Raw genomic sequence first — 72089 nt, forward strand, 5'->3', positions numbered from 1 at the left:
GCTGCTGTGAACTTTCCGAGCACATGTATGAGCACATGTGCACACACTTGGACCAGGAAGATTCAGCCAAAAAGACTGCTAAATGCATGCAGTGAAATACTTTAAAAGCAGACACACATGATGAATTCATACGTATGTTTGGTATGTATGGTGAGTAAAACCATTGTCTCTCATTCTGTGTATTTCAAAGGGAAACCGTGTGGATGAATTAACAAATAACAAAATTACTCTTAGATGATTACAGGCAGGCGTTTTCATGGGTTGGCCAGTAGCTTTTAATTTAATGTTTTATTTATTTATTTGGGAAAAAAAATAGAATAAAAATGTATGCTAAATGTTTAATGTTCTCTTTCTTTTTACAGATCAAATGTTGAGTCATCTAATTCTCATTTGAGTGACTCTTTTCTATGTTTTACATTATGTTTTGACAGCCATGGCTTAATACCATTATTTTACATATTCTCTTTACCTCCTGCAACTATGTCAATATTGTAATTACCAGGATGATTCCTACATCTGTACAAAAACTTACATACATCCACTAAAAAGACCTGATGTGGAAAATAAATGGAATAAAAATGACAATTAAAAAAATGAACAGTTGCATGAGCACTGAAATATTTAATGCTTTTGTATTGCAAACACAAATTAGGGGTGGCTGTGGGGATACCGTGAGTCCTCTACAAATCAGAAGACAGGTAGTTTGATCTCCAGTCCACATTGTCAAGATACTGAATCCCCAGTTTCCCTTGCATATACTCTCATTGGAGGGTGAGTGTATCACACCAGAGTAAGAACGTGTTTAAATGCAAAGAAGCTTTGTGAATGAACGAATGTTGTGTGTGTGAACAGGTGAATGTGGCTTGCAGTAAAAAGCTCTTCATACTCTAAGCACCACTGCTTTACCACTTTGCCTGCTTTACTAAACTGTTGCTATGTTAAAAAATGTTGCACAAATAAGCCAAATAAAAGTTTATTATTGTAATAAACTTTACTTATATAGTTCAAACATATGCATAAAGTACATAATGCAAAAATTTGCCTTCAAGAATCAACATGCAGAGTCAAAAAGACAGAGCACCCATATGCAGCAAGAGTGCACCAAATGTTAAAAGGACACACTGTTGGATTTATCCAAATGCAGCAGGCAGACAAACAGCAGAAACAGGATGCGAACAAACCAGCGGAGCCCTTGTGATTGGCCTCAGGCTGTAATGGACATGAACAACCTCTGTGTTAACAGCAAGGAAGCCTGTTTTGATTTCTGACACATTTAGTACAGAAAAGGCTGCTGTATTTTTAAATGGTTTCTAGTGAGCTGACTCATACTGGTTCCAAATCATTCCTGGTTTTGCAGAATACTACCCTTCTTACATGACCGAAATTCAAGATAAATTTACACAATATATGTTCTACGTGTGCACCTCTGCGCCTGCTTGTGTGTGTGCGTGTGTGTGTGTGTGTGATGCCTTCAGGTAAAGAGAGGTTTCACCACAATGTGACTACAGCTGCTGCAGAGACAGAAGTTAATACCCAGGGCAGGGGACACAGGGGAGGGTGCATGCGTGTGAAGGGCACTACAGCTGCGGCCCCCTCAGATACACAGAGTAGAGGTGAATGGCTTTCACACAGAGAAAGCGCATGATCAAAAAAAGCCACAGTTTTAAATTTAAACAGCTGTTAAACTTCAGTATTGTCTTTGTCTGTCTCTTGTGTATCCCATGAATATCTATCATAGACTGTATAAAAAAGACGGATGCATCCACTGTGGTGTAAACGGTTTCTTAGTCAGGTCCTGTTGTGACGCCTCAACATGAGCATTTTCATGCTGTCATCATGTTGGTGTTTTCAGATGGACCCTGCACCAGGGGGCAGATCATTTAGTGACTGAAACCATAAATTCATCAAAAACAAATGTTTAGGTCATAGGTCAAGAGAGAGATTTTATAAACTTTTATACACTGAGACTTCTGAAAAGCTGTAAAATGTGTGAAGAAGCAGATTCATTTTTGGACTTTTAACTGCATTTTCATATTTTCCAACCTCCCAGTGGAACGAATTAGAGTCTTTGAGGGACGATTTTAGCCCCCAGGCCTTATGTTTTATACCCCTGCTCTAACACATGTAGACAAAGCAAGCAGATATAATCATTTAGTCTATAATATGTAATAAATAAGTAGGAGAGGGCTATTATGCTACCAAGGCTTGACATTGGATCTGAATTTAGTTCGAAGGAGTCTGAGATTCTTTGGTGTTACTTTTTTGGTTCAGACGTTTTTCAGGTTTAAATTAGCTGGTGTTGTTAGTGACATTTAAATATTTTAATAACAATTTTATTTAATATTTTTATAATGTGATTATTATAATTATATACCCAAAGTATTTAAACTCTTAATTCAAAGTCATCAGAAACCTTTGACAAAGGACTACATTGGTTTAAATGTAGGTTTACATGTGCTCACTACTAAACCAAGAAAAAAAGAAAAAAAAATTGTGAAACCAAACTTTTGAAACCAAATAATCCAGAAGTGCCAAAACCTGCAGCTCATCTATTAGCCGTGACAGGCTGACTTCCATCTAAACATGCCAAAATAAAATGATATTTACAGTCTGGTATAAAAAAGGTTAGTTTAATCCTTCATTATATATGTTGAATGTGTGATTTAGATTTTTCTTAAGATATAAAGTTTGTGGTTTTGCTTCCTTGATAAGCAGTTGTGAAAACGCAGGCAGTCGCAGCTAATAGCTAGGTCTCACCTGGGCTAATCTGAGTCACTGATGAAATTTTCAGTATGTCCTGCTTTGAAATACAGAGTGTCTAAAAAATGTTTGCTTTACTTTTAGTGAGTGGAGTAGTTGTAGCCCATTAGTCTGTCAGTTAGCACTAATTAGCAGCTATGTCTTTCTGGGTGATGTGCACATATAGCTGATGAATTAAGTTTGCTAGCAATGCTAATCTTACCTGATAAAATAAAATAAAACTTAATAAAAAAAACAAATGAAAAGTAAAATTGGCTAAAATTGTGGTTTCAAATAGCGGGCTCAAAAGTCAGTGGGTTACATCAGCCATCTACATCCATCTGTTATATACAGTTGTGTGAAAACCAAATGAGAGATAAATGTAATTATAAGTGAAGAACAACAAAAACTTAACACCACAAATTAAAAGTAGTATTTTCACTTAATCAGATTATTGTGTAGCTTTATGGATTGATTTTGTGTGTTGACACGCAGTATTGTCCTTTACTTTAGTTTTCTTTCATTAATCACAAACAAGTGAAAATACTGTAGCATTAGAAAGGATCAGTGAACCAGAACAAGAGAAGTGGACAAAGAGAATCAGATTGGAAAATGCTGTTTCTGTATTTTAAGCTGGGTGGGCTGAAGCCACGGTGTCATGTGTTGTGCAACGGCAGGGGTTGGCTTCATCATGTGTGTTTGGCATTAGTCTGCTAGGGCACCCCTGAAAATTAAACACTGCTTGTCTTGGACTGGATCCATCCAGATACACCGCTGCCAGCTCCGTCACAGACAGCAGACGTTTGTCAAAAGTTAGTCAAGAAGAAGAAGAATGAGAAGCAGACATTGTGAATTGTGTCTTGGTAGTGTTAATAAATTCAGAGCTGGTTTCAATAATAAACTGATTTCTAAAGACAGACTGAAGAGTATTTATTTAGATTTTTATTTTAATTGGAGAAACTAAATTAAATGAAGATGTGGAGCTACCCAGTGTGGCGACCGCTTGTTGCAAGGGAGAAGGCAAAATATATTAAAATGGATGAAGACGATGATGAGAATGAGACCAAAAGTTTTTTCTTGCTTTTGCTATTCTTGGGCATCTGTACATTATCACTGTAGAGGATCTTCTTATTCCAGCTCCTCCCTTTAAGGGTCACCACTGCCTCCATCTCATCCGATCCCCAACATCCTCCTCTGTCACAACAATCATGTCCTTCTTCTCTGTGGTCTTCCTCTTTTACTTCTACCTGGCAGCTCCATATTCAACATCCTTTGTCCAATACATCCACTATCCCTTGTCTGCACACATCAAAATCTTCTCAAGCTTGTCTCTCTAACTTTGTCTCCAAATCTGAGCTGTCCTTCTGATGTGCTCATTTTGAATCCTGTACATTTTCTCACTTCTCAATGAAAACCTTAACTTCTTTAACCATCTCCAGTGTGGTGTCACCTACCTGCACTCTTCACCTCTTTTCTTGTTTTGGAATTTATAACCTTAACCACAGATATTTAAACTCATCCACCTTAAATTCCTCACATTTCCATCTGTCTCTCTCACATTCACAAACATAATCTGTCTTTTTTCTGTTAATTTCCATTCTTCTTCTCTCCGGTACATACTTCCACCTACTCAGGCTCTCTTCCAGCAGTTCCCTATCCTCTCTACGGATCATAATGCCATCTATGAATATCCCAACACCACCTTGAGTCCATCTGTCACTCCGACCACTCACCTCACTCCTGTCACTCTGTCCTGCACCATCCTCGCATACTTCTCTGCCATTCTTCATGAAGCCTTCATACAGTATCACATTTCCTCTACATCCATGAAGACACAGTGTACCTCCTTCTGATCTCCTCCTTACTTCTCCATCAACCGTTTCAAAGCAAACATTACATCTCTAGTGATTTTTCTCTGTATGAAGCCATACTGTTGCTCCCTGATCATCACGTCTCTTCTCAGCCTAGCTACAAATCTTTACCATACTTCCATGGTACGGTTCATATACTTTATCTCTCTGCACACTATCCTTGTTCTTGAAAACTGATACCAGTACACTAATTCTCAATTCCTCAGGAGACTGTAAAGGATAATGATGGAAATGTAGAAAATAAAAAAAAGATAATAAAGTAAAGTTTATACATTTCACTGCTATACTGCACTGGTAGGTGGGATGATGAACTATGATAGTTAAAACTCAGTACTCCATAAAAGCATGCCATGGTAATCTCTAATTTTCCGCATGTGAACAAACAGATCCGACCAATCAGGCCACTGCATTTGGCAACAAGTTCACTCTTAAGTGAAGTCACACACAGGCACTGAATAAACAGTGAGATAGAAATACAAAATAATACTACGTTTATCTCAGACACACAGCTAGACACTGCTCTGGGTCAGTCGGCTCTCTGAAATGATTGCTCTCTTCCTCAGATGCCGTCCCAACTCTGGCAAAAAGAGCTCAAACTTTCACCCTGACATCCTGAAATATGTACGAAAGCGGCCGTGATAAAGCTTCAACTCCTGGATCAAACCATGAAATTCTCACTGCTGCTGCTTTCTCGTGAGAATTGGATGAAACCAGAAACTCTTTCTTTATTTTCTTGTTCGGAGCATCAGGTCCAGCTCCTCATCACTTGACGTGGACTCCATTATTTTTCATTGCGCTCTTTGTGGATCAATGCTTTCTGTGTGAATATATGTTACCCAACAAATTTCCCTCCAAAAAAATCAGAATTTCAGATTTTATTTTCTTGTAGTATGCAGAATAAAACATGATCTTCATTTTGTAAATTACAGAGAGAATGTCAAGCACAGACATTATAAAAAAAATGGACTGAAGCCATTGCATTAGTACCTTAAATTTTTGAACACAATCACTTTCACGTGATTGTGAAAGACCTTCGTTCCGACAGGAGTCGCTGATAAAACGGCCTTGAACCCTGACCTTATAAATACTTTCCTGATTATTTTATGGGCTCAGTTGTTAAACTGAACTTGCTACTCACTTGTAACTTACAAGTTGTTAGGCAGCGACTGTGTTGTTGCCTCAGTTTAGTTCACATTTTCAAAATTATAATGAATCTTACAAAATAATTCCTGGATCTAGCTCCAGATCAACTCCGGAAATCAAAGACTTAGTCGAGCCACACCCTGTCCGTAACTTTTTAAGTGATTCCAACTCATTTCCATTCTCCTGGTGTCACCCAGTGCCATTTTATCAATGCCGCTGGTGATTTACACGCAAGATGTCCTTTGGTGTCTGTGCTCTAATGCACTGGATTATGGCTTTGTCACAGCCAACTCATTATTTTTCAATGAGCGGGGGTGGGGATGAGGGTGTGGGTTTACTACGAGGCTTTTTTTGTAACTATAGCCAAGTAGACTTCAGTAAGTAAACCTTACCAGAGAGTCAAAGGTAAAAATAAGAAGCAACAGCGAAATGAAACAGAACAGCAAGTGAAATAAACCACAGCGGAAAACAAAAGGGTTCCAACAGGACACAAACCAGGGGATTCTGACTGAGGACCCTTTGCCTTATACCAGCAGCCCTCAGGCTGTCTTATGTCGACTTTGCAGGTCTCTAAAGTGGTTGTCATCTCTCGGTGGCTGATTTTGCTAGAGCTACTGCATCACAGCACTGACACCAAAGGACACCTTGTGTGTAATGGAGAAACTCAGGAGTCAGCTGACGGGATGACAATGCAATCCATGATAAATAGAGAACTTACTATTTATTGATATTTTAAATGACCAAAGAAACATTTCTTCAATTAATCCTCAGGTCGCTCTATCATCAGACCCGTCGTTATGAGCCAGAACACAGTTCATTCTTGCAGCCAGAGTCTGCACTGCTGACGTCAGATTTTATAACCTTTATATCCCTGATATCTCTTCTATTTTCCGCTCGCCTTTTCTCGCCCGGCCCATGCCCCTCACCGCTAACCCCTTCTAGACACGCTCTCCACCTCGTACGCACACACGCACATATATACACAACGTGGGCGCTGACAGTCCCTTGAACTGTTGACAATAAGTTGATGGGCTAAAGCCTCCAGTAAACATCTCTGGTGCCACCTCTACCCAGATGGAGCTACTTAGAGAACACACACATACACACACACGCACACACACTTTCCAGGCCTGACTTTCATTAGTAAGTGTGTTTATGTCTGCGTTCATGTGGCCTGGCGGAGAAATCTCCCCGTTTCACTGCCCTCTTTGGTTGCCTCTGTCGGAGCAGAGAGAGAGAGACAGCGAGAGAGAGAGAGAGTGACCACATTCACCATTCCTTGTTTTATGTGTGGACAGCTTGTGTGTGCGTGTCTGTGTGTGAGTGCACCCGGTCACCTTTGATGTTAAAACACATAGTACATGCTGTTCTCATTTGTGATCCCACCCTTCTTACCGCGCCGACATCGCCGGCCAACCACCCTGGGGCAGATGGCACTGGGATCTACATGTATGTGTATCTGTGTGTGTCTGTGTGTGTCCTTGCATGTGTGAATGCACTTCAGCAATACAATGAAACAGCTGACCCACAGGTCATCGGCCCGAGACAGGCTTAATTTTTTAACAATTAATCTTCAGCCAGGAAACACAGAATGAGTCCAAAAACTCACGCAGACATACACACACTACAAGAGAGACGCTGATGATGACAGGCATCAGACCGCTTTGTCTGTGTGTGCGTGGCTGTGTTAATCTGAGATGTGAATATGAGGAGATTAGATGGACCCAGGGATTAAAATCTGGCCTTCACCTCAGAGGATTCGTTCCAGCAGGGACATCCTGATGGACACACAATCACCCACCCACACATGAGTGCACAACACTCCAAATGTCTTAAAAAATAGAGATGTGTGGATTCAGTTTGGAAAAAAATACAGAGAAAGCACAGAAGTATTTCTAATGGGAAGGAGAGAATGAAAGACAGATGGAAGTGTAGAAATAATGGAATGAGAGGAAGAAAGAAAGGCACACATATATGGTGGCACAGCAACAGAAAGGGTTTTTTTTTCTTTTCAAAGACTTCTAGAAAGTTAACCCTGGCTGGGTTTTTTTTTTTTTTTTTTACTGATGAGGACCCTAAAATCCTGGTACCCTGGGTGCCTGCTTGGTACTTGATCAGCAGTGCTTGTGAGCATGGACCCTGCTACAATGGCCAGTTGGTATATGCTCCGAGCATGCCACGTTTGACTCATCTGGACAGGGCCCGTGCCAAACGCAACCTCAAGCTGGTGTTCCACAAAACCAAGTTGCAGTTGCAGGTTGCAGAACAGTATGGCCAATGGCTCTCTATTCAGACAGTCCAGAACAGATTTCACATAACCAATCTTCTAGGCCGGCCTCGTAGGCCTGCCATGACTGCCCTTCACACTCAGCTGAATGTGGAGGAATATTATGTTCAAAGATGAGTCAAGATTCTGCCTACGGCAGCTGGATCATAGAGTCAGAGTGTGGAGAAGACATGGAGAACACTATGCTGATTGCTGTACTGATAGGGTAAGAGCTTTTGGTGTAAACAATATGATGGTGTGGGCCGACATAACCCTCACTGGAAAAGTAAGGCTTGTCATCACTAAGGGAGAGATATCAAGACGAAGTTCTGCAACCAGAGGTAATCCCATATTTCCACAGTCTGAGATTGAACTCTCTCTTCTAAGATGAACACGCTCGCCCTCACAGAGCAAGATTTATCCAGAATTTAGGAGTAGAGAGGATGCAATGGCCTGCCTGCAGTCCTGACCTCAACACCACTGAACACTTGTGGGATCAGCTTGGAGTGCTGTTCGAGCCAGACTGACCAACATAACCACACTGGCTGACTTGCAACAAATGCTGGTTGTAGAATGGAATAACATCATATGGCAGTGTGTGACCAAATAGGTGACCGGCCATGCTGTTGTGGGTGTGTATGGTTCTTCCACATGCTGTTGGTGCCCCTGTTTTTTAAATTAATCATTTTTTAAATTGCCAATATGTCTTATTGCTTCAGAATTAAATATTCCAATCTAATAAATGACACCAAAACAAGAGTTGTTAGCAGAATAAGCAAGTATTGGTTTGCGCCATGCTTAGGGCTATTCACTGTCAAAAGCTTGGATTTTTTAAACCAGACTTCTTGGATCTGAACAAGTAACCAAATGACCCTTACCATGTAATTTTACTATGTGATTGATAATTCACATGTTAAAATATACTCAGCTTAAATTGCCCTTTAAAAGGTGATAGCTGGTGAGCTGAAAAGTTTAAGGCAATTCTGTATTGGGTTGATTTTTTAGACCTGCACTAGGTACCAGAAAATCTTGTCCTAAAATACTCTAGAAACACTTTTTAACATTAACCTCTCTTGTTTCACTTTATTTTCTTTTACTCATCAGCGTAATGACACTTGCTAGCCTATAATGTTTTGAGAAATGATTCACTTTCATACCAGAGGAAATTACTGAGGTCAGTTTCAGAAAGTGACTCATTACGCAGCAGACAAACAAATGTGTCATCTGGAATTCAACACGCATCATTTAAAAATATATTGTAGAGCTTCTTTACTAATATTCATATTGATAAAATGACAGAAACTCCCATATGTTATTTAATTGCACTCAAGTGAAAAAAAATAGGTACAAAAGTTTTGAACAAAATACACTGAAGGTGGCACAGTAACACACAAAACTCTGGATATACTGCAATAATTGTGTGTTAATGCATGTTTTTTTCTCTGGGCATAATGCTAGTGTGTGTACATGTTTATGTGTGTGTGTCCAGTCAGTGTCATGCTGGGCTACATGAGGAGACAGGGAGCATGTTGGAGCTGACAAGGCCTGTAGGGTCAACATCAAGCCAAATCAACTGCACTTGGGATCAACCACTGCTCCAGCTCTGTCAAATTAGGGCACCGCGCCAACACACACACACACACACACACACACACACACACGGACACATGGACATGCACACAAACAGCTGTCAGGCACACACTCATGACTGCCCACTGCCCCGGAAACATCAGAGCACATCTCTGCCCCGAGGTGAGAATAGCAGTTTGTGCATGTGTGTGTTTGACTGTTTGTGTGTGTGTGTTTGACTGTGTGTGTGTGTGTGTGTGTGGTGTGGGGCAGTCACAGGGTCTGTGTGGTGATTGCTGGAACGTAGTGGCTGAGCAGCATAAGATTTTTGTTCGTGTGTGTGTGTGTGTTTGTGTACGTGGGGATATATTTTTGTGGAAATTATGCGTTTAGTGATGTTTATACTTGAGTGAGTCATTCCTTTAATGTGAGTATGTGTGCGTGTGTGTGTGTGACTGCAAATGTGTTTGCATGTGCTTTATATCAAAACATTGTTCAGGTGTGTGTCTTTGGCACATGTGGTCATATCTCTATCTTTGTGAGAAATATGTGTCTATATATATATATATATATATATATATATATATATATCTGTAAATGTGTATGAGTGTGGGCGTTATGCCCCTAGGGTGTCATCAGCGGGGCAGTAAATGGGCATCTGTGCGTGGTCCAGTGGAAGCCAGCCGGCTAACTGGGCTATGTGGGCCACCTCTGCCAGCCGCTGCCAGCTGTGCCACTGGATGCCCACTCTGCACTTTATCAGCATCATAATTATTTCAGCTTCACACACTCTACCCAGACTAGCCACATCATCACTCCACCTCCACCCATCCATCCCAGTCTGGATTACGGAAAATGTGAATTTTTCCCGATACCTTTTAGGGATCACGTGTCCTCACAAAGGCAAAAACATATTCTTACAATTACACTTGACAGCTCTGACATTGGTAGTCTTGGATTTTTTGTTGGACTACGTGACACGTACTGCACATCATAGCAGACACATTCATCCATGAAGTCTCAAAATAAGTAGTAAGTACGTTGTAAAACAATTTGTTATTGGGGTGGTAATCTTAAAGTTACTGCTGTTGTGCCCTCTAAAGGAAGTACGGAGAATGGGTCCGTACCTCAAGCTTTCACCCTATTTTGGTGAAACCCTATAAACATCCTCTGAGGACTGAATCTGTGTATGTATGAAACTTTGGCTTAACTAACGTGTATGTGTGGAGGAAGCAGTAACTAACTGTAATGTATCAAATACACATGGCGTTCTTAATCTTTCTCCAGCTACCTATTGACTCCATGTTGATGATTTTCATTATGTTCCCTGTGCATACCGTGGCCATTTAGTCTGTTGGTCATTTAGTCTTTGTTATCAGGTTTTACTCCTCTCAGGACCAAACTGTGGGTGGCTATCATAAGGTGTGAATGGTTTGTGGTAAATAACTGAGTTTTTAATGTCCTACCACTGTGTCCAATATGGACCCAGTGACCCAGTGAAAAAAAATCTTTTTTCTGAGAAAAAATTTTTTTTTTTTTTTTAATCTCAGAATTCTGACATTAAAGTCAGTAAAGTCAGAATTCTGAGATTAAAGACAGAATTCTGTCTTTAATCTCGGAATTCTGAGAAAAAAAGTCAGAATTCTGAGAAAAAAATTTTTTTTTTTTACTTTAATCTCAGAATTCTGACATTAAAGTCAGTAAAGTCAGAATTCTGAGAGTAAAGTCAGGAATCTGATGTTAAAGTAAAAACTCTGAGAAAAAGGGCAGAATGCTGAGATTAAAGTCAGAATTCTGTCTTTAATCTCGGAATTCTGACATTAAAGTCAGTAAAGTCAGAATTCTGAAATGAAAGTCAGAATTCTGAGAGTAAAGTCAGAATTCTGACTTTAATGTCAGAATTCTGAGAAAAAAGTCAGAATTCTGAGAAAAAAATTTTTTTTTGAGTTTAATCTCAGAATTCTGGAAAATAAGAAAAAAAAAATGACGTGCCCACTTGTTTTTTTCCAGTGGCCCTTATTCTCTATGTCAGCGGTCCCCAACCCCCGGGCCTCGGACTGGTACCAGTCCGTGAATCGTTTGGTACCGGGCCGCGAGAGTTGAGGCTCAGGTCTGAAATGTATAGTTTTCAGGGTTTTTATCGGTTTTCAGCATTATTTTGTTATTGTTTTTATCGTTAACTCGGTTTTCCTGGGTCTTTTCACGTGTGTCATGAATAACTCTTCTATTTTTCAGTAGCGGTACTAGTTTTATTTAGTTGTATTTTTCCGCGACACCTTAAAGACCGGTCCGTGAAAATATTGTCGGGCATAAAACGGTCCGTGGCGCAAAAAAGGCTGGGGACCGCTGCTCTATCTGATCTGTCTACACTATATGCATAAACTCAAAAAATCAGTATTTAGAGTACATCGCCTGTAAGTCAATAGACCACCTTGTATAGAATTTGTGTGCGTGTTTGTGTGTACACATGCGGGTTCACGTGCATGTGCGCACGTCATTGTGTGTATAAAGTGGTGTGGCAGCCTGGGTCTCATGACATATCAGGGCATTCAGGCCAGTGACATTCCTCCAGAGCCCCAGATGCATCACAGGCCAGCAGTGTGAAAAATGCTGTTCGGCCTGATCCACTCAGCCGCAGATGAATGGAGCACTCGGTGCACTCACCCATAGATGAATGGAGTGATCTGTCTTGTCAGCGGAGGTCGACCGAGAGGTTACAGTATCCAGCAGATACCTGTGTGTGTTTGTTTGCTGACTCCGGAAACTAGCTGAAGTGCACCAGACACACACAATGTGTGAAACAAGGACAAACACTGATGACCACATATGAAGTATATACTCATGCAGTAAGAACATGTCCATGCATTACGTGTGATTCCTAGTACTTTTACCCTTGACCCTAATCTGATTTTATCTGTTGAAACCTAAAAAATGTCACCTCATCCATATAATCATAAAGGCCGCATATCTAAGCAGACACCTCGTCTGTCACAATCTAATACAAATGGACAGTTTGACAAACATCATCTCTACAGACATGAAGACACAGCACTCACATTGTTTTAGTTAACCACATTTAAGCAAAATACATTAATTTGATTTTTTTTTTTTTTTTTATTAAAAGATTAAAGCCAAGGGGCAAAACTCAGGGGTGGCCCAAGGAGGCCACAGTCACCACAGACTAAAATTTAGCCACCCCACTCAAACAGTGATGAAGCGTGCTAGAAAGCTACACGCATGGCAAGTTGATGTAACATTTAATACCTTGTATTTTGCTGTCAAAATTTCTTGCCGAAACTTTAACGTTTTAAAAAGGGAGACCCGGGGGTGTGCTCCAATTGTCCAACTATTATTGGTCATACTTGGTCATACTACATTATTGAATGAACAGGACTGAAGAGGGTAGTACTTTGAGATGCAAAGATTGTATGGAGTCATTTACGATACTTACCAGTCACTAGAAAAAGAACAAGGTCACAGTGTATTTGAAAAATAATGTCTAGCAACAAATAAATGAAAGGAAACAGTGCAAAGCTGCAGTTATGCTACGGTAGCTTCCTTATTTGTGGATTGTTCAAAGATCAGCATGTCTGGGAAGTAGATTTGCAAGTTGCAAGAAATAAATAGATAAACTTGGTATTGAGAAATGTGTTGTAGGAAATGTAAAAAGTTGTAGCACAACTCGAAATGTAGTGGGTACAGGTTTTCCTGATTTCTTAATATCTCCTAAACAAAATGGACAGAACTGATATCTTGTTCAACATACTTTTGTGTTGATAAAGAACAGAATGTCCCTTCTTGGACAGACTATCTATGTTCAGGTTAGAAGAGACGTGTTGCTATGGCCTGACCTCATTTCACATCGATTAAGTAATTATTCATAAATTTAAAATCAATATTACACCTTTTAAAGTAAAACCTTTCATTTAAACACTTGATTCTGCTATGAGTGTCACTGCTCTGTTGTATAAGGAGTTATTTATGCCAGTTTAGTTTCAAGTTCTTTCATGTTCTTAAATTCCAATGGAAGTACTTCTGGTTTTGAGACTTATATATAATATATATGGTATAGATATAGAATAATACTTTAGTATTGAGTTTCAGAAATAGCCTTAGACAATTGACAATTAATGTTAAAGGACTTAGAGGTTTAAAAATACTCTTACACACACACACACACACACACACACATATATACACACACACCCAGCACGCCCCTTCAAGCTCGGGTCCTCTACCAGAGGCCTGGGAGCTTGAGGGTCCTGCGCAGTATCTTAGCTGTTCCCAGGACTGCGCTCTTCTGGACACAGATCTCCGATGTTGTTCCCGGGATCTGCTGGAGCCACTCGCCTAGCTTGGGAGTCACCGCACCTAGTGCTCCGATTACCACGGGGACCACTGTCACCTTCACCCTCCACATCCTCTCAAGCTCTTCTCTGAGCCCTTGGTATTTCTCCAGCTTCTCGTGTTCCTTCTTCCTGATATTGCTGTCATTCGGAACCACTACATCGATCACTACGGCCGTCTTCTTCTGTTTGTCTACCACCACTATGTCCAGTTGATTAGCCACCACCATTTTGTCCGTCTGTATCTGGAAGTCCCACAGGATCTTAGCTCGGTCATTCTCCACCACCCTTGGGGGCATCTCCCATTTTGACGTTGGGACTTCCAGGTTATACTCGGCACAGATGTTCCTGTACACTATGCTGGCCACTTGGTTATGGCGTTCCATGTATGCCTTGCCTGCTAGCATCTTGCACCCTGCTGTTATGTGCTGGATTGTCTCTGGGGCATCTTTACACAGCCTGCACCTGGGGTCTTGCCTGGTGTGATAGACCCCAGCCTCTATGGATCTTGTACTCAGAGCTTGTTCTTGTGCTGCCATGATTAGTGTCTCTGTGCTGTCTTTCAGTCCAGCTTTGTCCAGCCACTGGTAGGATTTCTGGATATCAGCCACCTCCTCTATCTGCCGGTGGTACATACTGTGCAGGGCCCTGTCCTTCCATGATGGTTCCTCATCTCCCTCCTCTTTCTTGGGTTTCTGCTGCCTGAGGTATTCACTGAGCACTCGGTCAGTTGGGGCCATCTTCCCAATGTATTCTTGGATGTTCGTTGTCTCATCCTGGACTGTGGTGCCGACACTCACCAGTCCCCAGCCCCCTTCCTTCCGCTTAGCGTACAGCCTCAGGGTGCTGGACTTGGGGTGAAACCCTCCATGCATGGTAAGGAGCTTTCTTGTCTTTATGTTAGTGGCTTCTATCTCCTCCTTTGGCCAGCCTATTACCCCAGCAGGGTACCTGATCACGGGCAGGGCGTAGGTGTTGATGGCCCGGATCTTGTTCTTACCGTTCAGCTGACTCCTCAGGACTTGCCTGACCCTCTGCAGGTACTTGGTGGTTGCAGCCTTTCTAGCGGCCTCTTCATGGTTCCCATTCACCTGCAGGATCCCCAGGTACTTGTACCTGTCCTCTACGTCTGCAATGTTGCCTTCTGGTAGTTCAATCCCCTCAGTTCTGACTACCTTCCCTCTCTTTGTTACCATTCAACTACACTTCTCCAGTCCGAACGACATTCCAATGTCATTGCTGTATAGCCTGGTAGTGTGGATCAGTGAATCGATGTCTCGTTCACTCTTGGCATACAGCTTGATGTCATCCATGTACAGGAGGTGGCTGACAACTGCTCCGTTCCGTAGTCGGTATCCGTAGCCAGTCTTGTTAATGATCTCACTGAGGGGGTTAAGGCCTATGCAGAACAGCAGTGGGGACAGAGCATCTCCTTGGTAGATCCCGCACTTGATGGTGACTTGTGCTATGGACTTGGAGTTGGCCTCTGGTGTTGTACGCCACATCCCCATTGAGTTCCTGATGAAGGCTCTTAGGGTCCTGTTGATCTTGTACAATTCTAAGCATTCCAGTATCCAGCTGTGGGGCATTGAGTCATAGGCCTTCTTGTAATCAATCCAGGCAGTGCACAGGTTGGTCAGTCTGGTCTTGCAGTCTCGGCTGACTGTTCTGTCTACCAGTAGCTGGTGTTTTGCGCCTCTGGTATTCTTGCCAATCCCTTTCTGTGCCCCACTCATGTATTGACTCATGTGCCTGTTCGTCTTAGCCGATATGATGCCTGACAGGAGCTTCCATGTAGTACTGAGGCAGGTTATTGGTCGGTAGTTGGATGGGACCGGTCCCTTCTTGGGGTCCTTGGGGATCAGGACCGTTCGACCTTCGGTTAGCCATTCCGGGTGTCTCTCGTTAACTAGCAGCTGGTTCATTTGTGCTGCCAGACGCTCGTGGAGTGCAGTCAGCTTCTTTAGCCAGTAGGCGTGAACCATGTCGGGCCCTGGTGCTGTCCAACTCTTCATACAGGAGACCCTTTCTTGGATATCTGCCACTGTGATGGTTACTGGACCCTGTTCAGGGAGGTCGCTATGGTCTGCCCTCAGATCCACTAGCCACTGAGCATTGCCGTTATGGGTTGCGTCCTTCTCCCATATGCTCTTCCAGTATTGCTCCGTCTCCAGCCTTGGTGGTGCTATACATATATATATATATATATATATATATATATATATATGCTGTCTGTCAATGCTGTCTGTGTTGAGAGCTCAGTGGATCTGCGTTCGACTACTCCGCCTAGGCTGCACTGTCGAGCGCAGATCCACTGAGCACAGCGCAAGCTAGCAAGACAGAAGCTAAGCTCGTTGCAATATGGCAAATTGAACCTCCCCCACCCTCATTCACCCTGGCCTTTGGAACTATTTTGGTCTTCATGTGAAGTATGACCCTGAAGGTAAGCGCAAAATGGACAAAAGTAAAACAGTATGTCGGATGTGCCATGCAATGCTCAATTACATGGGTGGGAACTACTGCGTTACCGCAGTTTGCTTGGTAATGTGTTGACGCCGTCCAGCCCCACGCACGGGGCGATCCGCGGTAGCTCGTTAACGGAGATTTGCCGTGTTGTGGCGTTAACGTCATTTCAGATTAACGCTGACAGCACTAGTGGGAACAAAATGAATGTGACTGCACATTTACACCGACATCATCCTAGTGCAAAGACAAGTGGAAGCAGACAAAAACAACAAGCACGCATGCTACAAACTTTACCCGAGTCATTTAGACAGTCGTTAGCACATGATTGTCCTTATAGGACCTGATATGTTTAATATGCTGCTGAGAATATAGCCCAGAAGAAGCGTATAGTATAGCTTTTATTTTGGAAAGAGCCATTTCTCTGTAATAAACTCTCTTTTCCAAAGATGAGTGATTTCTCGATCATATAGATTTATTTTTTTATCCCTTTGTTGTTTCAGCAACATTAAATTTAAAAACTGTACGTTTGAGTTAAAATATCTATTTATAATTTTAATAAATGACAAATTAAAAAAGCATGAACATTTTTTTGTATCGAAAAAATATCGAACCGTGGCACCAAAGTATCGAACCGAACCAAACCGTGAATTTTGTGTATCGTTGCACCCCTAATATATATACATATGTATATTTATATATACAGATTCGGCTCCTATCAAACACTACCCTGCCTTTCTCTTTTTCTCTCTCACACACACACCCACATAAGCACACCCACATACACTCACAAGCCAGCCCATCTCCTCAGCCATCAGCCCAGAGCTCCGGCGCCCCGAGCAGTGGCTGTGACACGTCTATATGTTTTTCCACCTGACCTTTTGCCGTCCTTTCTGCCACAGCCCGTAAACCATAAGCTGATATATGAAGGCAATTTTTAGCGGTGCCACTTGTATCTGAGTGATTGCGTACGCTTTACATTTGGGGCGCCTGCCACCTTACCACCCCACCTCCTCCAGATCTCTCTATTTGGATAGCAACCGTGTGGGGTGGCGGAGGGCAGAGAAAAAAAAGGAGTGGGGTAAGGAGAGGATGAAAGGATGGGTGGACGTGATGCCAAGAACACATATCTATTTATTCCCAGGGCAAGGAGTTTGTTGTGTGATAGCCCTTCTTCATTTGGCCAGGCAGCAACTTACAGAAGCTTTATGAAAAGACGTGTCTAACCTCAGATATGTCACAAGTTTTCCAAACAGCTGTACTTTAAAGAATGTTTTCAAATTGTCTGGACTTAACAGACTAATTTTTTCAAATGATGTAAACCACCCAAATTATCGTGAGACAATTTTCTTAGAATTTCCCCTAAATAGGACTGCTGCCAACATATAATTTTTTTGAGTTCTTAAAAAAAATATAAACAAATACAGTCTTAAACGGGGCTTAATTTAAGTAGTCTTACACACAGTATGCATGTAATGAATAATGCTGGAACTAGAACACTTGGGAACCTGACTGAGAACCTTACAGTTTTGTAAGATTTTGTTAAAATTTGTCTTTCACTTACTTGAAAGCAGTACAGTGGCCATAAAGTTCAGTACATCAGGACATAAATGTCTTTGTTTTGTATTGGATCAGCTGTTTGATGAGGTTATTGTCCAGTTTAAATTTGGGGAAAATGACTTATTTGTGCTCATGAACTACTGACATCTTAAAAACTGTAAAGAAGACAATCCCATTTTTTTTCTTTAGTGGAATTGATTTTGCCCTCAGGTTAGTGCAATATTTGACTACCTGTAGTTCTATCTTCTCATTTCATTGTTCATTTACTTTTTATAGATGTGTTTGTACATTCTTTTATTATTTAAAAAAAAGAAAGCAGCGCATTTTAATATTTTTTAATATAATTTACAATTATAGGTAATATTAAAACAGAACTGAACCTCCATTAGAAATCTCTGAATTTTAATCTTTTATTTTGAGCTTTGCTTTCATCGGTATCCTTTATGTCAAACATTAAAAGAACAGTTCTAGAAATTCTAAAATATATCCTGACAAAATTCACTTTAAATGTATTTACTTTTTAATTCATTAAAACAGAGTTAAAGGTATTGATTTTAACTGGTGGTCTTAAAAAATCCTTTTTACCCACTAGTTTTAATATCAGTGATGCAGTTGATTTGATTTGCATTAGCACATGTTCCTGTAATGTACTGAGGCACTGGCTCATTAACATTTTAACAAGTGTTTGAATAGGTGACAATGTGCCCCTTTAGGCCTTTATCACAACAGCAGATTGAGCTCGTTAGCTTGTTAGCATAAACTTATGCTATGGGAGCTATATGGCATTAGGCCATGTTACATTACCACAACACAATGACACTTGTTAACTTATTAGCATAAACCCCTATTAGATGGACAAGGGGGTGTATTAACGTGTGTTACAACAATGGAAAGACTTTATTAGCTTGTCCTGAAGCATGCTTAATCATCCAGGTAAGGAAATCCCAGAATCTGGGCATAGCTTTTTCATCAGAAGAAATGTTTTGCCACTCATTCAAGAGAAAGAAGAAATCACTTGAAGAAATCTTAGTAGGTTGTTAGCATGCTAAACAGGTAAAAGTGTGTGAGTAGCATGCTAGTCTTTTAACAACACTGGACCAGGCCACCAGTGTTAGCTAGTTAATAAAATCTCAGGAATTGTGTGTGTCTGTGTTTCTTACCTCCAACACTTTTCAATTACAGCTGCTCATTGTCAGGTTGTAAATGGCTGGGTCAGCTGGCTGGAGTTCTGCCTTTGAACACTGCGGTAACGTCCCTACAAAGACATCATTAGAGAGCCTCAGCCCAGCAAGACACACATACTTTTCTGTCACCCCTGAGGAAACAATTCCATAATATACCACAGACAGAAAAATTAACAAAGTACAAAAGAAAAAAAATATGTCCCTTTCAAGAAGAAATTAAAGAAAAAAACTTCAATATAATCCCTTCTTTTATTTTCTCTGCTCTGTTCTGTGCCCTTGCATAATCCCTAATTTGATATTTTTTTCCTTTTATCATTAATTTTGAGACACAAAAACTTTGAAAATTCATTTCTCTTTTTCTCTTGATCTAAATATTAAGTGACACCCCCACCTATGCCCCGAGAAAAAGAAAGAAAGGCTTTTTTTATGATGTTAGTGGGAATACAAGCACTACTGGTGCTGCTAATTACAATGGAAGATTGAGAAACTCAGTTTGAATAAAAAAAAATAAAAAGAGCACTCATGCATTTTCAATGTGATTTGCATTTTGATTCCAAGTTGTATTTTATGCAACATGCCTGCCTTTCCCCCACCCTTTTTCTTTGGTTCTCACTAATATCTTCAAGGATCAAAGGCTTCCATTGGGTTTCTCTCATCTAGTTTTTCTCCTCCAAGCATTGTTTGCCTCCCAGGACTACAGCAGCACAACTTTTGCACTAGTGCCAAATTTATAGGAGAGGGAGAATTAGCTATTCCAGGGCTCATTTGACATCAAAAAGGGGAAGATCCACTGAGGGCACAGATAAAAGGGGTGGCCCATTCTGACCGATAGCTACCTAAAATATACTTTGTGTGTTTTCATTTTACATATAAAAGCCTGGTTGGTACTACTGGGGCAATACAGAAAAGTGTTTACAGTCTTTCTTTACAGGAAGCAAGTTTTCCCTGACAATGCAGATGTGTGATGGAAAAGAAATTGTGAACATGTAAATCAGGAGTTCTGAAAAGACTATTTTATTGGTATGCTATTAATCAAGAGTTTTAATTTTGTTTCCTTGCTCAAAATCCAACATATTCAGAAAGAACAGCCAATTTTCACAGTCAGATGAGGCAGAAGACCTGCTCAACCCCAGATTTTGGACACTAATAATCTTCTAGACCTAAACTAGAAGACGTTTAATTTTTTGTACTCCCAGGCCAACGCAACACCGATGTAACAGTTTTAGTTACCCTAAGCCAACTCTTATATCATGAGTCTATATTTCAGGGACCACATTTCTGCAATATTTTTCATGTAGACCTGGAAACAATCAAATTTGAAGATTTAGAATGAATTGAAAACTTTGACAACAAAAATGTTTTTGAATTGTTACTTGAAATATTTTATACTGTATATATTTCACTGTTTTAAGGTCAGCAGTGAAGTGGAAACAAAGCTGGCCATGACAATGCAAAAGATGTAGCTTTCTTGAATTGTATATTTCCTCAAATTGTATCATATCCACATGGATGTGATCAATTCATGATGTGTTTATGCTTGTTCAAGCAAATTTGCTGACAGCAATTAAGAGCAGTGGATATGTAAGGAAGCAAACAGGAGGAGACAATTAGGCAATAAATCAAACCTACAGTGAAACATACCCAATATCCAAGTCTGGAAGTTTTTTCTGACTCTTGACTAAGACGATTGTAAAGAATAACCTCCAACCTTAAGGACAATTTATCTTTCCCACAAATGAATCCGTGATCTCAACTGCATCACAAAGCTTTGCAAGAACAACCACAAGTTCAAAAAAGGCCATGTGTACTGAATGCAATAAACTTTCACCACAATACCATACAACATTTAAAAGAGTACATAAAACCTGGAAAGACAAACATTCCTGAAAGAAGCTATACTATACTATAAGAGTATTATGAGTATTATTAAGAGTATTAATAATAGTACTCCTGTAATAAAAATAACTTGGAAGACAGTTCTTAAAATTATTTAAAATATTTGGTTTTCAACTTTTCAGTTTTTAGCTAATATTCTTATTTGTCACAAATTCAAAATGAAAACATTTTCGAGTCATCTCAGAGTTTTATAACTCACCATACCAATATCAATAACTAAGACTGACTCACGATGTTGTCCTTTATTTTACCACTATCCACCCCCACCACCACTGCCATTGTGATTACATTTTGTGGGTTTGACAAAGTAATGTTCATTAAACTGATTGACACTGACAGTGAAACAAAGAATCTCTAAAAGCCGGATGGCGGCTTCCTGAGTCAGAAAAAGTAAACTACAAAAAACTTTTCCTTAAAAAGTTGTCATTGTCCAACAACAATGCAAAAATAAAAATAAAAAAATAAAAACAGCAACAAACCATGACCTTATGGAAGCCTGCTAATCATGTTTCACTTTTTAATTTCTATCAAGTTTCAGGTGGTCAGGTTTTGCATTTTTTCTAACCCTACACCTAACCCTAAGTGGGTCCTTGGGTGATCAGGTAGATGTTTTATCTGCCTTATAACTTTTAAACTCTTAGAGTATGGTGACACCAAAAGAAGTCCAAATTAGAATGATTCAGCGATGAACTGGGACTTTCTTGTTCATCTTCGAATGTCAGAATGTCAAGGCAGATATCACTTATTAGAAAAAAACTGAACACCTGCCTTTTCCATGCAATTATTGGGACCAATGTGGGTGCAATAAATGCATAAAACCATGACAGTGATCAGAACCTACAACCATATATCATCATCAGTATAGGAAAAAAAATTGGATCCTGGTCAATTTGATGATGGAATGCTTTGGCTGACAATGTTCAGAACAATTGGAGTTGACAAAATGGCTGTGGGAACTCAGCCAACACCTCTGCATTTAAGAAAATGTAAGAAAATGCAAAAACATTTAATCTTAAGACTAATATACAACAAAAGAACATCATGTTGAAACATGAATACGTAGCTGAAACTTTTGCAGAAAAGAACTAAGGTGTGTTAAGAGGGGAGGATAATCCAAATGAATCAGGGATATTGAACCCCAAGTCTGTTTTACAGGCCTGACTCAAAACTGCCTAGAAACAGGAAGAACACCATCGTGTTGTTTGATGGATTACATGATTTCACCTAAACAGTCCTTTAAATCACCTGATTAAACTCTCTGCCTTGACAGTGTTGCTGCTACCCTACAACCCTGCTGTTTCAACGGCCAAGCATCCTCCTGTAGACTTCAGGGGGGTGATCACTCCCCCTTACACAGCTATATTCACCATAGAGTCTTAAAAGTAGGCATAACTAATCAAAAATAAAGTGCATCTGTAACTGAAAGGTCGCCGGTTCGATTCTTGGCCTCTCTGTCCTGGTCGTTGTGTCCTTGGGCAAGATACTTTACCCTACCGCCTACTGGTGTTGGCCAGAGGGGCCGATGGCGCGATATGGCAGCCTCGCTTCTGTCAGTTTGCCCCAGGCAGCTGTAGCTGCCTCCACCAGTGTGTGAATGCGAGAGATGCATTGTAAAGCGCTTTGGGTGCCTTGAAAAGCGCTATATAAATCCAATCCATCATTATTTCCACATTATGTCCACAAAACAACCAAGAAATAAAAAACTTGAGTATGAACTTAAAATCTACCCTGGGTCTTAAAACACCGCTTTTTTCAGCTTCTAAATGAAGGCACAGCTTATAAGGAGTTTGTAATGCTTTTCTATTATAAATGACTGGCATAGGCATTACCTGTCTACAGTGGAAATATTGAATCTCTGCGGAGACAGATCACATAATGCAGATGTCTTAATGAAAACTTCATTAAGATGGAGGATAATTACTGTGTCCTTAATGATGCACTCGCTGTGCTTTTAAATAATTGAGGTGCTCATCTTTGATGTGTTTATACCATAGCAACTTCATCATGCAGACTTGAACTGCAATAGATAGGCTTCAGTGTATGATGAATGTGAGTTTTTCTGTGTGTGTTTGTGTATGTGTTTACGTACTAGTACATGTTTCTACATACATTACTATGTTTTCATTTGTCAGTTGAAATAGCATCTTTAGTAGTTTTATTGCAACTGGAATTTTTGGTCCCTTAATCAGCCTACTTGGCTCTTTGATGAACTATGAAATTCTTTAAAGATGTCTATGCTATGAAACTGATTAATTGGCTCAGCAGGTTGACATTTGTGGTTCAGACTAAAATGTCCTGACAACTGTGGCAAAAATTGCCATTTATCTAAGTTTGTGGCAAATCTTGTCATCCAAAAATTTCAAAAACTGCAGTTCCTCAAATGAGTACTAGAGACTGGGGACCTGCACCAAAGGCAATCTGAATACATGGTGTTTACAGCCTATTTATCAGCTGTACAGGGGGTAGATTTTAATATACCTCGCTCATTTAGATAGTTTCACTCCTTAAAATTATACATAATTATTTACAACATCATTTTGAATGACGAGTTTGGCCGTGCTCCAGTTTTGATTGTTGTAAAAGACACTCTGAAAGGGTATCCACAAAGGAAAAGATCAGCAGCACTGACGCGAGCAACATCAGGCTCCGATATGCATTGGATGGGTCGCCGGTCAAACTTTTCTCAAACTTTGAGTCAACCAACTGAAATGACTAGAATGAATGAAATGGAATCCATTTCATTCTGTTGAGTCACATGTTGTAGGATGATTAATGTATTAGAAGGACATAGCCAGCTTTGCCTTACCTAGAATTTCTACCAACCCCCAGCCACAGGCAATACACAATAACTTGCTTGAGATTTAAGGGCCTTACATTTCTTAGGTGAGCTCATTTTGTTTCTCTTTGTGCTAGCCAAAATTACCGCTGTGAAGTACAGCTGCATCTTGCTAACTAAGCAAGCAGTATTGTGTGTGTTTTTTACACTTTATCTGTCTTGACTCGATAGTTCTAGCTAACATTTAGTCATGGGTTGTATATAATCCATGGTAATGACCACTATGATGCCACTAGTTGGTTTTGGACTCCTTATACTGAAGCTTTGAAGTTGACATCACGATTGCCACTTGGCTTTGGCAGATCAATCTTCCGCTCTACGCACTCGTTGGAATATAGTAATATGCAGCTTCACATCAAATCCAAGATGTCAACAGCAACAGCAAAACCCAACGCTTAAAAATGGCATTCTTCAAACCAATGGTTGACCCCACAGTGACTTTGCTCATCTTTTATATACAGTCTATGAAATTAATAGAAAATAAACAATAAACAAACAAAAAGTCAGCTGCTTGAGAAATGTGTAGAAGCGTTGGATCAGCATAGCTGCTATAGTCCTGGCTTTATTTTTTATTTGAAGGTGCACATGCACTACAATGCACCCACATTTGTGTGTGTGTGTGTGTGTGTGTGTGCATGCGCGCACAAATTGTGTTACTCAACCATGATTGTTTTTCTTGCTTTCCTGTGTGCGTGTGTGTGTGTTTGAGTAGATGGAAGGAGCAGCTACATCTCAGCTGTTGGATATGGGCCAGTGTCATGTGGATCTTAACTAGCCTTTAGGTTAGTTTGGCTTCCACACTAACCAGGTCGAAGCTCAGCACTTGCTCAAAGCCTTCACCTGGTTCCACACACACAAGAAAACACAACATCATCATCATCTCTCTGTGTCTCTGTCTGTCTGTCTGTCTATCTCTCTCACTACATTCTCTCAAGTAAGTTCAATTGATCTTTCTTTCTAATTTCTTTTTTGCCTTCTCTCTATCTTCCAAACTTACAGTGACACACAAATAATTCAACTAAAAGTCAAGACTGCATAATTTCCCCTCTCTTTTTGCCACCCCCACATGTGTCACACACACATGCCAAAACATATTGTATGCTGCTACTGTCAAAATGCAAATACGCCTGCTTCTCGACTCCTCGCCGTGCGCCGATTTTTATTTTATTATTTTTTATTTTTTTATTTTCATGACTTCATTAGAGAGGAAGCCGAACCTGGGTGACAACTTTAATTAAAGGTGTGTGCATACACACTGGGAGCTATTTTCTTTCGACTCCACCTAATGATGATCATCATCAATATCTTCATCACTGCCACCACCATCCACCCCCACAAGGCCGTCAAACTGGGAGCAGATGAGGGGTTTTGAACAACACGCATGTACAAGTCAACACCCAAACGGGTATTACACCGAGAGAGCCTGCCCTAGATGACTCTTCAAGATGTGAAATGGTTAAATCGTGGCGGGGTGAGGGGCGAGGGGGTGGATTAGGCCATGAGGTGTGTGTCTCTGTATGCTTGGGGGGTGGGATGTGTGTGTATATGCGTGTGTGTGTGTGTGTGTATGAGGGGGGAGAGGGGCGGGGTATGTTGGGGAATAATTGCCTGGAGATGGTGCAGAAATAAGCCCTAATGGTCAGTAATCCAAGCCTGGAGAGGGTCTCTCCACAGTGCTCCACTGAATGCCGGTAATGGGCTTCCAGCTCTGTCACTTACATATGCATAGATCTTTCTCCATTAAAGCTGGTTTGAATGACAAATATGGGTGGGTGTTAAAAAAAATATAAAGAGAAGAAGTGGAGGAAGAGAGAGAGGGAGCGAGAGAGAGAACTGGAGGAAGATTTTCTCTGGGTTGGCAGTAATTTGGCAGCCGCTCAGGCCCCTATCCTTAAATCTCATTAGCCTATTGTTCGCATGATGCCGCCTGGGTGAAGCACAGGGGCAGGAGATGCTACTTGAAGTGGGCTAGATGGTGATTTGGACCTGGCACATCTTTTTTTCCCTGTAACTAAAGAGCACTTTGACACTAATGCAGATATTAATACTGATGCTTCCTTCCATCTTTTTCTTATTTTTAGTTTGCCACCTTAAGCATTTTTTTGCTATCTAAATTTCCTTTTAACATCCACTTGGTCACCAGTGAGTCATTTTTTGAGAAATTAAGATGCTACATTTCCAAACAAATTTCATGCAGTGCTGTTCAAAAGTCCTGAGCCACACCTCGTTTCTTTATATTTTGCTTCAAAAGTGGGAAATGGGTGAAGCGATTTATTATAGCATATGCAGACATACCTTGAAATACAGTACTTAAGGGAAAAAAATACAGTTCATACAATTAGCAGGCTTGCAGGTTAATATTTGGTATGAATGTCTTTGTTCTTCAACACATCCCTCTCCTAGGCTTGTATTTTCTTGAAGTAGTCCTCAGGAATAGTTCTCCAGGCTTCTTGAAGGACACTCCAAAGCTCTTTGGATGTTGTTGCCTTTTGTTTCATTCTCTGTCAGTATGATCCAGCACTGCTTCAGTAGCATTGGGGTCAGGCCTCTGGGGAGGTCAATCCATAACTGATAGTTTTCCCTTATGTGTTTTTATATCCAGGTATATTTTTACTGAATTGATGGTGCTTTGGGTTTCATTGTCAAGTCAGAACATAAAACCCTTGCCGCTCAGACACTTTCCAATCCAAGAACCACGTTCCCCATTCATTGTGAACATTAGATGAACCAACTGTTATTGGCTGGACAAGTTTTGGCTGGACAGGGATGGTGGCCTCAGAATCGCATCTCTGCTTTTTGCAGATCACAACCGTGCTGCAGATAACATGTTTACAGTCTGGTACAAAAAACAGTTTTGGTCTTTATGGTTACTTACACCATCATAACACTTAAAGGTGGGGCAAAATCTTTTATAACAACTTGGATGTAGTAAAGTTGGCAGATTGAGTTTCACAGGTAATTAAACGCAGGCAGTCTCCATTCATTTATATCATTTAAGAGGACCTCTCAACCATGCCTGTGGTGTTGATGCGTTTTCAAGGCAGTATTTTTAAATAGTTGTTTTCAGATTATTTGAGAAATAATTTGACTTAATTATGAGGCAGTATCACTTCATAATATTGAAGCTTCTTGTAGAAGGTCTACAAGAAGCTTCAATATTATGAAGTGATACTGCAGAAGCTTCAAATCCAGTTTGTGACGTCATGGTGGCTACATCTATAATTTATATAAAACCTGTCGAGGCCTTTCTTATTTCGTATTTAATATTTATTTACAATGTTATTATAGTTTTGGTACATCCCACCACATGGGATAAATAAAGCTGTCAGTTGTGCTATTAAAACACTTGGGAAATGGAATGAATTGAAACCCAAAACCTCAAAAAGTTTTGGAGTATTGTTCAGCCTTGAGCCCCTGTGACTCTGAAGGACAGCTGTAGACAGTGGATGTTGATGTGTTCACGGATACATCTGTGTGCTTTCTTTTCTGTATGGGGGTGTTGGGGGGTGCTGTATGAGAGACACACGTGTTTATTGGGGCCACAGAGGGGGAGGACACAGGGGGCGGAGGAGTCATCATAACGGGGCCCTCTCCCTAGCCTCCTCATCCTCTTCATCCTCCTGAGCTGCCAGATGGCACACACTCAAACCCCTCAGTGGAGGAAGCAGCACACACACAAACACACACATCCATATTTCAACATAGGCTTTGTCAGTGTCACACGCGCACGTGCACAAACACTCAAAAGCATATTTCGATGAAGAGCAGTCCCAATCCACTTTCAACCACCTAATCAGCTCCAAATCACCTGCTTTGTGTTTTAAAACAACTTCCTTGCCATGACATTCTCCTTCAGAATGCTTTCGAGAACGTAAGCCCGGTTATTTCATCCTCGATATGAGCAGGCTTCATATTGTCATTGAGACGTGTCACCATATGGACGCAGGGACACTTAGGAAATGCATCACTTTGTGACGTTTTTGTCGCTTGCTGTCTTAGCTCCATTTCCAGAGCAAATGTGTCACTCTTTGAGCCCATAAAAAGGGAATCTGCACCGAGCTGGAGTTGCTGCCTGCGTATGTGTGTTGGCCAAGTGCAGAAGTTCAAGGGCGTACACGCCTTGACGTGAAGGAATGGCTGTACCTGGATCACGAGATAAAACGCTTCATATTTCACAATTGCTTCTCTAAGTACTGGAACTCTAATAGGAAAGATGGACTCATATGATATGAATATGAGAATATGAGTGACATTTCTTTGTTTTCCTTTACCGTGTGTGCGTGTTTGTGCGGGCTTGAACTTGCTTGTGCGCAAACATAGATATGTGTGGCCTGATGCATGTGACAGATGTGTTCATAAAGATATTTGTGTGCTACCTTTGCTTGGAGAGCGCACACATACACACTGAGCGCCAGCAGTAATAGATATCCAATAGCCGAGAGCTGTGGAAGGGTCTTGCTACATCTGTCAGCCCTGCCTGGCAAAGGCGCGGCGAGTTCAGATGCTATCGCCACAAACGGCTGCATCAAAAGATTTAGTGTCCCCGCCATCCCTCCAACCCCTAAGGTGGGCTGTGTGGCGCAGTCCGCTGGGCAACACAACAAGAAGGAGGCGGGGGTAGACGCAGAAGAAAGACGGCAGGCGGGGAACAGATAAGAGAAAGGCGACAGCAATATCAGCCAGGGGCGGGTGGGGGGCTGTTGAGGAGGTTGGGGAGTGGAATAGGAAGACGAAAGAAAGAAAGAAAGAAAAGAAAGAAAAGAAAGAAAGAAAGAAAGAAAGAAAGAAAGAAGAACAGTGGCTCTCCTTTTTCACCTCTTCCAGCACTCAAAAGGCCGGGTTAAGCATGGAGCTCTAAAAGTCACAGTCATAATAGAGCTGATCATTCAAACTACATGGAATTACAAGGCATTTTCAATATTTTAAAAAAATCTGCACATGAAAAGTCAATTTGAAAAATATGGTTTGGAAAAAAAAAATTAGTTTTTATTCAAATTCAGGTAAAGAACATGAGCCCACATCTCAAGGTATGAAACATATGCTGATGGTATGTGTAAATGGAGCCTTTGAACAAGCTGCCAACCCAAATTAGCGTGTACTGACCTCAGTGTTAGTGCGTATGCCTATTCATGAGTGTACAAAAAAAAGAGAAGCGGCTGGAGAACAGCCCCTTTCAGAAAACCCAAATGACAAATTTACATCTTAATTTATGACACTTAACAGAAGCATGTACTGGTCTTACCATATATGGTGGTGACAAGAGTTTTCCCTAACTCTGACACCTATCAAGGTAATACAGTGTCTGTAGTGTGGTCTGATTTCAGTCTTCTGAAAAGTTTGTAGAGCAGTGGAAGCAAATTCAAAGTGCAGGATTTTGCTATTTCTATATATATATTTGTTATTTTAATATACTTATTTTATAATTATAATTCTGGGTACAGTTATTTAACAATGAATATATTGATTTTATTCATGTGGATATACTACATGTGTAGCATTTATTTCATTATTTAGTAAAGTGCTTTTACATGTTTAGTAATAAATATCAAGTGAAAAACAAAAATGTACCCCCCCCCTCCCCCCAAAAAAACAAAAAATGTGTAAAAACCATAGTTTCTAAGTTACAAGCCTTTTCTCATCAATAAATTATGAGGTTCAGTTCAACTTATTTTAGCTACGCTGTACCAAATCCCAACAACAGTGCTCGGTGCTTTATATTGTGAAGTAAAGACTCTACAGTAATAGAGAGAGACCCCCAACAATCATGTAACCCCCTATGAGCAAGCACTCAGTGACAGGGGGAATGGGGGAAAAAAAACCTTTCGACAGGAAGAAGCTTCTGACAGATCCATGTTCAGAGAGGCTATCTGTGGCATGACTGGTTTAGGGTGGTGAGGGTAGAAGACACTGTGGAAAAAAGACAGATTAATAGTAACTAATGATTAAAGGTCAGCTATGAAATGCAGATGGGCCTGCAAGTCAAGGTATAGGGCATAGTGGATCTTAACAGAGCAACTTACATTAGATTACATTAGATCGCAGTGTCTAGAAAGCAGAGAAGAACAGAGAAGCATCAGTGATAGCATGCAGCAGTCTCCTATGATTCTTGGCGGTACTCATGACACTTTATAGGAGTCTGACCATGACTGTACTGGCACTGGCTGACTTACAGTATTATTACGTGAATGTGTCTGACATGATCCATGAATTTTTTTATTTTTATATATCACAGTTATCTTCAATAGCAGTATATGATAGCACCCCTGATCTGAACATTCTTGGAGGTGTTATTTAGCTGAGCTGAGATAACTGAGACAGGAGCCAATAAACCAGAGACATTACTGAGCTGTTCAGCTTCATCTAACAGCACACGCAGGCTTCTTGTGTTTAGTATGCTGTTATGAGTTTTGGTTTAAATTGTAATTATAACTTCGTTATATTCATTTGCCTGTACTTCAAACTTATCATACTAGTTAATGACTGTAAATGTATATTTTAAAGCTACAGTCGCGTCTAAAACCAACTCTTTACCATAGTAATGAGCCAAAACCGTGAAACCATCCCTGCCTAATATGCCGTCGGGCCTTTTGTGTGTTTCAGAACGGTTTCAACATGCCGAGGCATCAACCCCATCAGACCAATCTCAGTGCCCTGTGGTATCTGTCAACAAAGCATTAGCTGCAGATCCTTTGAGTCCGGTAAGTTGAAAGTTGGATCTGGTGCAGATCATTTTGTTGAAGCACATCCCCAAATATCCTGTAACCACTTTACTTGGATTGTTGTAAAGCTACTAACCAGTGCGGACTAGAAGCCATTAGCCTTTCGTTTTTCAGAGGTATGACATAAGGACTTTTGCTATTTTCACCACACCCAGATAACAAGTATTTGAGACAACTCGCATCATCTTTGGTTAGTCTAAATTTTTTGCCTCATCTGCTTCTGGTTTACTGGTCTTTCCTTTTCTTCTCTTTTGACTATTATAGGGACCAAAATTTACAGAATAAACACAAAGTTATATTTAATAAGATGTAAAACTACTGATTAAGACCACAAACCTTTTATGAAAGAGTTTACTGAGATGAAAGGAGCTGTCTCCAGTATCAGTACATTTATTTTTGAAGCCAAAGTAGTTGCCCTCTACTGGCCATTAGAAAGAATGCAGGTTGAAGGCACTTCCTCTGTAAGCTACAGACACCTTAATTGGGATCCATGTCCTTGTTTTTCACAATAAAAGCTTTTTATTTCTCTATTTTTACTGGTTTCTTTATTAAAAAGTACACAATTTACTATTTTGGGCTTAAATCCGTTGCATTAAATCATAAAAGTGTATTTTGATGGTATTGTGAAAGGTATTAGCAAGAAAAAAAATCCTTTGCAATCTTACTTTGAATATACACTATTGGGGATGGAGAGGGTTGAAGGGAAGGGGAGGTGTGGGGAGAGGTTCCTATTTCTCTCCCAGTGGGTCAGCTGCTACTCACAACTCTCCGGAGACCCCCGCATCCTCACCCGAATACCTCCAAACACCCCCTCAACACACACACATTAGAGACACCAATTCCTCTGCTCTTGAATAACCTCACCGGGGGCAAGTGACGCAGACAGAACAGAGGGAGGGGAATGGGGGGGAAATGGGGCAAAATCACCCTCTGTATTCAGAGGGGAAGAGAGAGAGGGTGTGGATGTCTTTTGAAGCCTTCCTAGTTTAACCGCCACACAGCTATGGGGCTGTCGGCTTGTCGAGGATTTCTCCTGGATGTGTGTGTTAAAAGACCCTCCCATGGACAGAGAGAGAGAGAGAGAGAGAGAGAGAGAGAGAGAGAGAGAGAAAGGCAGTACTGATTAAATGCTGGAGCCGTCATGCCTGCGAGCCAGCCAGGAGATTAATATCGGCGTAACCTGTTACTTAATTCATTATGGGGATACAGGCTAATTTGATTTGATATTATTTTAATAAAGTTCTGTGATATCCAAGATTGTTTCAGGCTATCAAAATAATTTTCCAGTTATTACAGTTCGCCAGGCAGGTCCCTTTGATAGCAGTGGTTGGCCAGGCCTGTCCTGAATACATTACTACCCCCCGCTCCCTTTCTACACACACACACACACACACACACACACACACACACACACACACACACACACACACACACACACACACACACACACACACACACACACACACGTATTCAGACCGTTTTCAAAATCTCACACTAACATGCACATGCAGTCCAGTTGACTTTCTCACCCGAATCTCTTAATTTGCCGTTGCTCTGTGTTTTTCTCCTTGGTCATCCAGATAAACTGGAATGAAGAAGAATAAGAAACTTTGTTTACCTCTATTAAAGAAATATTTAAAAAAAAAAAACTTTTGATCAAGTGTTTTTTACAGGGAGAACGGACGTGTGCATTACAGGAGAAACACAGGAACCATTTGTGGGATTGCAGAAAAATTATTAAATTATCTCATAGTGAATATTTTAGGATGCAAAAAATGTATTTATCTTAAAATGTTACACTTGTTTTGCTTTACTTTCCTGTGTTTTGTTTTCATTTAGATTTTCATTTATGCTAACTATGTGTTTCAAAAATGCAGTGAAGTGTTTCTCTCACTCTTAACCGCGTCATTCTCACTCCTCAGGTATCAATATAGTAACAGACCAGTAAGCCAGTAAAATCACCTCGAACTGGCCCACTAAACACTGTATGTCGGATAGACGTGCAGATCATGTCTATATTGGGCACGTCGGTCCATGACCAATGCTGGACATCTGTACGCCATCCAAACTTGGTCCACAATTTGGACGTCCAACCATGATCCAACCTGGACGTAAATATGGCGTTCAACATTTGAAATTTGGACTGGGTGATTTTTTTGGGTCGTCATGTGGACGTCTTTGACAGGTGCAGAAAATACACATGATTATTAAATGTAATATGTTTTTATTTAGAAATATCCACATTGTTGTTATCAGCATGATACATATGAATATGTACAATGTGTTTTAAAGAAGTTATGTGCATGTATGAACTGGACTATCTGCTCGACAGTCTTTGTCGATGTGCACATTTTGCTGCAGCTGGGGTCACTTTTATTTCAGCTCAAGAGCCTGCATCATCTTAGAGATGTCCGCTGATCTCTCTGAATTCCTTCACACATAACTGAGGACAGAAAACATGGCCTCAACCCTCAGGAAACATGGGACTACAGAGCCACAAATGTAGAAGCATTGTAGAATATGAATGACATGTAAATTGAGTCTAAGTTTGACATGACTAAAAAGACGTCCACAATGATCACATTCGGACACGGAGATCCTACAGATGTCAATGCTAGAAGTATAATAGAAGTATAACAGACGTCACTCTGATGTAACTTTGCGCAGTCAGCCTGAACCTGGATCTGTCTGCAGTTTCTTCCTGTTAAAGGGTTTTTTTTCCTTCCCTCTGTTGCCAAGTGCTTGCTCATAGGGGGTCATCTCATTGTTTGTGTATATAAGGTCTTTACCTTATTCCCTATATATATTTTCACTATATTTCTGTTTAAAATAGAAAATGTATCTTTCAGCATCCAGTATTTGCATGTATCAAGTCCCTGATCCAATATAATGAGAGTATCGCTGCGACACAAGCATCTGAAAGAAGGGTCGCATTTGATGCCAAAGGATAAAAACACTGTGCCTTAAACTGGCAATCATATTTTCAACAAGCGCAAGAGCAGAAGCCACTCTGTACACTTTGGGCTATAGTTAAATAGACTAGGCCTCACTGCTACACCCTCTTACTTCTTTAATGAGCCCTGGTGGCGTGAGAGAGTTATTTCCTCAAAGATATAACTGTGGCAACTCTGGTGAAGAATGTTTAGGCCACGCCTCAGAGGCCTCTTTTCAAAGAGGCAATAGCATGGGAAATTCTTACAGAGCATGTAGAAATACAGTCCAGCTTACTCTGTCTTTTGGTACATTATCAATCCATCCATTTTCTCCTGCTTATTCTTATCAGGGTTGCAGGGGACTGGAGCCTATTCCAAACACCATAGGGCAAAAGGTGTACCCTAAACAGTGTCAGGAAAATAACTTTACAATGGTCCCATTTTAAAAATCATAAATAAATTCAGCTTGACGAGTTTAATTTAGTCCCATTCTTTCATGTGCTCCCTTGCTCTGTGAAGACAGAAAGTACAGAAAACTCAGCACACACATACATGGATTATCTATGTGTGTAGTTCTAAGCTACCTAGTTTGTCTAAGTGACGTATGTGTGGGATTGTAAGATGAAAAGAGAGGACTGTAACCCACAAAAGTGCAGCTTACAAAGTCATCAGCTTTTACCTCTAAAAACAGGGCAGAGAAGCCCACTTACTATCAAAAAAACCAAAGCGGTACATTGGTAGTAATGTCATCACTACCACCAGGACATGAGCTAAGATCAAGGTTGGTTTGTGTGTAAAGTTTATGTGTTTGAAGACCTGTGTTGCTCCTGGAATTATATGTTTATGAACAGTTGTGCAGTTCTGCAACATCAAACCCCTTGTCTCGTATTAGTATTCATGATTTTGACCAAAATGTATCTATATTTTAAGTCTAAATAGGCTGTATGTGTGAATGATTGGCTGTCTTTCTATGTTAGCACAGCAATAGTTCGGTGGCCTTCGAGGGTATACATTATTTCATCCCATGCATTTTTTTGATGCTTACCAGGTTTGGGTCATATGGGCAGTGATCTAAGCAAAGATACCCAGCAGAGATGCCTCTACCAGGCCACCTAATCCAACTCATGCTGGGGAACAAAAAGACAGGCAAGAAACATAATCTCTCCAGTACTTCCTGGGCCTGCCACAGGTCTTTCTCCTTCATGCCTGAAGCACCTCACCTGCGAGGCATCCAGATGCCATATTGTTTACCTGACAAATAATAGTCCTAATATTTGTTAGAATCTTTAAATGTCATAAAGGGCACACAAAGTGGTGGTGGATTTGTAGCAAATAGCACGTGGCATGTGCTGCATATATGCCAGCACTGGACTGCAGATTTGGATCTAGTTGAGGTCAATCAGCCACGCTGATGCTGATGGTCGGCTCACGATAATGCTACTAATGTCTAACATAAATTCTGCAGTGTTTTATTGATGTTAAAATACTCCACGAAGCTCCTTTAATTAAAGCTTTCTCTACCTCTCTTATACTCTGCTTCTCTTTTTCCCATCACCAATGTCATCCATTCATTATTAAAGCGCCCCTCGCCTCGTCTCTCCTGTGTTCTGCTCTATTAGAAACCCTTGTATCAGCTGCTCCGGGCTATAGAAGGACAGAGAAAAAAAAATAAAATGAAGACATGTTCAGCTCTTTGCAGGGGGCGTGTAAGTCGCCTGTCAGCCTGTAATCACTGTGTCCGCGACTCTGTATGCTAATTCATCTCTCCATACTGCTGACTAGGACATGCAATATAAATGAAGTTTGTTGGACTGCACAAGGGCTGACTTGAATAAAAGATCAGGGTCCTAAGGAGATTCGGGGCTGTTATTAGCCATGTGGAACTTCACATCCACACCACCAGAGACCTAATGTTGTAATGAAGGCCTTTTTACATGGAAATTGGCATCTTTATCCCTGTCAGAGAGGGATTAGTATTACTGTGGCTACATTGTACATTTGCAACGTCAAGGATGCAAACTGAGGGTGAAAATAGGAATCATTGCATTAAACGTGACAAATACAGACTATATTCTTTAGCTAAAATATATGTTGAATTATACCTGTAGCGTGAAGACTGGACTCCAAACTATAATCTTCATTAAGTAGTGGCTGCATCAGTAGAAGTGGCACAGAAATGGGGGGGTTTCTTTAAACCACTAGTCTTGCAGCTATGATTCCCTGTGATACTGTATTTAGCTGGTAAATATAATCATGTGCAGACAAGGCAGCACACAAGATTCATGCTAGATAGTACAACTGTCATAAAGTTTATGTCTGTATGAAACTGAAACCTGCAGTGTCTCTACACCCATCATTCTCTCTCACCCAAAGAGAATTATCACCAGGCACTACATCCCCACTTGCTGGATCACTTGACTGTCCTTAAGTGAGACGATATCACTTTCCTGAATGTTGGAGCTCTATGTCTTCATTTTCTTCTTTATCTGTGAAAACCCTTCAGTGAATTGACAGCCTTGGAGAGCAACATGGTTGACCAGAAGAAAAGAAGAATAAGGATTATGCTGCCTCCAAGCGATTTCCAACTCTCATCAATTTCTAGCCTACCTTCCACGTGTCTCTATTTTGCTTGAACCTGTTTTCAGAGTATAGGGAGGTGGATGTCCACTAATGCCAAATAGGTTAAAAACTCTTGACTTCAGCATTAGCCATTTGCTATGATTGTCCAACATGGCTTACAACCTCTCAGCCTTTTTGTGCATTTTGATGTAAGTTCTGGTGATGAACTGCGTTCTTGGTCCCCACCATGCTCCTCATTACCAGTGTTGGTCAAGTTACTTGAAAAAAGTAATCAGTAACTAATTACTGATTACTTCCCAAAAAAAGTAATCCCGTTACTTTACTGCTTACTTATTTTCAAAAGTAATTAATTACTTAGTTACTTAGTTACTTAGTTACTTTTTAAAAACACGATTTACAACCTGAATAGGTGATAAAGCGATAGATCTTTCAGCCCAATTCTACTTTTTCTGCATAATCCATCATACAAAATGTAATCAAATGGAAAAGTCTCTTTTTTTTAACTTGTTTTATCAGTTTTAATCTTTTAACTTTATGCATCAAGCAAAAATTTAATTATATGCAACATTCTCTGACTTGAATAAATTAGTTTAACATTTAAACCTATTTTCTGCACATTCCAGCACATAAAATAAAATATTTTTTGTGTTTACACTCACTCTTTCAAATAGATGCAAGTAAAACACAGCAGAAAATAAATAAAGTCAAAGACTCAGCGGTCCTTTTGCTCTATTTTCACCTGTAAAGCAGGACTGGGTAGGCGGAGGTTTACCCTGGTGCAGGTGTGCTGTGAGTTTCCCATTATGTCGTTGCGCACTCGGTGCTTGTTTAGGGGTTTTTTCGCTGTAAAAAGAAGTTTTCTTCCCACGCACAACGGACACTAATGTTTTTGTCACTTTTTATGGAATCAAACTCAAAGTAAGGTCAGTACTTCCACGCTTTAAACGCTGCACGCTCATACTCTCTCCCACAATCGATATATGATCCATTGTTGATCTGCACACAGCTGTTGTCACTAACGGCGCACTCGCTTACGTCACTGTCGTGAGACATTCTCGCAAAAAAATCACGGTTTTAGTAACGCAGTAACGCAGCGTTCCTACAGGAAAGTAACGGTAATCTAATTACCTTTTTTGCAATAGTAATCCCTTACTTTACTCGTTACTTGAAAAAAGTAATCAGATTACAGTAACGCGTTACTGCCCATCTCTGCTCATTACTAAGGTGTCCACTGTCCAAGGAGCTGCACCAGAGTGGCACACTGATATACGCTTAGCCACACACATTTTTTCAGATTAGCGTTACTCTTATCTACATGTTTGCCTCTAAATCCATGACGCTTTCCTAGCAGATGCAGCTCATTATGAATAGGGCTCCCTGATTCATCTGATTTTTTTCTCTGCTGTGCTATCCTGGTAAGCCATGGTATGGCTACTACTTCAGTTTTCCTTAATGACATTGTTATCTAATTACTGTTCTTTAAAAGTTTCTCTCATTTTAAATGGCTGGAGCTACTTGTTGTGCCAAAGGCAAAAGCTTGACTGCATACACAATTTAAAAAGAAACTGAAAGGTGGAAAGGAAATGCAATAGTTTTCTATCTTCCAGATCCAGCACTCCTGAAGACCATGGACATTTGTTTATAATAGGACTGACTCCTCATGCTAGTGTTACCTGAATTTGCAAGAAGTAGGTCTTCCAGCCCGCAGGGAGCCTTGGCTGTCCTTGGAAAAGTTTCTAGCATTCTCAACAGGACATGTTCAATCATCTCCCGACACCCACAAGTGTCTTCTAATCATTGCCAGACTATGTCGACACCTGCTGTTGGGTTGTGGACATGGGTGGACCTGATTCACATGGTTTGGGATACAGACTCTGGGCATAGGCACTTTGTGAATACACCGAGTTCATATCTGACTGTTAAGTGAAGATCATGTGTGACATCTTGAAAATACGTTTAAGGTGCCCATAAGTTCTACAGCTCCGACCATCTCATTTCTGACCAAGTCCTAATTTGTAGTGCTTCGCATACATAGTCTCTAAGGCTTGTTGTGTTAGGCTGTGGTAAAGGTAGATCATGTAAATAGTCTTCTCCAAGCATGTTTTCATTTACATCTTCAATAAGCAACTGCAACAGAATGATCGCTGTCTTTACTAAATGATCTATGTCTATTGCAACTCTTGCTGTGGTTGCTACAGCACTGGTGGACAACCTGCTTGATAACTTGGAGCTAGAAACCTGGAGTCAGTTGACCCAGGAGTTGGATCACCATTGAATATCTTCTACAAACCCCTTTATGGTATAGGTCACAGAGTGTCAGACCATCACACATAGCCAATTTAGAATCACCAGTTAACCTAATGTGCATGTCTTTAGACTTGAGTACCTGGAGAGAACACATGCAGGCACAAAGAGAACATGCAAACTCCACCTAGACCAGAATGTTCAAAACAGAAAACTTCTTGTTTCTGGATTTGTGGCCTACATTGAGCCCAAAATGAATTGGTATCTAGAATAAATGAAAAGTACATGAAATCCATATAACAATGAGTCATTAAACCTGATGTTATTAAACCTTTTCTAAAACCTCTTAACTATACCTCCAACAAATTTGTTGAAAAGGAAATTATTGCAGCAATGCTGCATCTGTTTAAGTCATTATTGTATCAAATAGCCTTGTTACTAAATGCACCAGAAATGGCAGGGTTCAAAAATGGCTTCTGGTTCTTTTACTCATAATGGATGTGGCTGGGTCCTAGTACAATGACCTTCAATGTGAAAAGCGTTAATAAATTTAAATATATATATATATATATATATATACATATATATTATTTCAGCTGGTTGGGACCGAAACAGAGCTATAAATAGAGAGGAAACACCACTTATAATCGTTAGACAGCCAGAAAACAACTTGAAATGAGTACTAATGTCGTTCTGAGCATCGCAGATGTTTTAACAGGCAACTGTTACCAAATGGCCAAAACAAAGTGCAGCTTTAGTGGAGGTTAGCTCATGTATGTCCTTGGTCAAGAAAATTTACCAACCCCAGGGTATTGCACTGCCAGGAGGTGTGTTAAAGATTAAGTCAGATAAAGACAGACTCTGAGGTCAGAGCCCTCTCAGTCCTGTTAGGCCTGCTATGAAAACATACACAGCTTCTTTGTGCATTTTTTGGAAAATGTGGAAGCATTTTGCTTGACGCGGAGTTAGAGTTTCAAGGTTAAGGCCTTCAGTCCCCCACAGGGTGTGAGAAGGGCCGGTGTGGGTTCATGTGTGTGTGTATGATCTCTTCTTTTGATCAGCATTTGTCTGCATCAGATGTGTTGCATGTGTGTTTTGGTGTTTGTGTGCCTTTGCTCATCAAATATTAATAGTGTGAATCTTCATACTCTGCATAAGTAGTACAGTGTGTCTGTGCACAACACTGACGCTGACATGCATGTAAGTGTTTGCACACTGCAATGAACAAGTGTGTTTCTTTAGCGGTTCAAAAACAAAGAGCAGCATTCACAAGCAGATCATCATCCTTCAATTTTTCCCTCCTCTCCTTTTACAGTTTTTTTTTAAATTGACGTTTCATTGTAACAAGGATTCATGTAATGAGAGAGGAAGAAGGAAGCGCCTACAGAAATAAACACGCCTGTTAATATGCGCAACTGAAATCAGCTGTTGCCACTTCTTCTTCTACCTCGGTGTTCTCCTTCAAATGGCTTTTCTCTCCCTTCAGTCTGTTTTTTTTCCTTTCCAAATGTAGAATCTTCAAGTCAGACTTATATACTTGAGGGTGCTACGCACTTTTTCCCATTTGTCACTTAAAATTGCCCATAAGTTTTCAATCAGTGAAGGAAAATAAGAATGGGTCTCATTTATTAATACGTGCACGGAAATGGTTGAAATCCATGAAATCTGAGTACAAACCAGTTTCAGTTTTATTACTCTGCATATATTAGTCAGTCATAATCATTCTACTGCAATCTGCATACCCCCAAGATGCCTTTTTACTACATAAAGAAATATGCTCACCTCAAGTGAAAAACCCAACAAATCAGCACAAGAACGTGAAAAAACAGAGTGATACCAATCAGGGTCTCGGGGATTTTAAACCTTTTAAACTGTTAATGTAAGTTTTGAAGGGCTTTAAAACAAGACTGTTATCTCTCAGGCATGTTTCAAAGCAGCATTATGTGACACTCCAGGATTAAAATGCACTTGAGTATTTAAAGCTGAGATATGATCAGTATGAATGTGAATGTGTACAGTGTATGAAATATCTGAAAGTTTTTATCTTTTTTCTTTGCATTGGAGAAACCTAATGGTTAGAGAGCAGTGGTTCATAGGATTGTTAGGCTAAAGTATTACGGTCGTTACACACTGAACGCTTTGTGAAAAAATGCCACAAAATTCAAATTGTTCCTGTCATATCCGAGCTTGCTGTGTTACGTATATAGGCAATGAACACAAAAATTTGTCTTGAAAAAAGACACTTTGGAAAAAAACATGAAGTTGACATTAAGCCTGATGTTGCTAAATAAGAAAAGTGAGAAACTAAGATTCTGGGTCCATCCAATTCTCATGAGAAGTCAGAAGCAGTGAGAATTTCATGGTTTGATCCATGAGTTGAGGTTGTATTGTCACTGCTTTCATACATATTTCAGGATGGGCAGTTTGAACTCTTGTTGTCAGATCTGAAGTGGTAGAGGGTTTCAGAGAGTTAGAACAGCGTCTCGCTGTGTGTCTCAGGTAAGATACTATTATTTTACTATTTCTATTATTCTCTGGATACTGGTAAGGCTCAGGCTACGTCCACACGTACATGGCGTTTTGGATCACTGAAAACAGAGGTTTTTAGAAACTCCTGCCAGGGTTTACAATTTTCAAAATGTTACACCACGTTACTGTTTGTATGAGATGAATTTCTACAATGGCGGATATAGACAATATACTGTTGCTGTTAATCCTACTATCTCCAGCTTTTACATGCTTACATATACAAACACAGTTACTGTCCCTCCATTTAGAAAGACTTCTTCTATGCGCCATCTTTGTTTACTCTTTCCATCTCAGGCTTCTAGACTTCTGATTGGCCAACTAAGGTAGCCTTGGCTGAGGTCTTAGTCTTAGCTAACTTAGCAATCAAACATTTTCTGGCTTGAAAGAACCAATATAGTGGGGCCCACAACACTGAAGCGTCATAATGCACAATTCAGTTCCACTGGGTGACTTCATAGTGACCACCTCAGTCTTTTATATGCATTGTGAAGTAGTTCAATATAAAAACACACACACTAGTAAAAATATACAAACAAATATAAAGATATTTTTCATGGTCCTCTTTACTTAACCCTAACCTCAACCTTGACCCCTAACCCTAACCTAACCGTACATTTATCTGATAGCTTTAATACGTAATTAGTTTTTATTAAAATTGTGGTGGGAAATAAGTAATCACTGAGATTGAGTTGTGAAATGCATTGCTGGTATGCTGATTCTGGGTTCCATCTCTATGTATGAGGAGTGTCAGTGTGATAGCAAAAAGAATACAAAGACTGTTGACCAGCAGCTTCAACCTCCCCGCGCTTTAAATGTTGTCTTTTTGCACTTGAGTTAGCTCACAGAGCTTTAAATTTTAAGGCAGGTAACAGCTGAACAAGCGTAACAACGTTCCCAACATCTTTTTAAGATCCGCTGGAAGTGATCTAGAAACCGCCTAGGCACACAAGGTTTTGATTGGATAACACTTATACAGTCTTTGCTAGCCAAATCAGATCTTCAGATTTTAATCTGTATCTTCAACTGCTTCCCTAAAATGAAAATCGAGTTGAAGGAAAACTTTGATGCACTTAGGGTAAAGAGTTTTGGATTGGATTTTTAAAGGCCCATTCCCTGAACTTTCTGATGACCACTTGTATAGAATAGAAACCTATTACAATGCCACTCTAATGAAATGATTTTACCAAAAAAATCCCCTTTTTGCTGTGGTCCCCAGGTATTTGAGTTTTGGTTATGATTAAGAGTTTCCTAGTTTGTATTTCTGATATTGTGTATTTTGGTTCCCTTTGTTATCCCTCAAACTGTGTGTGTATCCCTCCTCATGCATTTCCTGTAGGTTACTGCTTGTCAGATAATTAGCTCCTGGATTTGTTAAGTTTGTTATTTTTGCAAGCTTCGGCAGCAAAGCTGTTTTGAGTTTTACGCCTTGTCTTCTGAGTCATGCACTTTGGATCTGATTCCTGCCTGCCACACAGCAGAGACTTCACACTTTTCTTTTGGGAACTTTGGGAACTTTGGGGAGTGGTTCAGGTTTTTTTGACTGTTTGTGAAATTACAATAAAGATGATGAAATTTGTGGTAACTGTGAAACCCTGATATTTCAGCAGATTTCAGATTAATGGAAACTAAAATGCTTAAAAGATTTGTGGTGTCTATCACCTGACAAACACAGCTAATGCCACTGGATACCAAACATGACAGAATAAAAGTGTGTTTAACTGAATTAAAAATATATGAGCTATAGGAAAACTTATAAGAGTGGGAATCATTAACGTTCTTAGCCCTTTTCTTCTTTTGCCCATCCTTGACTTTGGCTCCATCTGTAAATTTTCTCTTGGCTCCCAGCGCCCTTCCCAAGGCAACAGGGGCTGTGAGTGAAGTTTTCTCTAAAGCTGCCACTTCTATACTTCTATTAAAGTATCATCAGACATTGGCAAGTCATGCCCTCAATCAATAATTATGCAAACACATCTAATCAATATGTGAAATATAAAATAAGGACAAATGATAATGGAGATGGAGCACATCTCATTTCATCCTCCGTCAGATGAATATGTTTGAATAGCAAACATTAGAATGGCAAAGCATCAATTGGCTTTTATGTGATGGTGCCTTGCATTTTAGTTGGCACACGGTTCAATATTTGAACAGTATTTACAGGCAGAGAGATCGAGGGAAAAAAAGTGTTTTAACTCTAAAATTATATTGCTCGGAGTGATAGTGGTAGTAATAAAGAAGTTATTGACCAAATGATATTGATCGACAGCTCCTCGGGCAAAACAAGCCGACCTTGGTCTCCCTCTGTGCCTTGCCCTCCCTCTCCCTGCATTCCCTCTACTCTCCTCCCCCGGAATTCAATAATATATTATTTTACACGGTTTAAAGCTGGACAACAAATAGCTGCACAGCACAAGGTGAGGAAATGCTGGCAAATTTTTCATGGCTATTTGCCTGTAGGAATTTGGCAAAGGAGTGTGTAAGGGTGATTAAAATCAAGACTCCAGTCAGGGCTTGATTAGGGGTTGCCATTCAGCAGAAGGCATGGCAGAGAAAGAATGAGCGGGAGAGAATGGGAAAGAAAAAGGTTAGACAGAAGAAAGGAAAAACCAGAGGCTATGAGTTCCTTCCTCTGCTCAGCATAAATCAGATAATGACCTTGAAGTCTTTGTAGGAGAGAGGCAGCGGTAACTACATCCAAGCTCTGTCCCCTGGCTTATTGGCAAGGTCAAAGGAGGGAAACAATGGCCATTGATTTGGCCCTGAAGAGGCGGGGAGGAAAGGCCTGAGTGATTGTCACATTACATTCTTGAAAAACACTCTAACGCATTAAGGTTTTTATATAGCAACAATGCTTTCAAAATGATCATGGATCAGTCATCCAGTGTCTAGAAGTGAGTGCCACAGCTGAATACAAACCCTTTGGAAGAACGTAAAGTGAAATAAATTTTTTAAAAAGTTGCAGTAATACAAATTATGCTGCTAAAAACTTTACAACTAAAAGTTCCTTCCTATTCCATTTGTCAGCACTTTGTATGTGAATGGGGACAGAGTGGCTAGCTGAAATGATTAGGAAAAACATGGCTGATCTATACATACAGAGAGCTACAATTAATTTCTGGAGTAATCTATAGAAATTAATATGTGGAAAATCCTCTATCAGTATAATGACCTTCCACTGCTTGCCTGGTTCATTTGAAACAAAAAGCCCAGTTAGTTATTCCCACACCTTTCTCTTTCTGTTGTGAAACAAGCTTGCTTGGACTCTTTACAGTCACCAAACTACCAAGGGTAGGGATAGGATTAGGTTGTTGCTTTGGTTTAGCCACATCAATAAGCATTTATTTTTCTGAAACTAGTTACTTTTGAAGTCAAAAAAAGACTTTTTGGTGTGTATAGAAAGTTAGACATCCATGGTTCCACTGTGTGTTTTACATATTCGCTTTAATATGTGACCACATTATCAACTTCCCTCATAATAGGAAACATATAGAATGGGGTTTTGCTTTTTGGACTTATGATTGCTGTATGTGGTATCTTTAATGCCTCATTCATATAGAAGCGAATAGACTCAGTACTTTATGTTAGCCCTAGACATTGGGTATATATAGTGCTAAAGAAAATGTCCATATATTTTGTCTTCTATCCATGTTCTGATGACTACATCCCACATTGACATTCCTCCCTTTGTTAAGCACTTACACATTCTATTCATCCTGTCTCATGAAGAGAATATGAAGGTGTACTTCTTACTGGAAGTCACTATAATATTTTCTAGTGTTTGAAATATGAAAACTATTGTAGTAAGATTAGAAACACATGTGGATCTGCTACTTCAAGTAAGTAGCTGCCCAAGGACTCTCAGATAACTCTTACTGCCTGTAATTGTTGTGCATTTTGAATTATACCTTTCCTATCTCCAGGTCATTTATTTTTCTTTAAAAATCCGTTGCTGCAATTATAAAACATACAAACAAGCAGGTAGGTTTTTAATTATTTACTGGACCTCACCTATATTCAGATTTAAGAGCTCGTCTAGAGAGCAACTTGTTTTTCTGCTGCTACTTTTTTTAATCTGCTTCGCCAAGTCCTCATCATACTAGGTAGCCTTTGCTATGAGCTCAAAAGTTACTCATCATCTAATCTCATATGCTATTTGAGCATGTTTGTAACAGCGATCGTGCCTTCTTCACACACTGCAACACATACTTTAACACATGATGGGAAAAGCTGTGATCATCAGCCACCCTAAGTTGTTGCCAAGTGCTGGGACCCAACTCAATATTTTCTTAGATGGCCTGAAAAAGTCACTACATTTGTCAGCAGTGTTGGATCCCTTTTCAGGAATGAAGTCACAGAGTGGTCTGAGAGGTCACTAAACAGTGATTCAGCTGCCAAGTTGGACATAATCATGCTTATTTAGCTGGCGCTGGCTGTCAAGCACATTCTGTGTAGGAGTGAGGTGCTTTCTTATGATGCCAGATCTTTCAGACCTATCTTGCCATTTTATGTCTCCAAATTATCTGCACACTCAGAATTGGCTATATAATAAGTACTGGAATCTCCTTTTGCTTAGGCCCTTCAGCTGGTTATTCATTTGAGAAATGTTTCCATCAATCCTCTTCATAACTGCCAGATGCAATAAAAGCACATCAGCTAGCTACATGACTAATTAAAGGAGCAACCCTTCTTTTCCCATTAGCATATGAAACTGGAGTATATTTTAAAATAGGTAGCTTATTTGTCTATCCCACATTAATAAGCAAAGACGATGTATACACAAGTAATGTAAATGAGTGGAAAAGAATCTTTGATTTAAAGGCTTTAAAATGACAACAAAAATTAAAACCTTCCTTTTAGGTTTTACAGTGTTTAGTCGTTGTGATAGACTTTGCATACAATCGGAAAAACAACAGACTTTAGCTTATGTGATCGATGTTTGAACATTGAGACTGTTCATTTTAACTGATAAGTTAGCTTAATATGTCATAGTTTTTAAGATTTAATTCAAGGTATAAATTGGGCATTAGATTCAAAGGGCCCATAACTACAACAAATCCTTTAAATTTGCATGTTTATCTTAGCTACACTTTAGTATTTTCTCTTTTATAGACTCATTTCCTGCATTCTAGTAATTTTATTATGCATTTCGCATTTAAAATACAAAATATGAGTAACTGTATTCCGTTACAGTTACCGTTTAAAAAGGTGGTATTCAGAATACAGTTACTTTGTTGAAATAAATGGATTACACGGCGGTCTTTTCCTGTTTCATATGTTAGGCTGTCCCCTCTCTATTTTTGGTAATTCCACGCTGGTGGAAACCCAAAGAAAACACGCATTAAGAGGCTCTAATGCCTGTGTCTCAATCTCGCGGCCCATGTTACCCCTACTTGCGGCCACATAATGACGTGACGAAATATTTTAAAAATTATTGTTCAAAAAACAATTCAATATGAAGGCAATAGGCAGAGTGTTACAGGCATAGCCCCAAATAATGTAGTCTCATGGGCAGTGTAGCCCAGTAAGCTATTAACACTCGACTGTAAGGCAAGGCAAGGCAAGTTTATTTGTATAGCACAATTCAACAACAAGGTGACTGTACAGTGTGTTCTGTTTTCGTGCGAAACAGTAAGTTTCGTTGGAGCAGCCTTTTAACACCTCTCTCTGTCTCTCGCTAGCAAAGTTGACCCAGACAACAAAGTAAAGCTAGTTTTCAGCTACGAGCCCGACACGAACCCGATGTGTTAGCCAGAGGTCCCTTTACTACGGTTCGGAGCAGCAGATCTGTTTTATATACGTGCGGAATAGTTTCCTATACGAGATCGCTGCAAAAAGTGCAGCATTACCTAATGTCCACCCTACTGTTACTCATATTAAGATTTTAACATCTAGTTGGTATTGGTATGGCGAGTAACCTTAATAGTAATAAATCACACAGCAACAGTACATTCATGGAGTTGTAAAAAGCATGACAATATATTAAGTAATCCAAAGTATTCAGAATACGTTACTCTCATTGAGTAACGCAACAGAATATGTTACAAAATACATTTTGGGGCATGTATTCTGTAATCTGTAGTGGAATACATTTTAAAAGTAACCTTCCCAACACTGATTGTAGAAAGTTGTGCCACATGCATGGATTCACTCTCTTTTGTGAGTCAGCCTCAAGTGGCCATTCCAGGAACTGCATTTTATTTTTACTGTTCTGGCTTCATCTTTCAGGGACAGTGATTTCTGCTTGGATGCAAGAAGACAAGAAGAGATGTATCAAGAGCCACTGGCTGAGTGGCATGCATAAAATTAAGTTACACTATGATGGATTTAGAGATATGTTCTGCCTTTCCCGTGAATGCTCTGCTGCAGTGTGCTGCCTGTTCTGTCTAGTATATCTCTATGCCGTTACTGTCCTCTTTTCATGTTGCATGTTACAAGTTAGAGGTTTTTTTCACTGCATGAGGAAAAAGGACATGTGGTGTGAGAGCCTGTGAAAAACGTCAATAGCGTGAGTCTCAGTGTGTGAGATTTGGCAGCCCTGACTTGAGCCTAACAGCCAGCTTTAACTACCTGAGTGCAATCTCTGCAGGTCGGTTTTCACATTCACTCTTCGAAACCACACTTTTTTTGTTCCTGTGATTTCCTCATGCTGTTTCCCCCTTTAAAATTACACTTCTTATTCAGAAGTCGTCAAAAATTAAGATTCCAGCCCTCCTATATGAAAGAAGTGCTTCCTGTGTTTTGGCTTTAGTGGGTGCATTTGTTCACAATAAGTAGCTCCAAACAACAGACTGACAGCTTCTTAAACCAGATGTCTCATTTACTCTTTCTACATGTGTCAACTATATCTGGAACACATGAACATGTGTACAATGCAATCCGCAATTTAATTAGCGTGACAGAGAAATTCTCCAATTTCCCCACACCAGCACATTTACTGTACCTGCATCATCTGTTGGAAAGACAAAGACAAATTAGAGCTTGACTACTGGTGGCAGATACAGTGGGGGTGGGGTGAGGGTGATAGCAAAGCATACTATCACCCTCACCTCACTTATCCTGCGTGAATGCGATCGTCTTGTTCGTTTGCATGTCAGAGACACTGATGGAGAAAGAGATGGTGGTTATGCTTGGTAAAATATTAATTCTGCATGCAGGCCAGCTGAATGAAACATCGGGCTACTTGGCCCATGAGAAAAGTGAAAAAAAAAAGAAGAAGAAGAGGGCTGGCGTGTGTGTGTGTGTGTGTGTGTGTGTGTGTGTGTGTGTGTGTGTGTGTGTGTGTGGTGAGGGGGGGTATCCATTATTGAAGTGCCAGGACGTTATCAATTCATACAAGGTCAGTACGGAAGATTTCAATTTATGCCTGTGTCAAGACAAAGATTTCACCTTGTTTGGCTCGTTCTCTCTCTCCCCTTCTTCTTCTGCCTCCTCGCCGGCTCTCCCTGTCACAGCTCTTAATGTACTCCCAACTCTGGGGCACGCTGCATGTTACATTGTCTCGGTTTTGTTCTTAACTGCATTCCAAGTTTTCCTGAGTACACGATGGCACGAGATATGGCCTTAAGTCTGATAACTTAAAATGCAACCCACAAAGCCCCATGTCTCCTGCCACACACACACACACACACACACACACATACACAGAAGGACAGTTTCACACAGCGTTTGCCGTGGGAGAGCTCCTCATTTACATCAATTATGGATAGTCAACTTCCATCCTCGTGGCCCGCCACTGCATATTTCATGGCAAGGGGGGTATTTTATGAGTTAATGTGTCCAGTTGACACGCCTCTGAAAGCACTGGCCTGTCCCTTACACCGTGAGCAAGGCTAGGGAGAGCACGCAAACGCAACTCTTGTGCGCCCATGGTGTGTATTGGTGTGTGTGTGTGTGTGTGTGTGTGTGTGTGTTACCCAGTCAACCACTTCCCTTGCCACATCGTGCATCCAGAAAAATTTAGCTTGCAACCTCAGCTGCTGCAGGGAGGGAGCAGCTTCCACCGTGCCTGCACCCTTTTTGGAAGTGACTCGTGATTTTTTTTTTCCTTCTTGTAAGAAGATAAAAAAATTACGAATCCGTATGAAATTAGAATAGCAACAGTGACACTTTTCAATGTTTTTTGTGGGGATAGGGCCTTTAAACACAACTGATTACGGCACTTGCTATGCTCGCTGTCCTCCCATCACGCTCACTCCTTCTCTCCATCTCCCACCTAAACCCCCACCATCCAACCCACCCACCCATCTATGATCCCCACTGCCACCACTTTCTCTCATCGCACTCTTGCCAGCCTGTTGGGGAGGTGTTACCAGCAGCTGGTGCTTTTGCATAATGTGTGAGGTGTTTATGTGTGTTTTTCATCTTTCTGTGTGTGTGTGTGTGTGTCTGTGTGTGAGACACAGAGAGGAGAACGTGGGAAAGAACGGGGGCTGTTCTCGGATGGTACAAATTGCTTTTTTGACCCCGTAATTAGTGGCAGAAGACACTCTGAAGGAGCCGGTGATGAAGCTCCCGTGGCCGGATTTCAACATGGAAGCATAAATTATCATTTATGGAGCACTAATGGCCTGTTGAGTCGTCCTCTCAGACCTCACTCTGCCACTCCGGATCTGAGCTCTTCCACGGCCATGACTGGTCATCTTTTATGCGTAATCTCCGTGGCGGGAACACTAACTATGACATGAAGAAACACGAGCTCTCCTCGTGTACCCTCTGGTTTCTCTTTCCCGTTCCTCTTCTGTCTTCTGCTGTCTTTTTTTCCCCATCTGTTTCCTCCCTCTCTTCTGTTTTCCCCCGTCCCACTTTTCCAACTCCTTCTACGATGACCATTTATTTCTCTCTGTTCCTGCCTCTGTCTCACTCTTCTTTTCCTCTATTTTTATAGATCAATTTTTACTCCCTGTCCTCCCAAACACTCCTGTTATTTACCTTAATTACTTTCACCCCTTTCCCTTCCTGTACTTCCCTTTGTGCATTATTTCCTACTTTCTTGCAAAACACTACACCCAGCAGCTACTTTATTAGGTATGCCTTGCTTCAGAAGGTTTTGATTCTTTGTGTCTTATGTGAATCTCACATAAGAAAGCACTCTGCTGGATTTAAAACTAGTGCACTGTAAAAAAAAAAAAAAAATGTTGCGAAAACTTAAAAACTCAAGGCAACCCACTGCATTTACGTTTTTAGGTTCTGATGGATAACTTAGGATTGCAAGTTTAGGAGAAAAGTTGCTTCAACTAATGTTTTTGTGTTTACAAGATTAATAACTGTGCTTTTTCTTAACTCATATTTTATTGTTTTAGCAATGTAATTCCTAAAGTTTACGCAACATATTTTTTTTTGTTTTGCCAATCAATTTCCTAAAGTCTGGAAAAAGTATCCTTTATAGTTTTCATGAGGTGCTCCCTGTTGTATTAATGAATGTTTATACAATGTTGATTTTCAAATAACTTTATTGTGTTCAAACACAACTGCACCACTGAGATGAGCCATTTTTAACATACTGAAAACATTCAGCCAATAAAGTCCTTTTCCAAAAACAAAAAAAAAAGTCATCCAATTTTAAAGGTGTGGTATTGTCAGTCAGAATATCAAACCTATCTTGATTGATACTCACTAACAAACAGATTCAAAACATCAGATGGCAGGATGTGAACTCTTCTATCTGGTTTCCATACAGCAAATAAATGTGTACTTGAGTTCTTTGGGAAACTCCATGTTGAGCCCATAAAGTAGGCCAAACAGGTAGGCAAAGGCAGTGGGAAGGTCTGGCAGATCATCAAGAATAATGTCCTCTTCCAAAACAATGGCAGTGTTGACCCCTGTGGACTGCGAGTTGGGTCCCACGTAGTCCTCCAGAACAGTGAGGATGCCCACCGTAACACCTCGGGTTGCCCTCTCAACTGGATCTGTATCCTATGCAAAATTAACAACAGTACATATAAGTGTCTGTAAACCAAAACTGAAGATTGAGTAGATTTGCATGCTCACCAGACATGTTAAGAAGAGTTTGGTCTCGTCGTCACGAACAAATATCGGTAATCCTTCCAAACTGATGGTTCGTCAGTGCTGGACTATGTTTGAGACCTAAAACAAGGAAATCAAATAAGACTCAGTCTCATTTATAAACCTATCATTTTGTTTTAAAAACACATTAAGTGTTGTTGCTAAAAATACAGCCTTAAGAAACAAGATGTTAAAATTAGTTATTCCAGATAATTGCTCATGGTTTTGTCAGTTTTTTTTAAAGTAATTTTGATGCACAACCAATGTTGCACACTTATGACAACATTTATAACAAAACGTGCCATGAGTGGGATAAGAGGTGAACTGTCCGTCATGACCTGCCATCTGCCAAACACACAGCGCTGCTCGTTAGCTTATAATCCCATTCAAGAGGACACACTTTTTGAAAACTAACAATTTTTATGTCAATCTGGGAACTTCAGGTTCATGCACAAGTTTTGCAAACAAAGTTATATGGTACTATTTACCTAAAAATGCAGCCAAGGCCTCAGGCGTTTTTTATATAAGCATTTAAATCTATTTACAGAGCAATCAGGTGTGCTGCATCAAATAAGAAGGCACACAAATTATTTGTGCTAGTCCAAAAAAATAGTTTGTGTTCAGTATAAGACAGAGGAGAACAGCACAGGCCTAAACCCTGCAGGTCTGACAGCAGGAGGTGTATCAGTCCTGTTTTCAGTGTGGGAACAGCGTTTACACTGGAATCTGCTTATGATGGCTTTTTTGGAGCAAATGTGACATTCAGCAGTATAACTGACATACAATACAAAACAATAACTACACAACACACTAACTATAGCCTCCAAACATGCTAAACGTCACTAATGCCTCACATATGACAACTCGCGCTCTCTTTATTTTGCTCTCCCGCTTTCCGTCGCGGGTGTCACTCCTAAAACTGCCCCTTCTCCTAAACAACCAAGTGCCGCATGTTGCCATATCATTTTTTTGATTGGCTGATATGGTAAACTCTAACACCAATAGGGAAGGGGTGTTTTTTATTTTATTTTATTTTTTTTTTACTTGCAAGTGGAGAGTTTTTGCTCGCGCGGTCCGTAGAAAACGTCGTTTTTGCCGTTCTTCCCGCTGTAAACACCAGTGTTTTGTTCAAAAAAATAAATAAATAAATATTGCGTGTATTTTTTTATCATAACTCTGGTTTTACGTGGCCTATCGACACAATTCAAAAACTGGTGTATAGTTTGAAGTCCACACTTCCGACCCAAGACTGAGTCGCTGCATCTTGTAGCTGTGTCGTCTTAAATTGGTCATGTGATTTTGACGTGCCGGCGCATCCGTCGACTCCAGAGGGTTAAAGTGTGTTTGATATGACTCTTGCAGACTGTAGTCTGCCTTCGTATTTAAAATACCCCCATATTTACTGCTCTGCTGCTTGTGCTCTGTAGCTGCTTCTCTGATCTTCCTCTCCCTCCTGTTTGTGTGTTTGGTGGAGCTTGCTGGCCGTGAGGACTTCACCACCCTGTTCACACAGAAACTAAACCATATATTTTATTGGCTAAATATGATTTGAACAAATTAAATGACATGGCAGCGGACGCTCCCGAAATTAATTTTTTTTTAAAAAAGCAGCGGGGGGTTTGCCGCCGTTGGTCGTCAGCCATGAGTGAGCTAGTCTATAGAGATTGAAAATGTGACGTCATTCCGGGGTAAAACCGCAAAGAATTCTGGGAGGCTAATGTTTGTTGTGTTTTGTAGGAAAACCAGCCTACAAAATGCTGGGATGTGATCCAGACTGGGCACCCTCTATCAACCTGGGTCATACCGAGTTTAAAGCTGCAACCACAGTGAGATTTGATCGGTTAAGAGAGAGAGCGATATCAAAACAGCCACGAGAAGTCCTGCATATATGTGCCCAAGTGTTGTATTGAAGCAATCAAGTGATGAATAACTGTTTTCCAGTATGTTGTTTTGCAATGTTTGGGTTTTTTTTTTTTTGTTTTGCATTTTTGATTTGTTTTTTACCGACGCAGCTAATAAAGCATATTAGCTAGACTGGGACAAAAAATCGGCCCGGGCATTTTGACTAGACACCGGCCCACCAGGTATTATAGGAAAAGCAATAAAGCCTTTATAATAAACTTAAACCTACACCATCCTCCCTATTCTGGTGTATTCTAAACAGTACTTAGCAAAAATATAAAACAACCAAATCAATAATTACATGTACCTAACTAATAGGGTTGCCAACTCCAAGCAAGAAAAAAAAAAGCATTTCCGCTTCAAGATTCTTAATTGTCATAACAGACTTTAATTTAATGCATGTGTAAAACAAATGCAGAGAAATCAATTATTTTTCTCCAGTAATTAAATAGATTCAACGTCTTTCTTCAACAGAATTGCAGACTGCACAGATCGTACCTTCCCAAAGGAAAAAAAATACTATAACTTACCAGGGTATATACTAGACTTAATATTTACTACATACAATAATGGATTTCTATATATTTTACATCAGATGAAAACTTTGGTTGTAAGATTCAGATAATTATTTATTAAAAGCTCGACATTTTAAATGAGAATAAGAAAGAAAAGTATTTCTTTGTGCCCCCCTCTCCCTGTTAATGCCCTACCTGCCCCCCTGGCAAAACTTTGCTAGACCCGCCACTGCACAGTTACCAGCTGTCAGCTACGTAGAAAAAGGATCCTGATGTTATTTGTCTCTCAGAAACAGTTCATAACTTCCCTTCAACTCATTCATGCCACCTAAAAGGTAAACCTGTTTCTCCATCACAGCTCTGTTGATTCAGTAAGGACATCTCCTGGTTTCATCTTCATGTTTCCCTCTCAGCAGATAATCAAACCGATATCATGACCAGCAGCTTTTACAGCTGTGGCTCCAGCAAACATCAGTTGACACTAGAAAGTAATATTAAATCAATTCTAACAACAGCTGATCAAACTTAAACGTGCTGCTGTTGTTTTGCGCGACCTCTGCTGGTTTCATCTTTCTGGCACAGAGAGAAAAGCTGATCAGCTGATCATTGATCAGTTTCATGATTGAATTAGCAACTTTCTAGCGGGAGTACGGGACAAACCGCGTTCCTTTTCACCTCAACTTTAAAGTTCGACCTCCTCGGCTGCAGCCCAGAGGGCCAATCCACCACCATTCATCTGTACTGTTAAAAAAATAAATAAAACCTCATCGGCCCATAAAAACGAAAAATCACGAGCGACCCACCGGGCAAATGCCTGGTATGCCCGATGGCCAATCCAGCTGTGGTTGCCAGCAGGAGAGCTTACAAAGCAAAATGGTCACCATTTGAGAGGTGCTTCAGATCACCAGTTTCTCTTTGTGTAATTGTTGCAGTAGTTCTTCTCCCTTTTTCCTGATGGCACAGCAAAGGCTATGAAAGACAGCAAGCATGATCGATCAGGCAGCAACATGTAGTCAGTCATGTCCCTCAGTAATGAAAAGACAGGATTTTGACTTTATAATCACCTAATCCAAACCTATTATGTAGTCCGAAGCCATCATTATACAACTGTAAGGTGCTTTGCATAAATTATTCATTATTCAACTTTTAGCTTTTTACAAAATGGAGATATTGCATTACATGCACACATACAGAAATAATGTGTCTTCTAAAATGTGTGTCTTGAATGCTGTACAGTGTTTGACAGTCACAGTGGGTACAGTTTGCCCTTAAAACAGCTGTCATTACAGAACAGAGTAGAAAGGAATGCAATTAGACACGTCAGCTCTGCGATCCATCACTGGCTATTATGGCCTCCGCAAGGTGAGGAAAGGAGATAATGGCTCATAGATACTGCAAGGAACACGCGCACACACACTGCCATAAGTGGTCCTCTGTGTCCGACAGCTTTGTGACAGAAAATGAAAACACAGATGTGCTTATAGGCAGGAAAACAAGTAATCAAGTCTGCTTATACTCACCAACACTGTCCAACTATCCAACACTGGGGAAACCAGCTCTCTCGTTTTTGGCTAGCATAAAGTCTCAACTAGCAAATGTGGCGCCGTTTGAGGAGGGAGTTTGCTCAAAAATTTGGATACGTGGAAAAACTTAAATAATACTGTTGGGAAAAATCATTAAGTCCGAGCACCATTATGTCCAACAAGAGAAATTAAACTATATGAATATATGTTCAACCAACAGTTCAAACATCTACTGTTTGAATTGAACAGGAGATTTATACTTCAGAAATATCGTGATTTAGGAGCAAGTGGGAAGTCAGATTCAAATCCCCCCCTCTTGGAAAAATCACAGTACCTCTAACAAGTATCACTCTGCACCATCGTCCCATTTGATAACTTGTAATAGTGGATGAGGCCTAGCAGATGCACATCGACTCTAGCTGCCTGGGATAGGACACCTGGCAACTGATGCAGTCATGCCCTGTATCCAGGCCTATAAACAAAAGAAACTTGACCTTTTGATTTTTAATGTCCACAGACTATCCACAGCTGACTGTAGATATTACAGCTCACTACTGTGGTTTTATGCTGTCTCGTCTCTGTCATCATGTAATGCCAGACTGACTCCATAATGCTGTTGGGATCAGGGTTCTGTCAGAGTGTTAACATCTGTTCCAGGGCTCCTTGCGCTTCCTGTCACCCTGCATAGTCATAAAGAGGTCCAAGATCAATCCAAACCAGGTCTTAATTGACCCAGTACTCTCGACACTTGGCCATTGCTTCAAATTGTATGTAATAAGTCGAGCAAAGAAGAATGAAAGGAAAAATAAAGAATGCAGGGGGCTGAGAGAGGCCTAATAGAGGGCTGCAGTACCTCCTGGACTTTTATAAACCGACAGTTAGCAGAGCCCACCACATCTTCAAACACGCAGCCTTAGTGTGATGAGTTCCCCGAAGAGGTCTGCGGCTACTCTGCCTTGAAAGCACCCAGATTTTTGCCGGTGTGTGCACTTTTAATTGCACTCCCATTGCTTGCCCCCCAGCCCCTCAAATCTTTCTTTCTCTCTCACATACACACTTTCTGCCCCTTGCTCACCCTTTCCTCACAAGGCCCCCAACTGCTCACTCTTCCCCCTTGTCTCTTTCCCATTCTGTCGTTTTAGCCCTTTTTCTATATCTGTCCATTCTTCAAAGGGGGAACTTCATTCACTTTATTTTAATTTCATAGAGAAACCCTAAGGGGATGAATGAGAGATGGCAGCGTGAGAGAGAGGGAGAAATAAGACACTGCTTTATTTTAGTGATGGCTCTGTAGTATTGGGGCAAAGCCTTTGATGGTTGGTTACTGGCCAGCCATGAACACAGCCTAATAAACAAATGAATAACCCTAACAGAATGGTGTTGCTAGCTGATGTCTCAGAAGTAAGGCCCTGACTCTCTGCCATTTGGTCTTATTTACTTGGCCCTGGCCTCATTTCTTTTATTTCTGATAACACTGAACCAAAGCAACTGATCAGAGATCTGCCAATAAGGTTGGGAAAGCAAAACCTTCTAGTCGTCCTACAATCAAATCTTACCATCACTTTGAAACCCCTATTTAAATAAAAGAGGACAGGTCACTAATCTTACCAGGCCTGTGGTCCTTTTCCAAGTCTTCATTCCATATTTAGTGATGACTCAAACAAAATTCCGTGACCACGAAGTTACATACAGGTGACGTCCGTGGAGCATGCAAAAGAAATGGAAAAGGAGAGCGTAACATTGCATTTGTAGAGGGATTATGAAATGGACATAATTATTTTTTTGAAGATTAAAAGATTGGGACTTATTTTGTAAATGTTTTTTTAAAAATATAGTTTTTTTGTTGTTTTTTTAAAAATGTACATTATTCAACACTGCTGTAAACGTACCAGACGTATATAAAAACAAAACAGTATTGTAATTACAATAAGTGTTATTCAAAAATGTTGAAACATTAAAAACTTAGATGTTGAGTTTCATTCACATTTTGTAAATTAGGTGATAGACCACATATGGACATATATACATACATACACGTGTGCTACAGTCATTGTGTTAGGAGATTTCAATGTTCAAAACATGTGTAAAATCATTGGTCAAATCTGCTAAAACCTCTTAAAAAGTTGAGCCTTTTCACCCTAAAACAGCTCTAAAAGTGAATAAAAACTTTAAACAGCACTTAATTTATTTAGTATAAAACTTATATTCTTGTCTTTACTACTATAACAAATAGATATGCCTGCCATTAAAAAGTTGAAACTGTTGTGAACCTCTACTGCATGCATACATATTTACAATAACACAACTCACATATGTGTTTTTTGGTTTGGCTGCTAAATTGGTGTTTTTAGCACAGCCCTACACCTTTGTCATTACAGGATTCTTATTTCTATTTCTATTCAGGACTTGAGTGTCATACCTACTTTTTATATTGTCTCTGATGCAACAATGAAAATACACAAGGTTGGAGATGCCAGTATAATTTAACAGTTGGCATGACTTTGTAGTACTACCTTTGATATCCTTTCAAAGTAGCATACATAGAAAGACACTTATTGTTGTGGATTTCCAGCTTTGAATTTGCTGAACTGAGATAAAGTGCAGTCTCTCTTTTCACTAAAAGGCATTCAAATCTTGGACGTATTTTGTTCATTGGACTGAAAAGGTGGAAATATTCAGCAGTACAAATTGATTTAACAAGCATGTGCCCCAAACAAGGACAATATATTTAAGAAGCAAGTGTGCATTTTTTGTATTACATTTATTACAAAGTAAGGAACTATTGGTATCCTAACCTCCCGAGACCCTGCACGCTCATATCAGGACATCTAAAACACAGAACTATTGAGCTGTTGGTGAACTGCCAGTGACATGCAACAGGCCAGCCTTTTCCCTTTCTCCTAGAAACTTCCTCTAACAAAGGCACGTCAGAGGTATTCCTTTCTCTGTCTGAGTATATACCTGCCTCCATCCCCACTGTTTGCTTTTGTTAACCAGAACTTGGATAAAGAAGATCTTCCACCAGTGTGTTCCTTCTCCAGGTCTTACTGCAGCATCTATGTTCGAGGACATGTAAAATGGTCCCTTGTTAAACTCACAGCAGGGGTTTTCTGACTCTGGACAATTGGACATGTCTTGTCTGGCCAAACTACTAATATCGAGTTGAGCGTGCGAACGTTCACCCCACTGACTGGCCAGGAGGCTAGGCCAGGAGTAACTAAAAGTCACTACTTAGTAAAAGTAAGTAAATACAGGAAGAAGGTGCTGTGTGAGAAAACAGAGAATTTACGTTCACTCCTAGTTGCTAGAAAGACCTTTGCACATCTATAGTAAATTCCCATATTGCGAATATGAAGCATACATGGCTACGGGACTTTTTTTTAAGATCAAACTTGTAATGTACGCTTGGTGCTTGATTCAATTGCGGGTCAGATCACTTTCAGAACATAAAAAAACTGCTCTGGAGTTTGTTTGGAACCATACAGAGACCACCTCCTCCACAGGGTCTCAGTGAGGTTTGTTTTATTCAGTTTCTTTACGTTAAATTTTATTAAAATTGTGCAAAGTTACAGTTACCTTATGGCACTTTATACTGTAAGGTAAAAACCCTACAATTATAATGAGAAAACCCCAACAATCAGCTGACCCCCTATGAGCAAGCACTTTGTGACAGTGGGAAGGAAAAACTTCTTTTTAACAGGAAGGAACCTCTGGCAGAACCAGGCTCAGGGAGGGGCAGGGGTACTGGTTGTGGGTAAGGGGAGGGAGACAGGAAATGTACAGTACACTATTTGAAATGTTGTTTGTATTAGGTATTGTAACAGTAAAGTTGTTCTTTATGCTTGAAGTGTTGGTTTAACCTCTTCCCACATGCAATTTTACACCATTATAATGCACACAAAGGTTAAGGTATGGAATGAGTGTGTTGTTTGTGGATTGAAAAGCAAAAACACTTGTAGTGACAAAATACAAAATCAGTTATGTTGCTCTCTTAATACTTTTTTCCACACCAGGCTATTAAATAGTATTACTGCATGCTCGTTTGCCTAGCTGGCATGGCTACTTCGCTAAGGTGATGTCGCTCTGGACACGCAGGTATTTGTGGGCACAACTCCGTTTCACTGGTTCCTGAAGCAAGCCTTGTATCTCTAAAAGGTCATCTTTTTAGAACAAGCAGAAGTGACTCTGTTCACAGCTCAACTTCCATGTAATTTTGAGCTTATCCAATGTAATTTGAAAGGTTTTCATAAGCCTGAAGGGTTGTAGGATTTTCTCTGTCCGTCCCCTTTCATGCAAGTTGAAACTTGTCCATGAAGTTTTCACACACGTCAACGGCTACTGTATGCGCATTTGAGTATTGTAAATGTATGTCTCTCTGAGGGCTTGTAATCATAGATCAGTGTGTGTGCATGTCTGTGTGTGAGCGCGTCAGCATGCAGGTGTACAGGCTGTGTGAAAGATGAGCCCTGACGATGGGCCGTCCACCTTGCCCTTTGGCTATTTCTGTACCGTGCCTTCCCCGGCGTCGGTTGCGTAATGATCTGGGAGATAGAGATTGCTCTTTGTTTGTTGTCTCTCTCAGCCATAACTGGGCCTTGGTGCCAGAAGGTCAAGTGTACAGAATAAGAACAGGCTTACACAACACAGAAAACACAGACACACCTTTGATGTGAAAAAAGGGATGTGTGTGTGTCTCTTTCTCTCAGATGGAGGGCGGTGATTGATTTCAGACAACAGAAATCTAGCTGTGTAGAAGTGGACCTGCAGTGTACCATTTCAACAGCAAGCAGTTTCCACATATTTATGTGGTTCTAAACAAGTGTTGTCTTAAAGATTATTTTAGTAATAATAAGAAAGTAAGAAAGTTTAGCACTAGCAGATCACTGAAGAAACTCTAAAGGGACTGTTAAAAGGGACCTATTACGCTAATTTCTGGCTTCATACTGGACCGTGTTGCAGCTCCTAAGTAAATTTTCTGTCTAAAACAAGCTCCCCTCCCATTAGACTACTCTGTTGCTGAATGCTCCACCTTGCAAAGAGAGGGTTTGAACAACAGGGTGTTAGTGGGACTGTGCACAAGATGGGTTTCAGGCTACTGTGTCACATAGTGCCATCTTTATCTTATGATGAAGGTGCATTTTGTTAAAAGGTAAATGCGCTGCTGTTCATGTGTTTCTGTTACATTTTTCTAGTCTTACTTACCAAAGTGCTTTTACACTACCAGCCACTTTGTCTTGTGCTGTTATTATTTACCTTGTAAGTGGGTAGTCTTTACACATTAAGGGGAATTATGGAGTTCTTCAGGGTTATGGTTTAAGACCAATTCTATTTACATTAATCATGCCTTTCTTAGTATAGTATTATTAGAAGGGGTAGGACACATTTTTATTGCTATGCAGATGATACCCAACTTTATCTATCCATGAAGCCGCATGACACACAACAGTGAGTTAAACTGCAGGAATGTCTTCAAGACAAAGACCTGGATGACCTCAAATTTCCTGCTTCTATTCGGTTAAACTACCATTATAGTATTCAAACTTAAAAATCTTAGAAACACGTTCTCTAAAGAGATACAGTGGCTTGCAAAAGTATTCGGCCCCCTTGAACTTTCCCACATTTTGTCACATTACAGCCACAAACATGAATCAATTTTATTGGAATTCCACGTGAAAGACCAACACAAAGCGGTGTACACGTGACAAGTGGAACGAAAATCATACATGATTCCAAACAATTTTTACAAATAAATAACTGCAAAGTGCGGTGTGCGTAATTATTCAGCCCCCTTTGGTCTGAGTGCAGTCAGTTGCCCATAGACATTGCCTGATGAGTGCTAATGACTAAATAGAGTGCTCCTGTCTGCAATCTAATGTCAGTACAGCTGCTCTGTGACAGCGTCAGAGGTTGTCTAAGAGAATATTGGGAGCAACAACACCATGAAGTCCAAAGAACACACCAGACAGGTCAGGGATAAAGTTATTGAGAAATTTAAAGCAGGCTTAGGTTACAAAAAGATTTCCCAAGCCTTGAACATCCCACGGAGCACTGTTCAAGCCATCATTCAGAAATGGAAGGAGTATGGCACAACTGTAAACCTACCAAGACAAGGCCGTCCGCCTAAACTCACAGGCCGAACAAGGAGAGCGCTGATCAGAAATGCAGCCAAGAGGCCCATGGTGACTCTGGACGAGCTGCAGAGATCTACAGCTCAGGTGGGGGAATCTGTCCATAGGACAACTATTAGTCGTGCACTGCACAAAGTTGGCCTGTATGGAAGAGTGGCAAGAAGGAAACCATTGTTAACAGAAAACCATAAGAAGTCCCGTTTGCAGTTTGCCGCAAGCCAAGGGGTGGCTGTAGCTCAGGTGGCAGAGCAGGTCAGCCACTAATCAGAAGGTCGGTGGTTCGATCCCAGGCTGACTCCTGGCTGCATGCCAAATATCCTTGGGCAAGATACTAACCCCATGTTTGCCTACTGGTGGTGGTCAGAGGGCCCGGTGGCGCCTGTGTCCGGCAGCCTCGCCTCTGTCAGTGCGCCCCAGGGCAGCTGTGGCTACAATGTAGCTTGCTATCGCCAGTGTGTGTGTGAATGGGTGAATGACTGAATGTAGTGTAAAAGCGCTTTGGGGTCCTATGGACTAGAAAAGCGCTATACAAATGCAGGCCATTACCATGTGGGGGACGCAGCAAACATGTGGAAGAAGCTGCTCTGGTCTTTTTGGCCAAAATGCAAAACGCTATGTGTGGTAGAAAACTAACACTGCACATCACTCTGAACACACCATCCCCACTGTCAAATATGGTGGTGGCAGCATCATGCTCTGGGGGTGCTTCTCTTCAGCAGGAACTGGGGAGCTGGTCAGAGTTGATGGGAAGATGGATGGAGCCAAATACAGGGCAATCTTGGAAGAAAACCTCTTGGAGTCTGCAAAAGACTTGAGACTGGGCGGAGGTTCACCTTCCAGCAGGACAACGACCCTAAACACAAAGCCAGGGCAACAATGGCATGGTTTAAAACACAACATATCCATGTGTTAGAATGGCCCAGTCAAAGTCCAGATCTAAATCCAATCGAGAATCTGTGGCAAGATCTGAAAACTGCTGTTCGCAAACGCTGTGAACAGCGTTTGTGAACACCTCACTCTAGTTTTATAGGGACTACTTCCACATATTCTAATCTTACTGTTTGAAACTTTTGCCATCTTTAATATGAGTATTCATTCATATTCTGTCTATCGACGCCCTCAAGACACTCATTCTAAAATATGAGATAAAATATTGTCCAAAGTAATAGAAAATTGGACATTTGATCCATGTCCATCCTGCTCTCATTAAGTCAGCAGTTTTTTTTCATTACATTTAAGGAAATGCAACTATTTTACTTGATGATGTGAGGTTACTGCTGTGTTTTTGAGTGTGTACATGTGGAGCACATCTATGTACACATACCCCATGTGGCTGTAGCATGCACAGATGCATGAGCATCACCCGTTTACTTTAGGGGATAAATAAAACTTGTTAACACAAATCCAACTTTTAATCCATTCAAACTGAATCTGTTGATTCAGTTTGAGGAAGAAAACAGCACAGATTTTTCATTGATTAAAGGCTGACAACTTTTAACTGGATTTATTAAAACTACAAAAGTCACCATGTGTGTACACAGATGATTGAGAAGCACTCCCCTCCAAGAGATTTATATATGAAACCAATCAGGGTTCAAATGACCACTTAGTAGCTGCATACCGGAAACAGTGATGCAGATTATTTCCATAGCCAGTAATAAAATGTAAAAGACAGAAGTATGTTATATCCAATTGCTTTAGGAAATTCATAAACAGCAGATAACCAGAAAGGTTAAAAAAAAGGGTTAAAAACAGACATAAACATTTATTTCTAAAAAAAAAACAAACTGAAGTTTCAGTTTGGGAAAAAGGTCTTCAGCATGTTTTAAAATGTTCTATAATTATATATTGTGCTCGTTATAACTTTTTGATCTATATGGTAACACATTTGAAAATAGCATCAGCATGTGTGTAAATCTGAGTTGAATGGTACTGAACTACATGAAATTCAAGGGTTTGAAGGGGAATAGCAATAGCAACTGACTTTGAGTTCATACAAACACTGTGGTCAAGAACATGAGAGTAGCGTTTGTGTGTGGAATCTGAAAGTTTCATCAACTCATTCCTGTTTGTTGTGTCACTGGTGTGTTCACGTCATGTCGAAATGAAACTCGGGTCCGCGGGTAAATGACCTGGTGCCCCAGACAGTTACTTCTGTTTTCAGTGGAATAGCTCTGATAGTTCAACAATCTGTCATTAGTAACATGTAGTTGAAGAACATAGTGGTGGTATGTGTAGCAGTAGGCCACAAGCACAAATAACACAGTTGTCTGAGTATGTAAACTGGCAAGTGTTGGCATAAAACTTTGTAGCATTTCTATCAAATATTTTAGTGTTGTGTAGGCTATATGAATTTATGTACTGCCGCCAAGTGGCCAAAACATCTGTTAATGTGTTTTTAAAGGGGTTTTTTGAGGAACTGCTTTGTCCTTGACATAATTTACAGTTACTTTCTGTTGTATCAGTATGCACACCTGTTTGGGAGTTTGACTGAGGTACATTTTGGCACTTAAAACAGCAGAAAAGAACAAACCCGTGTGGGGTCTCAGGTAGAATGCTGCAGGGATGGAGAAAAGACATAAATAAACATCAAACGAAAATGAGATTTACCTGTTTGATCATTAACTTTCTCCAAGTCTTTACCTTCCAACAAGGACCAGTGCTGGAGAGGAGGAAGACGGGGAATGAGAGCAAGAGGAATAAGAGCTGAAGGCAGAATGTCCGCTAGGAATACAAGCAGTGCCTTGCCAAATACAAAACAGGCATCTCTCTCGCTCTCTCCTTTTTCTTTATCCTCCTATTTTATTCCCTTTGTTAGAGGAACTCAGCGTACAGGACTTCAGAGGAAGCTGCAATGAGCACATCAAAGCATGCCGACAGATTGTGGCCCAACGGACACACTCGAAGTGGGCATTAGTTTCTTTGTTGAAAATGTAGAAAAGGCGAGCACAAATTAGGGAAATGAAAGCAGCTCTCTTTTGTTATTTTTGCCTCCTTCCTGTTGTTTCCCTCTTATTTCTTTTCCCTTCTTTTTTTTCTGGTGTCCAAAGTAGTGAGGGTCAGGCGGTCAGGCCTGCACCTTGTTTTTTGTCAGATGCTTGTTTGGGGAGATTTCTGTCCTCCCTTCTGTCTTTCGTTCGTACTTTCTTTCTCTCTCTCTCGCTCTCCCCTCTCGCCGACTCTTCTGACAAGCTCGCTTTGAGTTCAGCCCACATGGCTCTGGGCAAAAATCAATGCCCATATGTGTCTTCAGCTGCTCTACACTGGACTGATGAAGGTTAGGAGAGAGGGGAAAAAAAGGCATATGAGCAAAATCCAAAGATTCTAAGAGAGTCCAGCTGATTACAGCCAAAATATTCATCCAGCTGTACGTCTGTTTACTGAAATAATGGATGAATAATTAAATGAGAAATGCTCTTTCGACTCCTTTTTTGTTTTTTATTCTTGTTTGCCCCAGGTGCCTTTTTTTGGCCTGTGATGGATAGGAAGAGGGCAGGCTAATTGTGGATAGGAATTAAAGATTATTACCAGAGGATTCAGCCCAGGATTCATTCGGACCAGCAGTTGATGTCCATGAGCCCATGTAGTGAGCTGCCGAGTTCACCGACCTTGAGAGGTGAATTGCAGACTTGTTATTGATTGCCATCACAGTGCTTCATTGTTTAGTGTCATGGCTGGGGCTACTCACTTGTTTAATTGTTCCTCGTTGAATTGTAAAGTAGCGAGTGGGAGGCAATTGAAAGAGGCTTTGAAACAGTTTGTGCTTTAACAAGATGCTTTAAGAGGAGACAAAGAGAAATGAGAGGGACCGAAAATTGCTTCATCTCTACTTCACCTCATTGTTGCTCCTTTCATAGAGACCATGACAGACTTTAATGAACCCCAGGAGCAAAATGTGGGTGAGCGCTCATCGGGCCTTTTAAGCGCGAATGAACCAGCATGAAGTTGGTTTCCACTGGCGATCCAAAGTTCAGAATTCAGGAATTCGACGGGCGTCTGACTTTTCAAGTGTGATATCTATGCCGCACCATCACAGGGATCGCATGCCATTGGACCTGGCATAGCCCCTCAGGGCGATGTTTCAACCCATTCTTCTGCTGGAGAAGCCGACATTTCACAGCAGCACACTCTTCCCAGTTTTGATGCCTTTTTTGCTCACTGGGCTGACCCTTCTAGAAATTCTGCAGAGACCACAGATACTTCCTTGGACTGTAGATACTCCCCGGATCTTTTGCTTCACATCGACCTCTTGGCCTCTTCTCTCTGGTTTTGATCTCCCTTCCCTAGCTCCTCTGCCCCCGGAGGGTGTCAGCGTTGGCTGAAGGGGCTTCAAGGGGCCTTTCAATCCTTCATCCAGGTCTTAGTGTTCAAAGACCTTGGCCAGTCATCCAGCTGCACACACACACGCACGCATACACCTACACACAAGCTGCACTGATAATTTAAAGAAAGAAGGGAGGAGTGCTAAGAGTGAGAAGGAAGTGGTAAAGAGAAAGAGTAAGGGCTGCTCTGAATTTCAGAATAAGATCAAAAAGAACTCCTGTGAGATGTGGCCTTAGCACCATCAAAATGAGATTAAAAATGTCAAGTCAGTCCAACGTACAGTATGCGTGTGGAATATAAGCAATATTCTCCTGCCTACAAGCAGAAACAAAAGGACACATATCCATTTACAGCCTCCTTCTTTGTTTCTCTACGGGGTCTCCAGGTCACGTCAGAGACAGATTATAGCTGGTTCATAACACTATATAAAGCTGCAGTGTCCCCTAATTTAACACTGCCTTCTGGGACCCTAACGGTTGGAGAACGGATGGAGAAAGCAGATGTGCTTTCCACCAGAGGAAATAGTCGCTGACCGATCGAGCGTAAAAACGCCACAGCTTAGCGACGAATTCTGTGGCAAAGTGATGGGCAGGATGGGAGGGAGGTTGTGGCAGTCAGTACTCCGAGTTCTATCAGAAATGTGTATCTAGACCTGCGGAGTGCTGGGAGGGTGATTTAGGAGGCAACAGATTGTGGGATAGAGCAGAGAGGGGAGTGTGAATTTACATTTAAGCATGTGTATGTGTGCAAACAGTGTGCTCAAGCTGTGTGTTTTCCTGTGTGTGGGTCTTCAGCATCTATGAAGTTGCGTGTGTGTGTTTGCGTGTGTGTGTCCTTCAGTGGTTCAGGGGATAACTGTGTGTGCACAAGGCTTTCGAGGCCTTATCTAGATGTCCTAGTTATCGATTGGGCGACACTGCAGATAAGAATAGGATGAGTACCCCCTCCCAACCATTTGCAGCCACCCTGCACACCCCCACCCTTCATCCACATATCTACCATCCCAACCACTAGCCCTCCTCCCATGGCTCTGCGTGATACAGATGAGGCGATTTAAAGCACTTTATGGGAACATGTCTACATCAGACCAAACTCATTTCCAAAATGCTTTTATATATGGAAAACATTTAGAACTATCATTGAGGTAGAACGAGGACATCAGATCTTTTGTCACTGGGCTTCCTTCACCATATAGATGCAATGTGTCTTGTAAATGGTCTGATAGTAAATACACAGAATTCCAACAACCTGAGACTGCATGCAAATACAGCAAAATCCAAAACATTCCACTTAAACTAAACTGAAATGCTGCTGCTTTCCATCAGTGAAAATCTAAAAATCCAGAGCTTTCCGCTCACAGGGCCTAGTTGTACATATGTTGATTTCATCATTTTGTTTTGTCCAACACTGTAACAGTATGGAACAGAATATGCAATATGTGCGCTTTAAAAATCAAAACTTACTCCACTTTGCAATGCAAAGTCTAAATCGTGACGTTATCAATGGCAAATTCATGATTCCTGGTTTTATAAAGGTTTTCATCACAGACTTGTTCCCACAAACTGAACATGGTGATGTCAAGTTCATGTCAGATCAGCTGATATCAGTGGCAGGCCACATCGGCTGATGGTTGAGCTGATACCATTCTACACCAAATGACAGGATATGCATCACAAACAGTCCTGTTTGTTCACAGGACCGTGGACTAAGTGCACCCTGTGATTCAGTAGCTTTCAATATTCACTTTGAGCAGCAAGTTTTCATTCTTGCATAGTTGTGAAGGACACTTGTCCCATTCTTCTTCACTGTGTGTCTTCATTTGATTGATTTGATTGATTTTTGTTGTTTGCGGGCATTTATGTATGTACAGTTTTAAGGTCCTGCCACAACAAACCCAAATCATCACCCCGCTACCACCATGCTTGAAAGCTGGTATGAGGCATTTGGCTATAATGCACCACATCTCCATTTTGGTCTTGCCTATCCAAAGGACATTGCTCCAAACCTCTTGCACTTGGTTTCAATAGAGCTTTGCAAACCTAAGCCATGCTGCCATGTTCTTTTTTAGAATACTTAGGTTTTTGCAGTTTCTCTGAGTTTTGCATGGTGTAACCTTGGAGTGAATTTGCTGAGACACTACTAGGAAGATTGTGGGTTTGTGTTATCATCTACAGGAATGCTCCAGACTAAGTAGTCAAGCGCTACCAGCAAACTTTTCTTTGACATGACTGACCTAAGGAGTACCAAGCACCAAAGACTTTATTAAGAATATATATATATATATATATATATATATGTAGATAGATAGATAGATAGATAGATAGATAGATAGATAGATAGTAGCTTGCCATCACCAGTGTGTGAATGTGTGCGTGAATGGGTGGATGACTGGTTGTGTAAAGCGCTTTGGGGTCCTTAGGGACTAGTAAAAGTGCTATACAAATACAGGCCATTTACCATTTACCATAGATAGATAGATAGATAGATAGATAGATAGATAGATAGATAGATAGATAGATAGATAGATAGATAGATAGATAGATAGATAGATAGATAGATAGATAGATAGATAGATAGATATACATTTGTTGTGTTCGGTCTCTGGATTACATAATCTTCATCTTCTTCTGAAGAACTAGAAGAAAAGGACATTTTTAAAAAGTAATTAAAAGTGCTTTGTTCAGACACACTAAACACAAGCCAGGATTTGTTTTTGGGTTTTTTTGAAGTACATGTTTTTATTAGGCAAATTTTAAATTCAGTTCCAACAAACAGTATTAAGGAACACGTGCTTTGCTCTGTATCAGTAAAGCTCTGTGTAAAACTACAATCAACAGCTTAGTCTTGTTGGAAGATGGCACATTATCAGAGTGGAGATAGGCTGTACTAATGGAATATGAAGGTGACGACATCAGCCACACCTTGTGTGCCCCTTTCAGGCAGTATCCAGGCAAAGCAGAAGGTGTCAGTTCTGACTTCAATCCTGCAGGCACTGCAGTTGAAGCAAGTTAGAGTATTACACATTATGATCAAGAGCTCTCATCTGTGAGTTTGTCATACAAAGGTGTTGGCTATATTGATAAGTCAAAGATAATTATAGCAGATTGTGTCTTAAGTATGTTAAAATTATGTATTGTAAATAGGATGTTTAAAAATACAAAAGGGAGAGTTCCAAGTGAACAAAGAAAAAGAAAAAAGATATAGCTTGGTTTGGATTATTGCCAAAGAAACTTGAAAACTGACAGTCTTTCCAGACAGAGAGATGGTATAGTTGTGAGCAATAATTGAATGTGAGTTTTAAAGAGTAAATAACTGAAGAATGAGCTACAGTTTTGCAGAAGTTACCTACTAGATTTATGGCGAATTGTAAAACTACCCAGCGCATAACACAGTTTCTCATATAACACAGTTTCTTTTATGCACAGTTTCTCGTATTTCACGTATGTACCGTCTCTCAGAGTTTGGGGAATGCTCAATTCAGGCTCCCTGTTTTATGGGTTAGCATGTATTTTGTATCGTTATAATGACTAGAAGCTCAGCTATGACCACTGTAGTCATTTGGAATTTCTGACATTATGTTCCATACAGCAGGAGAACACATATCGTCATCCTTACTTTGTGAATGCACGGAGAGCTAGCAACACAGACCAACCAACACAGCAACCAACAGAGAACACAGCAGCTTTCTGTGTGTAAGTCAGATATAGGATGTAAGAAGCCGGAGTGGAGAAGGGTTTCAAAGTGGTTTACAGATGTGCCTGTGTATAAGATTAGCTAATCCTTCATATATATATATATATATATATATATATATATATATATATATATATATATATATATATATATAACAATGTAAAGTGGCAGGGCAGATTAATTAGATGCTTAAAGAGGCATTTGTGCTCCACACAACAACGTTTAGGTGTTAATAATAAACAGTGACGTCACCCACTAGTTCACGAACTTCTCTTTTAAAAGCCTCCGGCTGAGCGTTTTCAGTGTTGCCAGGTTTGTGTGTCTGACTGAAACTGCAGGACACTGCATGTTCAGCCAGTACCAACTTGTCAGCTGCAAAGTGGCCCCACTCTAAACCATGCCCTGCTTTTTGACACTAATGGAGACTTTATTGTAAGAAAAAGAACATCATGTTGTATTTTATAATATTATGGATTGAGACTGTAAACTCACTGGGACTGTGTTTTCAGAGGGCAATAATTTTTGGAACAAAGACACTATTTTGTTTCTGTACACCACCACCAAGGATTTTAAATAAAAAACCAACAAGTCAGCCCCCCATGTATTCAGAATTAATGGGACAATTGATAAACAAGCAGTTTGAGGCCAGATGCGGCCTCATCATTTCATGAGAAATTAAGTTCTTTCAAAGTCTTGAATTTGTATTATATAGCTTTTCACTGTAATTTTAAACGTGAGGCCCAAAGAGATGTCAGTGCAAGTAAGGGAGGCCATCATTAGGCTGATAGACCATAATATGCCTATCAGAGAGCCAAATCAACAATCTGGTTAATTTCTAACATCTGGTTAATTTCTGTCAGAGTCTACAATCAGGAGACGCCTTTATGAACGGAAATATGGAGGATTTTCAACAAGGTGAAACCACTGGTTACACTCAAGAAAAAGAAGGCAAGATTAGATTTAAAGAGCCTACTCTTTGGACAGATTAAGCCAAGATGAACTTGTACCAGGTCAACTCACCAGACCAGGTGACGAGGCCAACTGCAGTAAAGCTCCAGCGCAGCATCTCAAGAATGGAAACAGCATTTGGTGATGTCCATGGACTCTAAACTTCATGCGGTCACCGACTGCAAAGGAGCTTCATCCGAGTACTAAAAAACAGTCCTTTAATTCAACATTATTTTAGTTTGTCCCATTCATTTTGGGGACTGTATAAAATGGCTGTAATTCCTAACAATAAACATGAAAAAAGCACGAATTAAAGCAGCAATTCTACATTTGATTTAAAATCCACTGTAGTGTTGTACAAACTACAGAAACTGTCTAATTATCCCAAAATATATGGTGCTAATTAGAGTCAAGTTTTGTAATAACAGGAGTCGCCCCCTGCTGGCCATTAGAAATCCTGCAGGTTTACTGTACTTAATGTGTTGAAGTCTTAACATGTCAGATATGAGGCTGCGCTGAAGCACTAAATATGTAAAATAGGTAAAAACTTTACTTCAAAACATCAGGTAGCTTTTGACAATTTTTTTTATGTGTTTCTAAACTAGGATTGGAATTATAGCTTAACTATTTGGATGGATTGCCTTCTGTACTTTAATACAGTATTTTGCATCATATTAGTTTGCATTTGCAGATAACATATTTATATGTTGCTACTGATTCTTTTGCACAGTTTTTAGTTGCGCCTTTCTACTTTCTATCAGTTTTTAAAGTCAACAACTTTCCACACATCTTTATTCCCATGCTATATGAAAAAGTTAAAAAGTAAATCTTTCACGTTAAGCCTACAGCTTAGACAAAACAACAACAAATCTTTCATCTGTGTCTATTCCCTGATCAAAAGGTCAAAAGATGAGTTTGATTAATTTATTCATCATACACACAAATTACAGGAGAGCAGGCATAATTTCCTCCTCTGTCTACTCTTTTTTCTTTCATTTTCCTTGCTTGCTCAGGCTCATAACAGGAAAACCTGTTTGTGTTTTGTACTCTCACGCTTGACTTCACCCTCCTCCTCCTCACTAACCGCTGTCTTGTTGCTTCTGCCCGAGTGGCTCTCTCTGAATATGCCACTTGGTTGAACAATTAATTATTCTAATGATAGACTGGCACTCAGTGGTGCTTTAAACAGGGACATGGAAAAAGAGAGAGAGAATGGCACACATACAGATAAGTGGTGTAATCCTCGCACATTCCAAAAATAGGTGAAGTGCAGATGGGACAGATGTCTTCTGCATTTTATTGTTGTTTATAGATAGATAGATGGATAGATCGTCATTAGCTGTAAGCAGAACAGATGGAGAAACCTTGACCACTTGACCAGATGTCAGGCCTCACACACTGAGTGACTTGGCATGCAGGCAAGTTAGAATTTCTCCCCTCAGTGAAAACACACCTTTCCTTTCCTCTGCATTTACTATCAACTGGGTCAAACTGAGCACAGGTCTGTGCACACATAGTTCTTCAAAGCCCTTTCAGATGTCTTACTAGGGCATGTGCTACTCCCAACCGCACCCTCCAAACAGCCAGCATTCAACCCATTTCCTTGTTCTGCAATCTGCCCTCCTACACCACCCCTCCATTTCCCCAATTTCACCCTGATATCTCCATCTCCTCCCCCACCCCTCACCACTCCTCCACCATCACGCACATCTCAGGAGCACAGCTTGCCCTCCAGCTCCTTGTGAACACGACTGGTGGAACACTTTCACCACAACTACCATTGCACTGGCCAAGTGAGCTTTCTCCGCTCTCTTATCCAGGCTGCTTTTGTTGTTCTCCACTTTGAGGACTCATGTAAGTCCCTATAAAAAATGTATGCCCCCACCACCACTCCCAAACCTCTGCTCTTTCTCTACCTTGTTTCACATTTTTCTTCATCAGCTGCTTCATTTGTATCAGGAATAAAAGGAGAACAGGGTATAGAGATGTGCAGAAAAAAGATGGTAGAAAAGGAACAAAAGGATACATCATGTACTAATCAGAAGAACCCCTCCCTCAGCACTAAATAACCATGAACATTCACTTCATGTTTACCCACCCAGCAGTTTACTCTTTGGTAGATGACAAAAACATGTTTGTGTAGCCTTCAAGACTCAAACTGACTTATGATTGGTTCA

Source organism: Simochromis diagramma, unplaced genomic scaffold (genome assembly GCF_900408965.1).
Source record: "Simochromis diagramma unplaced genomic scaffold, fSimDia1.1 OVJJ01000486.1, whole genome shotgun sequence".
Taxonomy (NCBI): Eukaryota; Metazoa; Chordata; class Actinopteri; order Cichliformes; family Cichlidae; genus Simochromis; species Simochromis diagramma.